The sequence below is a fragment of the Muntiacus reevesi genome, chromosome 1 (genome assembly GCF_963930625.1).
Source record: "Muntiacus reevesi chromosome 1, mMunRee1.1, whole genome shotgun sequence".
NCBI lineage: Eukaryota > Metazoa > Chordata > Mammalia > Artiodactyla > Cervidae > Muntiacus > Muntiacus reevesi.
Genome location: NC_089249.1, coordinates 266119618 through 266180565, shown reverse-complemented (window position 1 = coordinate 266180565; position 60948 = coordinate 266119618). Strand labels below are relative to the sequence as shown.

General features: G+C 37.9%; 1 protein-coding gene and 1 pseudogene across 1 annotated transcript; one reads left to right on the top strand and one right to left on the bottom strand.

Moving 5' to 3' along the window:
• The first annotated feature begins 17115 nt into the window (after window positions 1-17115).
• CETN3 (centrin 3) lies at window positions 17116-34525 on the top strand. Its single transcript, XM_065935078.1, has 5 exons — window positions 17116-17262; window positions 19271-19406; window positions 21202-21316; window positions 28904-29095; window positions 34125-34525. The coding sequence occupies exons 1-5, from the start codon at window positions 17246-17248 to the stop codon at window positions 34166-34168; spliced, it is 504 nt and encodes a 167-aa protein (XP_065791150.1). The 5' UTR covers window positions 17116-17245; the 3' UTR covers window positions 34169-34525.
• On the bottom strand, window positions 25495-26637 carry LOC136168940 (actin-related protein 2/3 complex subunit 1A-like; annotated as a pseudogene).
• Window positions 34526-60948: the final 26423 nt, after the last annotated feature.

Here is a 60948-nt window from a genome sequence, read left to right as displayed (position 1 = left end):
ACTGGAGAAGCAGACAACTTGAAAATGACAATGGGCATGGACAAAGGTCCAACCAACGCCTTATCCCTTGAACCAAATGACCAGAAAAGGGCAGCCTAGCAAGACAGAAAGCTGTTTGAAAGCAACTAATTTACCACAGGAAAAACTATGGCTTCATCCCCACCCATGCCAGCAAAGGCCAAGTGGGAAACTGAGACTGTTCAGTTGTCTCTTTATGCTCCCATCAGCTGTCCTCGCTATAGAGGAAATTCTTTCAGACACCCACTCATATGGTCGACCCTGCTTCCTTGGACCCCCTCAAATTACCCATTCAGAGACAAGTCCTTCCTTACACTCTCTTTCTGAGATATCTCACAATTCTCTCACTGAGCTTGCAGCAAATATAAATAAATAAATTCACTTGTTCAACTATAGTTATTTCTGGTAGTCTTTGGCTGAAGAGCACTGACATTATGAAGTGGCCTTAATCTCTCTTTATTCTTATTGTTAATGTTATTTTAACTCAAATGATAGTGTATTATATACACTAGTTTGTACTTTTATTTTACTTAACGATATATTTGAAACATATTATATATTAGTATGTACAGATCTGCATTATCTTTTTTAACAGGAGCATAATAATTCCATGCTATGGACGTAAATTGATATTTTTAACTACCTTCTGTTCATGGACATCGCATGTTTTCCCAATCTTTTTCTAAATGGCAGTGAATAGTTATGCACATATTTTATGCATTGTTGCTGCTATTTAGTCTCTCAGTTGTGTCCAACTCGTTTGCTTCCCCATGGACTGTAGCCCTCCAGGCTCCTCTGTCCATGGGATTTCCCAGGCAAGAATACTGGAATAGCCATTTCTTTCTCCAGGGAATCTTCCTGATCTAGGAGTGGAACCTGGGTCTCCTGCATTGATAGGTGGATTCTTTACCACTGAGCCACCTGGGAAACCCCACTTTCTGTAATTATATTTACAACATAATTTCTGAGAAGTATAAATCTTAGTTTAAATGGTATGTACATTTATAATTTTGATACATATGATCTCCAAGTCTCTCCAAAGAGTTTGTTTCAAATTACCTAACAATGCTTAAGGAAGGCTTTTCCTGCTAATTCTCCATAGTTAAGTTTGTAATACCAAACTTGGGCTTCCCATGTGGCTCAGGGATAAAGAATCTGCTTGCTGCTGCAGGAGACGTGGGTTCAATCCCTGGGTGAGAAAGGCCCCTTGGAGGAGGAAATGGCCACCCGCTCCAGTGTTCTTGCAAGGGAAATCCTGCGGACAGAGAAGCCTGGCTGGCTACATTCCATGGGGTCAGAAAAGAGTCGGAGATGACTTAGAGGCTAAACAACAACAACAACAATACCAAACTTAGACATTTCTAGTAGGTGAAAATTTTATCTCTGTGTTATTTATTTGAGCATTTAATTTATTTTTAGAGAAACTGAGTAAGTTAAATGTCTAAAAGCTATTTATAGTTCTTTTTAGGCAAGCTGTCTTCCTTATATTTTAGGTTCTAATATAAAAATATATCAAATGTTGGGCTTCCCTAGTAGCTCAGCTGGTAAAGAGTCTGCCTGCAATGCAGGAGACCCTGGTTCAATTCCTGGGTCAGGAAGATTCGCTGGAGAAGGGGTAGGCTACCCACTCCAGTACCCCTGGGCTTCCCTTGTGGCTCAGCTAGTAAAGAATCTGCCTGCAATATGGGAGACCAGGCTTCCATCCTCGGGTTGGGAAGATCCCCTGGAGAAGGGAATAGCTACCCACCCCAGTATTCTGGCCTGGAAAATATAATATAAAAGCATATTAAATGTTATATTTAACAATACATAATATACTATATAACATATAAATTTTGATCTTATTTCATACCGTATTTTATCTTCTGTCAAATCTGACTTGCAGGGTTTATTTGGAAATATAAATATATTGCTATTCCTCACCTAAGCTACTACTGTGGTTCTTTTATCTACAGTGAGAAAATTTGTCTTTACGTTGGTATTCAGCTATTGACTTGTTCAAACCTAAACATAATTATTTCAGTGTTTCATTTCTCTTCTAGTTACTAGTTACCACATTTTACTTTTCAGTCAAAATACTTTTTTTCTTTTAATCATTTTTCTGTTTAATAGCCTAATCCACCCCCCCCACCTCCTCCTTTTTCCCCCTCTCTTTTTCTTTTCTTTCTCTAAATATCTTAACTGTTGCCACAGTAATCACTTTATATAATTAGATGCCCCAATTTTGGGAGGAAAGAGAAGAATTTTGCAGGAACATTATGATTTATTAAACTAAAAGAACCATTATTTCCCTCCTGCTCTTGATGCTGTCTGCCTGTAGTATGTAGGTGGTAGCTAAAAATAACTCTATTAATCTTCTCTATATTGTATTCAGTAGCATGTTTAGTGTCTCATTACTAACGAGAATTCATCCAAAAAAATGCAAAATCCTTTGTTTCTGACTGTTGTGATAAGAACACCATTTGGGTTCAAAGACATCCTATGAATCTACAAGCATGGGTATCTAACTACAACTTATCTGGTTTTAAGAAATGTAAAGCCAGACAAAGAAGCCATGAAATTTCCTTTTCTTTAGCTAAAGCTCCCCAAAGCTGGTTACCAGACCCCTGCTGCCAACTAAATATTCTGATTTGAAGAGTAGCTCTGAGATTAATAGATAATTTTCAGTTTTATACAAGGCTTCATAGGGAAACTTTCAATCCATCAAAATAACTCAAAAGGCTAGATGGCTTACTTTTCAAGTAGAAAGTATATGCTCTATTCCATTCTTATTAAAAATTTCAGCATATTTTAATCTAAAGTTTTTTTGTTCTTTCTAGCTAATGTGATTAGAGATATTATGTATATTCAGTGCTGGACGCAGTGCGGATAATCCTAGACTTCAATATGACTAGCTACACTGCCCTTAGCTCTAGGCACAAGAGGTCCCTGCTCAGGGTCCCATACTGTGGAACCCACTCTGGCCCTTCTTCAGCTGTACTTCATATGAGGTGAGGCATCTCAGGGGCCTAAGACATACCCATCTGAGGAGCAGCAGAATACGTTACCTTAAAACATGCCTCTGACAAAAATTTTTTGAGCCAGAGACAAGAAGCAGCAGATGGAGGAAAAGCTCTCTTGACCCACCCCTTAAAAGGACACAAACCCTCTCTTTGTTAGAGACAGACCCTTATTAACCCAGAAATAGCACCAGAGGAATCTGCAAACCTTATTTTATTAGTTTCCTCTCATATACCCACCTTCCCAGTTTTCTGCCCTTGAAAGCCTAAAATTGTTTTCCTTTATCCTGTAACTTCTCTGCAAATGTACTGTTCTTTGCTGAATATTTTATATAAGCTGGAGTTCTAAGCCACTTTTTAGAACTACTCATTTTCCCCTGGATATCTCCCAGGTGTATAGGGGGTAAACATGTTAACAAACTTCTGTTTGTTTTTCTCTTGTTAATCAACCTTTTATTACAGGGCTGTCAGGCAAGAACTCAAAGCGACAGAGGAGAAATTATTTTTTTCCCCTACACACCCAAAGCCCACACACCCACTTTGTGTACAAGTTCCAGAGACTTGGGACCCCAGAAATCCTTGTCCAAATGGCTCTGAGTCTTCCTCTAGGATTTTTGCCTGGCAAGAACCATGCCATTGGAGTGTATAACCCTAAGCTCATGGGTGGCCAAATGCCTGCTGTTTGCCAAGGGTGAGAATGAAGCTTGGGCTTGCAGGCTGGAGTATCTACACATGTACACTAGAGGCCCTCCACAGTGTGGGGTCAGAGTTGGAAAAAAGAAGAAAAGGCTGAGTCTGTCTGGATCTTCCCCCATTACCAAGATTCAGTATGAAAAACTAAAGAATCAGAATTTCAACTTTGAACCTGGACTTTAGGTCACCATGAAGCCATGTTTGTCAAAGTAGGATGATAGAACATATTTTATTTAACAGCTTGCCAACCTGATTTATGGGTTTCCCTGGTGGCTCAGATGATAAAGAATCCATCTATCTGCAATGCAGGAGACCTGGGTTTGATCCTTGGGTTGGGAAGATCCCCTGGAGGAGGAAATAGCAATATTCTTGCCTGGAGAATTCCATGGACAGAGGAACCTGGCAGGCTACAGACTGTGGGGTCACAAAGAGTTGGACACAACTGAGCGACTAGTATAAATACACAACTTGATTTGTAACTTGGAAATATTTGTACATTTGCACCAGCCTTCCCAATGCTGCTGGGGACTAGGTTCCTTGTTCTCTGTTGCATCTTTTGTCCTGACTCCAGATTATTCAGTTTGTTTGTCAAACAACTGATGAATAATAATTTTCTGCAACTATGGTCCCTTTTTTAAAGGAGAAACTAACATTTACTGATTGTCTTAATGGATAATTTGGATTCATTAATTTACTTACTCTTCAAAGCAAATTTGTGAAGTAAGTGTGATCCCCATCACAGGGATGAGGAAACTTAAAAAGTAAAAAACTAGCCCCTCACAGCTAATAAAAGAGCTAACTGGCATCGTCAAAACTTTCACTCTACTTCCTGTCAACTTTTCATCCCATATCCTGACTTTTAGTGGATATTCCAACTTCCTATTGTACTTACAAGTTTGAGAAAAGTACAGTGAAAGTTCTCAAATTATATTCTACCTCACAGTTTCTGAGTATCTTCACCCTACCTCTCTTTTTTCCACTCTAACTTCCTTCTCTTTATGTAGATAATCCTCCACTTTTGACTCTAAGAGATCTAAATCGTATCAACTTTCTCTTCTCCTGCTTCACTCCCATCTTTAACCTGTACCTCTCAATTGGCTTCTCCTCTGATAAAGTGTTTCCTGTTCTAAAGGAATATTTAAAACTTGTTGGTATCTTTATTAATTCCTCAATCTTCTCCTCTCCATAGCTGAATTTCTTCAAAGTGAAGTTAATCACTATCTCGTCATTCTTTAACCCTCTACAATCTGTATTCCCTAGTTCTACAAAAATTGCATCCAAAGGCCCTGTGAAAAACTAATATTTTTAAATAGATAACATACCTAGTAAAATGCATAAAGCATGGTAATCTTAAGTATGCAGTTAGAAGATTTTTGTACATGCATACACTCTTGTAGCCACCATGTAGATTAAGATACAGAATACTTCCATTACTCCATAAAGTTCCTTTGTGCTTTTTTCAGTACATACCACCAGCTACTGTTCCATCCCCACCTACCCAAAAGTAATGCTGTTGTGATTTTGGTAAACATTGATTAGTTCTGCCTGTTGTTGAACTTTATACAAATGGAATCATGCTACAAATTTACTTGCGCATACTTTTTATGTCTTATTTCACTTAAAATAGTATCCATGGGTATCCATCTTTTTGTTGACTCTATGAATAGTTCTTTATTTTTTTCAGTTGTTTATAATTTTTTTCTTTTATCCTTGGTAATATTCCATTGTATGAATATACCTCAATTTGTTTGTTCTTTAACCTGTTAATGGAAATTTGGTTTGTTTCCAGCTTGGAGTTATTATGAATAAAATTGCAATAAACATTCTTTCAAAAAGAGACATGCTACTTTTCCTGGGTATATACCTAGAAATGAAATTGTTGTGTCATAAGTTGAGTGAGCTTTACATTAGTTGAGACAGACAATTTTACAAGTGGTTGTTTTATTTAATAGTCACAGGAGCAATGTTTAAAAGTTGGCCCATATCCTTCCGGCATTGGATATTGTTAGTCTTTCAAAAAACTTAATGATATTCATTGTGGTTTTAACTTGTATTTTCCTAAGAACTAATACAGTTTAACACCTCTTTATATGTTTATTGCTCATTTAGATATGTACTTTTGCAAAGTGCCTATTCAGATATTTTATGCAATGTTTCTATTTGATTTTCAGTATTTTTATAATTGGTTTCTAGTGCTTTCTCAGATATATGTACTGTAAATGTCTTCTCCCGGTTTGTGGCTTGCCTCTTCACTTTCCTGACGGTATCTTTGATGAGAGAAATGTGAACTTCTGATGCTATCTAATTTGTCAATTTTAAATTTTATGATTGATACTTTTTAAGTCCTGTTTAAGAGATCGTATCTGCCCTAAAGTCATGGAGATATTCTCCTATATTTTCTTTTAGAAGCTTTAAAACATTTTCTTTCACTTGTAAGTCGAAGACTCATTTCAAATCAATTCTTGTCTATGCCAAGAGATAGGAATCAGGTTAATTTCTCTTTTGTGTGACATTTGGTCGCTGCAGTACTATTCATTGCAAGATCTTCTTTTTCTCATTAAATGATATTGGTGCCTTTGTAGTGAATTAATTGACTGTATGAGTAGGCGTCCCAGGTGGCCCTAGTGACAAAAAACTTGCCTGCCAAGGCAGGAGACGTAAGAGATGCGGGTCGACCCCTGGGTCACGAAGATCCCGTGGAGGAGGGCATGGCAACCCACTCCAGTATTCTTGCCTGGAGAATCCCTTGGACAGAGGAGCCTGGCCGGCTACAGTCAATTCATAGTGTCTCAAAGAGTCGGACATGACTGAAGCGACTTAGCATACGTACACACAGGGCTAAAATGGAGCAAAACGTTAACTCATAGATCTTTGCAAATGATTTTTGTCTGGTAGAGAATATAAATCAAAAGGCTATGATTTATTTTGACCTGTAAAAACATTAACCAACAGGACAATATAACTGAGCAACTTTATTTCAGCACACATTTTGTGACTATCTACGTATACTCAAGTTTCTCTAATTTTTTTGTGAACCAGCTTTATCATCTTGCTGGTTTCCTAATTAAAGAATTAAATAGAGCTTGGAAACATATTCACTTTACATTTGTACAATAGTCATGCCTTTAAGTTTTGAATATTATACTTTGACAATAGTGAGGAGTTAAATTTATTCCAATGAGTTACAAGAACTAGGTGACTGGTGAGGCCGTTATGCAAGGTAGAGCGTACATAAGAAGTCTTTTAGGAGAAAATGACTGTTGTTTTGGTATATTATTTTCCATTAAGGTGGACATGCTAACACACAAATGGAAATCTAGGTTTGCAAACTGAGAGTAGAGGGCTAGAGGAACATTTTTGAGAAATTTTAGGTGATTGTTCAGAAGATGAGAGGGCCTAGGATAGCATGGAAAAACTAAAGATATGATTCTGCCAAAAATAAACATTTAGAGAGTGGATGAAGAAAAGTCATCAAAGAAGGAGTAGTAAAAAGCAGCTATAAGAGTAATTTTAAAGAGTGAGTGGTCAGTGTGCAGATGCAACCCAGGGGACAACTAGGATGGGAATTGAAAAAAAGCAATTGAACCCAGCAATTAAGAAGCCTTTGGTGACCTAGTAAAAGCTCTTCCAGTAGCGAGGTGAGGATGTAAGCTAGATTTGCTGTGGGCTGGGAGAAAATGAGATATGAGGAAATGGATGCTGTAAATATAGATTGTTTCAGGAAGTTTGGCTCTAAGACCTAAATCAGATCATAATAATTCACTGCTTAAAACATGCTGATGGGTTTCCATTACACTTGAAATAAAATTCATCTCCTTATCATAGTTTATTAGGTTCCTATGTGATTAGGACTCTATTTATCAATCTGCCTTCCTGTACAACTCTGCCACTCTCATCATGCTTCAAACTTATTGAATTCTTTTTTTTTTCCCCTTGAATATGCCAGCCTTGTTCCTATCTTAGGACCTTTGCTAGTTTCTCTTTTTGATATACTCTCCCTCCAGACCTTTGTAACTCTTGTACGACAGTATTGAAGGCATCCTTTAAAAGAACTTTTAAAAGAAAGTTAAAAAAAAATCCTGCTGTGAGGAGCATAGGAACACCTTCCAGCTGTCATACCTTCAGATCCACTCACACTGAGACCACACTTAGCCTGAGATGCACCTAGCTGGTGAGTACAGCATGGATATCAGAGCTAGCTAGTGTTAGGCTATTTCTGCCTACCATCAGTTCAGTTCAGTCGCTCAGTCGTGTCTGACTCTTTGCGACCCCATGAATCGCAGCACTCCAGGCCTCCCTGTCCATCACCAACTCCCGGAGTTTACTCAAACTCATGCCCATCGAGTCGGTGATGCCATCCAGCCATCTCATCCTCTGTTGTCCCCTTCTCCTCCTGCCCCCAATTCCTCCCAGCATCAGGGTCTTTTCCAATGAGTCAACTCTTCGCATGAGGTGGCCAAAGTATTGGAGTTTCAGCTTCAGCATCAGTCCTTCCAATGAACACCCAGGACTGATCTCCTTTAGGATGGACTGGTTGGCTCTCCTTGCAGTCCAAGGGACTCTCAAGGGTCTTCTCCAACACCACAGTTCATAAGCATCCATTCTTCGGCGCTCCGCTTTCCTCACAGCCCAGCTCTCCCACAGGACTCCTCAAAAGGGCAGGTCTTGCTCTGGGGCTCGTCACTGGCCCTGGGTTTTCTCACAACCACGGTTCACTCTAAAGCTCTTCCAACCTGATTTTCCTTCCTTCCTGCTCTCCCTTCCCCGGTGTCACAACTAGACTGTGGTTTGAAGACTCTCTTGACATCCTCTTGCCACACCTTTACTCTCACAGATGTTTCCTAGTCTCTGTCACACCTAATCCTATCTTCTCTTCTGCACTTAGAGGATCTGTGACACAGCCAGCAATCATTTTATATGTCAGATTGAAAATCACTTTCTCAGAGCCTTCCCAGATCTGTGGTGCTCCACCTCTGAGCAGTAAACTCACCTCTTACCTCATTCTCCTGTCTTAGTTTCTTCATAGAATTTATCATTGTATTAAAAAAAATTTTTAAACAGATTTTAGTGTGCTATTTTAAAGTAAATTATAAACATTTTAAACATTTCACCTCTAAATACTTTAGTTTGTATCTCTAAATAAGAGAACATTTTCATAGATGGACAGAATATTATTAGAATATTATTAGATGGACAAAATATTAATTTGTTTATATCATTTAATTCCATGTCTATATTCAAATTTCCTCGGTTGTCTACATAATGCCTTTTTAAACTGCTTGGTCCAAATCAGTATTTAATTGAGGAGAAGGAATTCTATCTCATTCTGATATCTTTTAAGACCCTTTGAACTAGGTCAGCCCCTTTTTTCATGCACTAACAGTATCATTTTGAAATTTACCGATTAAAAATTTTTTTTATTTATTTATTTTTCATTTATTTTTATTAGTTGGAGGCTAATTACTTTACAATGTTGTAGTGGTTTTTGCCATACATTGACATGAATCAGCCATGGATTTACATGTGTTCCCCATCCTGAACCCCACTCCCACTTCCCTCCTCATCCCATCCCTCTAGGTCATCCCAGTACACCAGCCCTGAGCACTTGTCTCATGCATCTAACCTGGACTGGCGATCTGTTTCATATTTGATAATATACATGTTTCAATGCTATTCTCTCAGATCATCCCACCCTCGCCTTCTCCCACAGAGTCCAAATGTCTGTTTTATACATCTGTGTCTCTTTTTCAGTCTTGAAAATAGGGTTATTGTTACATCTTTCTAAATTCCACATATATGCATTAGTATACTGTATTGGTGTTTATTGTTCTGGCTTACTTCACTCTGTATAATGGGCTCCAATTTCATCCATCTCATTAGAACTGGTTCAAATGTATATAGTCTTTTTAGTGGCTGAGTAATATTCCATTGTGTATATGTACCACGGCTTCCTTATCCATTCATCTGCTGATGGGCATCTAGGTTGCTTCCATGTCCTGGCTATTATAAACAGTGCTGCGATGAACATTGGGGTGCACGTGTCTCTTTCAGTCCTGGTTTCCTAGGTGTGTATGCCCAGCAATCGGATTGCTGGGTCATATGGCAGTTCTATTTACAGTTTTTAAAGGAATCTCCATACTGTTTTCCGTAGTGGCTGTACTAGTTTGCATTCCCACCAACAGTGTAAGAGGGTTCCCTTTTCTCCACACCCTCTCCAGCATTTATTGCTTGTAGACTTTTGGATAGCAGCCATCCTGACTGGCGTGTAATGGTACCTCATTGTGGTTTTGATTTGCATTTCTCTGATAATGAGTGATGTTGAGCATCTTTTCATGTATTTGTTAGCCATCTGTATGTCTTCTTTGGAGAAATGTCTGTTTAGATCTTTGTCCCATTTTTTGATTGGGTCATTTATTTTTCTGGAATTGAGTTGCAGGAGTTGCTTATATATTTTTGAGATTAATCCTTTGTTGCTTTGTTTGCTATTATTTTCTCCCATTCTGAAGGCTGTCTTTTCACCTTGCTTATAGTTTCCTTTGATGCATGCACTAACTTATTGAAGAGAAAGTCTGATTACCCTATAGAATGCTTTTTCTGGACTAGGCCCCCCCCCCCACTTTATTTTTTTTAAAGAGGTTTCTTTATCTCTTATATTTCCTATAGAATGGAAAATTAGATATTACAATGTAATAAAATTCAAGTTAAACATTCTAGGCTAAAAGATGTAAGAGGTTGGGCTGGCTACTTCATATTAATAACATTAGCAGGTATTTGATATCTCGTAATATTGCAATTGGTGTTAGTTTAGACCATTATATCAGACTGGTGATGCATGCGTGTGTGCTAAGTCGCTTCAGTGGTGTTGGACTCTTTGCAACCCTATGGACCGTAGCCCACCTGGTTCCTCTGTCCATAGGATTCTCCAGGCAAGAATACTGGGATGGATTGCCGTGCTCTTCTCCAGGGGATCTTCTGACCCAGGGATCAAGTCTGCATCTCTTATGTCTCCTGCACTGGCAGGCAGGTTTTTTTTATCACCAGCACCATCTGGGAAGACCAGACTCATCGTACCTTGTGGTAAAATGACATTTCCCTCCTTGGGACAAGAAAATCATCTGTGTGGTATTACTTCGGAAATGTATGAAGATGTATTCATAGTTCTCCATCACAAACCAATGAACCAAGGTGGTATGAACCCACCTTTATCTCTTCTGCAAGGCTACTCTTGTTCCAACACAACTTATCTAACTACTAGGGAAAAGTAATGGACTAGACATAGTTTTGCCATGGATTTGACTTTTTAATACCAGAAAGGAAATCATAATCATAGGGACTTAGTCTTATGACTTAATCAACAATGAAAAGCAAGCTATAAGAGATGCCCTAGACAGAGAGCAACAGGAAGGAGAGATTGGGTAAAATATACTTGAAAGCAGTACTTGGAGAACAAGAAAATAATCTTTCGGTTTGGAACAGGTCAAGGTCAGATTATAAACAGTTTTCAGTTATATTATGAAAAATAATACCCCCTTGTCCTTCATGTATTTAAAATATTTTTTCAACTTCATTATTTGCCTTAGTTCCCTGATCAGGATCTTAGTTCCCAGATGAGGGATTGAGCCCAAGCCACCTGCAGTGGATGTGTGAAGTCTTAACCACTGGACTGCCCTGTAAGTCTGCTGTTTAATTTTTTAATCTTTATATTTTTAGATCTTTATTGGTTTTAATATCATGCTTGTCTTTTACACACACACACACACACACACACACACACACACATTCTATCTATTGCTTGCAATCCATTCAATTTTTCTTCTTGAAAACATTCTCGGTGTCTATTTTAGGTTAATTGCTTTCTAAGCCTTTTGTATCTTGCCTTTTCTCTTTTCATTAAATTATGAAATGTATTAGTTTTTTTTTACTGCCATAAAAGATTACTTCAAAGTCAATGACTTAAAACAACCACTCACTATGTCTCAAATTTATGGGTCAAAAGTCTAGCACAGTGTGGTTCAACTGAGTTATCTGCTTAGGGTCTCACAAGGCCTAAATCAAGGTGTTAGAAGTGACATGCTTCTTTCTGGAGGCTCATAGGATGGATCTGGTTAATCAGATCACTGCCGGGATTTAGTTCCATGCTTTTGTTTCCTTGCTGGTTGACGGCTGGAGGTTGTCTCAGCTACTAGAAGCTGCTCACATTCTTTGATTCACGACATCATTTCTTCATTTAAAGCCAGAAATGGTGGGTCGAGTCCTTCTCATTTTGCACATCTCTTGATCTCTTCTCCTTCAACAGGGAGAAAGTTTCCTAATTTTTAGGGCTAATGTAATTAGATTGATATTACTGGATAACTGCCCTATCTTAAAGTTGGTAGTGTTAATTACACCTGCAAAGTTCCTTTTGCCATGTAATATAACATATTCACAAATTTCAGGAATTAGGGCACGGACATTTTTGGCTAGCCATTCTATTTCCCACACTGAGTTATAATTCTTGTGTTTTACATCTATCTTATTTTTTAATTTCACTCATTTTTATGGAGTACACCGCTTAGCATAGATGATGATTGAGTTTACTGATATACTTATTATGTTCTCACATTTGATTTTTGTCTTGACAGGGAATAGAATTCTAAATTCAAAATAATTTCCCCTTAAAATTTTGATGGCATTGTGGTCTTTCTAATGCTTCTGATAAAAAATCTAATGCTAATTCAATTATTATTCTTTTATAGAAGATCAGATTCTTGTCTCTGAAAGCTGTTAGGCCTTTATCTTTTCTTTATGATGTTATGAAATATCTTGTTGATATGGTGAGATGTGGTTTCTTTTACCATTTATTTTGTTCCGCACTAGGAATGTCTATCAATCTGAAGACCTGTGCTACTCTTCATTTCCTGGAAATTTTTCTTCAATTAATTATTACTTTGATAGTTTTCTGCCTCTTCTCCAGTTGTTACTGTCTCTTTCTGGAATTCCTATTTGTCATATGATGGACCTACTGAATTAACCCTCCACGTTTTTTTTTTCTTTCAATTTTTTCATGTTTTTGTCTGAATGCTCTATGTTCTGAAATATTTCAATTAAATCATCTCACTAGTGTATTAAAATGTTAATTTCTGTAATCATTTTTGTCTTTTCTTACTGTCAGGATGCTTTCCTTTTTCAAAGTATCCCATTCTCCAATACAATATTTTCTTGACTCTTAGAAAGCTTAATATTATTAATTTATCATGAGTTTCTTATGGTTCCTAAGTTCAGTCTTCCTAGATAGCTGTTTCCTTAATTTCATCTTTCATACCATTGATTTTCTTCATATCTCTAGTGGTTTTTTATTTTTTCCTTCACTTTTTAAGAGTGGGGTTCTAAATAGAGGTGAAGAGAGAATAACGAGGAGGGGAACTTGGAGAAACTGAAGAGGAGTGGTTCCCTCAAGAGTTTTTAAACTTAGATTTTATATTGAGCCTTCTTCTCATTTCTACCCTCTACCTTGTAACTCTAAACCTAGTGTCTCTCTGGGACTCTACCAGGCAGATCAACTCTCTCTGAATCATTAGTCACCTCTTGCAAATTCTGATATGCCACTTTGATGATCTGTGTCATTTGTTAACAGGTTTCCATGCCTCTTTTGATATTTCAGATATCATTTTGAAATATCTTGTCTGTAGATGGTACTTCTCCAAGTCCCTTCAGTATTAGAAATTAATTTCTCAACGATTGTTTCATTAAGATTTCAGGAGGAAGACTAAACAAATAACTAATGCTACTAATCTTCCTAAACCAGTTTATCTACTTTTGGCTCTGCTCTGGCTCATCATGGGCTTCCCTGGTTGCTCAGAGGGTAAAACGTCTGCCTGCAATGTGTGAGACCTGGGTTTGATTCCCTGGAGAAGGAAATGGCAACCCACTCCAGTACTCTTGCCTGGAAAATTCCATGGTCGGAGGAGCCTGGTAAGCTATAGTCCATGGAATCTCAAAGAGTCGCACATGACTGAGCAATTTCACTTAAGACTCATCATGGAGCATGCATTCACTGACTTTAAATGCTTTTAAGATGCCAAGTGGAGAAGGAAATGGCAACCCACTCCAATATTCTTGCCTGGAGAATTCCATGGACAGAGGAGTTTGGGAGACTACAGTTCATGGGGTTGCAAGAGTTGGACACGTCTGAGTGACTAAACCACCACCACTAAGATGCTAAGGGTTGTGCTCTTTTAAAAAATTAAGCTAAGAAGGTCTCCATCATGCTTTGGATTTAAAGCACAAGAATCAGCTCTTCAAGAATTTTAAAACTCACCCATAAATCTGAGTTGGTTAGATGCCTTTTTGTTTTGAGATACAGAGTTTTGCATAATTTTAAAGTCTTGTCTATAGCTTCAGTTTTCTTTTTTGAGTCCTTATCTTTGTTTTCCCTGAAAAGTGACTATTTCATTTTAGTATTAATATTTATTGGCAGAATGAAGTTGTATAAAGTATTTTAATAGTTTTTAAACCTCCCTTTAAACTATTGACTTTATTAGTGGCAATATTCCCTTTCTTGTTACAATTCCCTATTTCTGTCCATTTTATTGCTATTGCCAAAAACCAGTTTATTATTAGATTATGAGACTATTTATCAACTACTACTTTAACAATTTTCTTCTAAAAACCTATTTTCTTTTGTTGTTTTATCTTTAGTAATTTCTTCTTCCTAATTTCAATTAGTTAATTTTGTTTATTTCTAAAATATTCAAATCAGTGTTGGTTTATTTTTATTCTTGTTTAATAGTAAAGTAACTTTGTTCTATAGCTTGGTCTATATCTTACAGTTTTAACATAGTTTTCCATTGTCATTACGGTCTAGTATGTAATCACGATTTTATTGTCCTTTTAGACTCAAAGGTGATTTATGCTTTAAAATTTAGAGTTTTTTACTTCTGTTATTTTTTGGGGGCTATCCTGTAGCTATTAATTCTTAGCTTTACTCCATTATGCCATCTTGGCATGTATGTTAGTCGCTCAGTCATGTCTGACTTTTTGTGACACCCATGGACTGTGGCCTGCCAGGCTCCTCTGTCCATGGAAATCTCCAGGCAAGAATACTGGAGTGGGTTGCCATTTCCTTCTCCAAGGGATCTTCCCCACCAAGGGATCCAATGCAAGTCTCCTGCATTACAGGCGGATGCTTTCCTGTCTGAGCTACTATACCATCTTTCAGTTCAGTTCAGTTCAGTCAATCAGTCACGTCCAATTCTTTGTGACCCCATGGACTGCAGCACACCAGGCCTCCCTGTCCATCGCCAACTCCAAGAGTTTACTCAAACTCATGTCCATTGATTCGGTGATGCCATTCAACCAGCTCATCCTCTGTCATCCCCTTCTCCTGCCATCAATCTTTCCCAGTATCAGGGTCTTTTCCAATGAGTCAGTTCTTCATATCAAGTGGCTAAAGTATTGGAGTTTCAGCTTCAGCATCAGTCCTTCCAATGAATATTCAGGACTGATTTCCTTTAGGTGGACTGGGTGGATCTCCTTTAAGTCCAAGGGACTCTCAAGAGTCTTCTCCAACACCACAGTTCAAAAGCATCAATTCTTCTGCCCTCAGCTTTCTTTATAGTCCATCTCTCAGATCCATACATGCCTACTGAAAAAACCATAGCTTTGACTAGATAGACTTTTATTGGCAAAGTAATGTCTCTGATTTTTAATATGCTGTCTAGGTTGGTCATAACCTTTCTTCCAAGGAGCAAGCATCTTTTAATTTCATGGCTGCAATCACCATCTGCAGTTATTTTGGAGCCCCCCAAAATAAAGTCTCTCACTGTTTCCATTGTTCCCCCATCTATTTGCCACGAAGTGATGGGACCAGATGCCATGATCTTAGTTTTCTGAATGTTGAGCTTTAAGCCAACTTTTTCACTCTCCTCTTTCACTTTCATCAAGAGGCTCTTAAGTTCTTCACTTTTTGCCATAAGGGTGGTGTCATCTGCATATCTGAGGTTATTGATATTTCTCCCGGCAATCTTGATTCCAACTTGTGTTTCATCCAGCCCAGCATTTCTCATGATGTACTCTGGATATAAGTTAAATAAGTCAGGTGACAGTATACAGCCTTGACGTACTCCTTTCCTGATTTGGAACCAGTCTGTTGTTTCATGTCCAATTCTAACTGTTGCTTCTTGACCTGCATACAGATTTCTCAGGAGGCAGGTCAGGTGGTCTGGTGTTCCCATCTCTTTCAGAATTTTCCAGTTTGCTGTGATCCACACAGTCAAAGGCTTTGGCATAGTCAATAAAGCAGAAGTAGATGTTTTTACCATCTTTACTTAACCAAATTTAGATCATCCTTCTAGGCTTAACATACATGCCATCTCCTTCAAGAAGTCTTTCTTATATCTTCTGTGTTCTCTCCCTTCTCTAAACGTGTACATGTATCTTTTTATATTTATACCACAGTTTTATATATTAATACCTTCCCTCTTCCCTTACTGGACATCTACTCTCCTGCTATTTCATTCCGTTTTGAGATTTGCCGCTTAGCTCAGTACTTTGTGATTTTTTACAAGATTCCATTCAATGCAACAAATATTTACTGAGCAGAGGCATCAGACACTTACAATACATCAGACATTGTTTTAGGCACTAGGAATAGTATTAAATAAAGGATATAAACCTTTTAAGATTAGTAGGAGAGATGAACAGGTAAAGATATTAAATGTCCAAGTGAGCTTTAAGAGACTTCGCTTCGTAGTGAAGATAACATGAGTTTAAGCAGCTTATAGCACTCGAAAATAAAGGACAAAAACGAACAAACCCGTTCAAAGGAGGAATAGGGGAGCAAATGGCCCTTTAGGCACAGCTTCAACCGTAAATAGCCTAATAATCCAACCCAGTGATTATCAAAATATAATCCGCAGTATCTGCTTCAGAATCATTTGAAATTTGTATTAAAAAAATGCAGATTCACACCTACTAGAAATTGGAATGAGTGATATTTAAATCTGCGTTTGAAACAAACTCTCCATGTACTCAAACCATCCAAAAATGTACAATACAGTCGAGTCAAGTTTCGCAGACACCGTTCGAAAGCCACTCCCTCCTTCTAGCCGGAGGAGACCCTGCGGCATATCTCATCTCTTTCCTTTCCGCCGGGTCTCCGGACACTGGGCCACACGCCACAGGCTTTCTGGTCAGAGGCATAGCTCAGCCACCTCCCACCTGAGTCCAGCGAACACTCAGCAAAGGATTCGGGTGGGGGTTGGGGGCGGAAAGCAACTGGCCAATCTAAAGGGCGAGAGGCGTAGCAGGGGAAGCGGGAGATCTATTTGATTGACGTGAAATATGCCCAATGAGAGCAGAGGGCAAGTGACGCTTTCGCCTCAATGGGCAGGACGTTAGCGATTTCAACCAATCCAGCTCAGAAGTGTGTTGCTTTGTGGGAGGTTTTTGAGACCGCCGAGGGTCGTTGGCGTCTGTCGAACGGCTTGTGAAGTCTTGCTGCTTTGGGTAGGGGGTTAAAATCGTTCTCGAGAGGAACGTCTCAGTCCGAAGAGAAAATGAGTTTAGCTCTGAGGTCGGTAATGAGGAGGCGGCAAATGCACTCCACACCTCGCAGCGGGCCCCAGGGCGGTTGTGTGTGGAAGGGAAGCAGCTGGGGGCCGAAGCGAGGAAGGGAATGCAGTTTGGGACGAGGGACGGGACGCTTGGTCAACTTTCCCGGGCCCAGAGCCGCTCCCATTGGGGGCCCTGTTGAGCTCCGCACTTTAGCCGAGGTGGTCATTTCTGTCAGGGCACTGGCTTTAGACCGCCAAAAAGCCAGGCTGTGGTAGTCTTGAGGAGGCAGGGAAATATCGCGAGGTTTCAGTGCGCGGTGTTTGTGCGAGAAACCGGGAAACCAGGCCTTGGAGCATCACTTGGTTCAGTGCCTGGGCCATGGCTCCCACCTCAGCCGACCTTCTGCTAACGTGCGTGCTCAGTCGTTTCAGTCGTGTCAGACTCTTTGCGACCCTATGGGCCGTAGCCCGCCAGGCTCCTCTGGATGTGGGTTTCTCCAGGCAAGAGTACTGGAGAGGGTTGCCCTGCCCTCCTCCAGGAGATTTTTCTCTTGCATTGCAGGCATATTCTTTACCCACTGAGCCACCTGGGAAGCCCGCTGCTAACATATTTACCCATAAATTTTGGAAATAACGCAAAACCTCTCCTCTTTCTCCAGGGGCTCTGCAAAAGGCTATAATCAGAGGCCCCCTTTAGTGATTTTAGTTGGTAATCTCTTAGATTTCCTAAATTTTCTCATTTTACCTTTCACTCATTTCCAACCTCTAACCCACTGTTTTTTCGCTCCCTCTCCCAACCCCGGCTAGAAGTTTTACCTTAAAAGTGTTTATGTAGTTACGCTTCAGTAAAAAGGAAGCGAGTTCTGAAGAGGAATAATCGTGGTATCCCTGAATGAGGTCTACTGTCGGTGGGTTGTGAACTTTTGTCCGGTCAGAATCTTGGGAAGAGAATAACCCCCGGAGTTTCCAAACTTGTGTGAATTCAGGTCTCTTGTGAAAGAAAGAGCTTTATCGTAACCTCATTTGGTCATTTTCTAGCCATCTCTTGCCTTTTTAGAGTAGATTTCAGAGAATAAAAGAAAAGTCAACTGGTTTTTACATTTTTAAAGTTTATAGAATTCTTGTTTCAAAACTTGTACAAGTGTTGTAGCCCCATTTGAAAATTTGGAACGCTTATATTGGCACCTCTTAAGGAAGACATTTCTAGTTTTTAGAGTAAATTAATTTTTTTACTTTAAGTTTTTTCAGAGTTTGTGAGAAAGTGTCTAGATGTATATGCTGAGATTTACAAGGCAGTTGACTCTTCACCGTATGTATAAATAAAATAGCACAAGTATTAAGTACTTTTTTTCGTATTTGATATTTGTGGTATGCTTACGTTCATTATTTTGGCTGATTTGTTGATATCAGTGGGAGAAATTACAAAAAAAGTGCCAAACAGTTTAAAATGTGTAGTCTAAAAATACTAAACAGTCTAAACAGTGCCAAAAGAGTTTGTAAATTAATTGATGAATTAAATTTTTTTGCAATAATTTTGATAATTCTAAGCACTATAAAAGTAAACCTAATATATAGAAATCAACCATTGTGAATTGAATTCTTTTTTTTAAAGAGTCTGTATTGTAGAATGATGAGAGTAAGTGTGGGTGCTTTGTTTTTTGTGGGGGTTTCTGACAGAACTGTTTCTTATTCACAATTCTTGTTTCTTCCACAGTAATATTACTGGGAATAAATAAAAGCTAGGAAAAAGGAAAAGCTAGGTCCTCATTTCTTTTAATAATCTCTAAAACTGTAAAACTTTTCAGTTTTAGGGAGGTACAAATTTAAAGCAGCTTAGACAATGGAATGAGCAGGGCTTTGACTCATGTAAGGAAATTTCTTTATGTTTTTACAAAATACTTTTTAGATATTTAAAACATTATTCATTGGCTAATTTTTTTGTTGAGTTTTTTGGAATTTTATCATTTAGAAGCATATGACAATAGGATTAAAGTGGACTAAGTAGACTTTTTTCTTATTATTTCATAGAAATGAGCTTGTAGTAGACAAAACAAAGAGGAAAAAAAGAAGAGAACTCTCTGAAGAACAGAAACAAGAAATTAAAGATGCTTTTGAACTATTTGACACAGACAAAGATGAAGCAATAGATTATCATGAATTAAAGGTAATACACTTAAAATATATCTTTTCTATGAAAATGTTTTGCATTTTTATCCGCTGATTAAAAATGTATTTCCAAATATTTTAATCGAACTGGTTTTGGAAATGTAAACCATTTTAAACATTCACTGTTAAGGGCTATAATAAAGTTGAGTAGTACTTGTATCTTTTTGGAAACTCCTTTTCACATGGTAAAATGAGTAATATTTTAAATGTAAAAATATATTCCTGTAGAGGGGCTTATTTTTCATTCACATAATTAAAATATTTGAAACTGTAGGATTTAAACAGTTCTAACAATATTCTTCCCATTGTGTGTTTTTTTTACTTTTTTAAAGACTCATTCATTTCTCAGATTGGGGGAATGTTATTTGTTTTTTAATTTAAACATGTTAGTAACAGTCTCAACCTATTTTCTCTTATTCAGATGACATGAGTGGTGTCTGATGTTGATGCAGTGCTAATGGGGAAAAATATCAGTTTTAAGTTTTAGAATTTTTTATAAAGAATCAAGGGGAAATCGGTGTTTAAGATAGTTTGGATCTTAAACTCAACACAGTGAATGAGGTAGTATCCTTGTGGCTCTTTAGCTTATTTTTCCCTCTGTTTTAGTTACCCAGCTTTGATCAGTTCTTCCTTTATAATGGGCTTCCCTTGTAGCTCAGCTGGTAAAGAATCTGCCTGCAATGATAGAGACCTGGGTTCGATCCCTGGGTTGGGAAGATCCCCTGGAGAAGGGAAAGGCTACTCACTCCAGTATTCTGACCTAGAGAATGCCATGGACTGTATAGTCCATGGGGTCGAAAAGAGTCGGATACGACTGAGCGACTTTCACTTCACTTCACTTCCTTTATAATGTCTCTTCTATTTGTGATCATTCTTATTATCTTGGTTTGCAATCTTCTTTTATATCTGGAACTTCTACATGGTTTCTCCATTTCCTGTACACTGTTACTAGATTCATCTTTCTAAAATTCTTTCATCATGTTATTCATTGCTCATGAACCCTTAGTGCCTCCTCATTGTACACTAGATAGAGTTCAGATTTTTTTCATTTGCATTGAAAGCCTTCCACACTTTTACTACCACCTACTTTTTCTCATTTGCTAACTGCTTTTTTTCCTCCTGATCTTTCCCCATTCAGGTAAGGTAAAGTGCTCTGTTCACTGCGTTCAAGCCTATTGTATATTTCTTTGTGTGTTTTAGTACTAGTCATTCTTTTCTAAATGCCCTTCTACTCTACTTCATCCAACTTGGATCTCTTCAAATAAGACTTCTTTAAATAATAACATCCCTTCTTCTTTGTTACTATTAACTAGATCTTTTCTTTCTCTGAGCTCAGGATCTTGACTACTTACTTGATAACTAGTAAGTAGTTGATAACTTGATAACTAATCATCTTGAGTAATTCTTATTTTAATTTTTTAATCTCTTCTGTTGTATAACTTTTGAGTATTTATGCTATGCCTTTTTAAAATTTGATTGTTAATCCTTTGAGAAAAAATAACTTGTTAAAATTATCTGTGCAGTAAAGTCAGTACATTGTACAATATATTCTATAAACACTCATTGATTAGTTTGTCATATTAAAAAAGGGATACGTAAAAATGAAAAAAAAAGCCATTTAATTTTAGTAATGAAGGAAGAACTATCACTGTTATTTTAGAAACATAAAACATGTGAAAGAATATGCTTTATTGATATGTTGTCATCTTTTAAGTTTTAAGAACTTAAGAATTGGAATTCACTTATTTTGTAAAAATTTTTTTATAATTTGCTTTTCCCTTTTAATCCAAAAGGTGGCAATGAGAGCCTTGGGGTTTGACGTAAAAAAAGCTGATGTACTGAAGATTCTTAAAGATTATGACAGAGAAGCCACTGGGAAAATAACCTTTGAGGATTTCAATGAAGTTGGTGTGTATTTTAACAGTTTTGTAAAGACTGTTTTACAGAAGTCTTTGTAATCAGCAGTTTTAGGAAATTATCTGGATACTGTCAGTATTTTTAAAATTCTCTGGGTTGTGGAATTTTGTCATTGGACATTGCTGTATAATGTATATCTTATTTTTGGGTTTTTTTGGGTGCTGTTTCTTTTTTTGCTAATTTTCAAAGAAAAGATTTGTAGCTTCACTGTAAATGAGATTCATCATTTTGTTTTTTGTTTTGTTCTGAAGATTTTAACCAAGCAACTTTTGTGTTGCTTGTTATGAGATGATGTCTTTCTACGTAATGTGTACCTATATTATGTGATAAAACTAAGAGTGGTTGAGAAATTATTTTCGTAGAGGAAAAGATAAGGTTTGGTGTATTTTTGTTTGGAAAATATTTCCCAAGATCATCCAAGTAAGTGATTTTCGTTGGCAAAGTGGGAGAAGAGGAAATTGGTAGCAGTATCTACCAATCTACCCTATCTAAAGATATGGTATCTTTAGTCATATATGAAGTACATGCCTTCAAGTTGACAAAGCATATGAGGGGCTGCCTACTGTAGATGACCTTGATGTCAATGAATAAAGTCATCTCTTTAAAATTACTGGTGGGGAGAAGATTGTAGTAAGGGTGGCAGTTGCCAGACTGAGAGCAGACAACCAGCTGGGTCATAATCTAAGCATATTATTATTATTTTTTTAACGTCTATTCAAATCCTTTGCTCATTTTAAAAAATATTTAATTTGTTTATTTGGATGTGTTGGATCTTAGTTGTGGCATATTGGATTTTTCATTGTAGTACACAGACACTCTTATTGTGTCACTTGGGCTTAGTGGTTGGCAGTGTGTGGGCTTTATGCTCTGCAGCCTATGGGATCTTAGTTCCTGGATCAAACACATGTCCCCGGCATTGCAAGGAAGATTCTTAACCACAAGACCACCAGGGAAACCCCTAAGCATATTATTTAGTTAGTTTTTGATATTCCAAGAATCTAGGAAAATTTAGCTACACACAGACATACACAAAAAAACCTTTAAGTATTCAACAAGAAGTAATATGAGAAAGAAAAGGTGTAGCAATTAGTACATGTGGAAAAAATAGATTTGTATCATTAATAATTTTTGTCAAATCTGAAAATTTGAACCCAAAGCAAGGAAGAGGGAAATTAAAGGAAAAAATCTAGAAGACAAAAAAGCACCACAGAGAAGATCTACAACGTATGAACTAATGTATGATTATTTGGAGAGGAGCTTGTCCCTTTGGAGAGCATATTCTTTTTTTTCTCTAATTTGTAGAATTTACTTGAGGAAGAGTGCCATCCTCATTTCCCCAGTATTGAAGCTTTTGGGTTTATGATTTTAGCAAAAGTTTCAACTAGATTGTTTATAGAAACAAGGCTCAGGATACAGTAGGAATGATGCTACTAGAAAGGAGCTATAATTCAAGTAAATTTGGTCCAGTGTAGTGGTTTAGCATGGACATTTTTGAATCAGATTGCCTGGGTTTAGATCCTGGTTTTGCCACCTACTAGCTGTGTAACTTGATCATTTTACTTCTCTCTGCCTCATTTTCAGCTATAAAATGGGAATGGTTGTACTATCTCATAGGGCTCTTAGGAATAAATAAGTTAAAAATATGTGAAGTGTTTAACAAAAGTTTTACTTACTTAGTATATAGTAAGTTCAATTGAAAGTGAAAGTCGCCAAGTTGTGTCTGACTCTTTGAGATTCCATGGACTATAGAGTCCATGGAATTCTCCAGGCCAGAATACTGAAGGAGGTAGCCTTTTCCTTCTCTAGGGTATCTTTCCAACCCAGGGATTGAGCCCAGGTCTCCCTCATTGCAGGCAGATTCTTTACCAGCTGAGTCAATTAAGTGTTTGTTATTACTTGAAAAATTAGTCTTTGTTTTAATGGCTCAAAAATATCATATATATGTATTGTTGAAGCATAAAAAGTATTCTACTCCATGTATTTATATTTTTCTCATTACCTTTTCCTGTATGTTGACGCTCAGTTGTGTCTTACTCTTTGTGACCCCATGTACTGTAGCCCACTAGACTCCTCTGTCCAAGGGCTTCTCTTGGCAAGAATAGCAGAGTGGGGTGCCATTTCCTCCTTGAGGGGATCTTCCCAGTCCAGGGATTGAACTGGTGGCTCTTGGGTCTCCTGCATTGGCAGGCGAATTCTTTACCACTAGCGCCACCTGGTTGTAGGTTATTTTAAGCACTATATAATTGCCTCTAATAATTTTATAAAACACATTATTTCATCTTAAGTGGATACGGTTTTAAAATTTTGATTTTATTAGCAGTTAAAGCCAGAGCCCTATGCCATCTCTACCTTTCCTGATCCTCCATCTCTTCTATGTTTTTAATAGAGCAGAACTACTGGGTTCCTTCTAGAATAAAGGTTCATGAATAAACTTCACCCTGACTTTCAAAGATCAACCTTTTTACAGGCTCAGCACATACGTTAGCTATCCTCAGGCCACTTATTAAGAGTATCAACTGTCAGATAAAATTTTATTACTGTTTGGGAATAGTTAAGAGCTATGTTTTCTCTCCATTTTTTGGTTATTTTAAAATAATGACTGACCACAGATGAATATATGTTTTATGTGCTGTGCTGTGCTTAGTCGCGTCTGACTCTATGACCCCACGAACTGTAGCCCCCCAGGCTCCTCTGTCTATGGGGATTCTCCAGGCAACCCACATGCCCTCCTCCAGGGGATCTTCCCACCCAGGGAGCAAACCCATTTTGGGACAAATGACTCTGAATCAGAATAGACCCAGGAATTGAACCGGGGTCTCCTGCATTACAGGCAGATTCTTCACCAACTGAGCTATCAGGGAAGCCCAGCCCCCTGCTCTAGAGAATAGGAAAGCTAGGATTGGGCCAGCTAGGTAAAGTCTTATATGCCATAGAGTTTGGCCTTTAGTCAGCAGTTTTTTAAAGAGGAGATATGTTTTTAGAGAGGTAACTCTGTTGAGATTATTAAAGATTATGTTGGAGGGAAGAGAGATTGTCAACAGAAGATACAGTTGGCCTTCTATCCCTGGGTTCCATATCTGTGGATTCAACTAACTGTGGGTTGAAAATGTTAGGAAAAAAATGCCAGAAAGTTCTAAAGAGCTAAACTTAAATTTGCTGAATACTTGGCAATTTTTTGCATATCATTTACATTGTATTTGGGCTTCCCTGATAGCTCAGTTGGTAAAGAATCCTGCAACGATTCCTGGGTTGGGAAGATCCGTTGGAGAAGGGATAAGCTACCCAGCCCAAGTATTCTTGGGCTTCCCTGTGGCTCAGCTGGTAAAGCATCCGCCTGCAGTGTGGGAGACCTGGGTTTGATCTCTGGGTTGGAAAGTTCCCCTGGAGAAGGGAGAGGCTACCCACTCCAGTCTTCTGGCCTGGAGAATTCCATGGACTGTATAGCCCATGGGGTCTCAAAGAGTCAGATGCGACTTTCACTTCACTTCACCACATTGTATTTACAACTATTTACATAGCATTTACATTGTATTAGATATTGTAAGTAGTCCAGAGATGATTTAAAGTATAACAGGGGTATGTGCATAGATTATATGCAAATACCATCCCTTCTGGATGTTGAAATCTGAGGAGAGTCTCCCATGGATACCGTAGAATCTGAGGGACAACTGTAATAGACTTTGTGCTGAGGGTGGTGAGAGTGAAAAGAAAAGGGATGTAGTTAAGAGTAAAAATGTTAGTAACCTCGGTATTCTAGGGTATGACTGCTTGGGTTTAAAGTTTTAATGTGATGTTGTCTAATTGGCTGTATTAAGTGATTTTTAAAAACACATTCAGTGTTTTTATTTAATTTTTTTAGCACACAATTTATATACCTCCCCACCCCTTCCTTTAAATTAGTCTTGATAATTTCCCATAATAAACTACTCAAAGAGAAACTGGTCAAGAATGGAATGAAATCTCAAAACCAAAAAACCCATAAAACAAAACTCAATCTCTGCTGCTTTTAAAAAGCCCACACTTTCACCAATTATACTCAAAACAAAACAAGGTTTGCGCCACGTGTGTCTTCAGTGTTTCCTGACAGTGGCTCTCCTCCGCTTGTGAATGGTGGAGCTGCCTCATGCAGCCTGTCCGTCCTCATGCTGGGTCTAGAGGTCCGCTCATCTTCACATTATCCGAAGGCCCTGGCTGGAAGATTCTAAGGTCTTGAAATCCCAAATGGTCATGGCTCCGTCGACACCGTTAGTGCAAAATTTGCAACAATCTTGGTTGTCCACCTCATAAATAGAGACTTGAGTGATGCTTCTTGACTTGACTTCTGATGCACCTGACTTGACTTCTGGTGCAGCATCTCCAGGGCCATGTTGCGGTCCTTGGTCATGGCCCGCTTGTCCATGTTGCGTTGGATGCTCTGTTTGGGGATGTCCAGCTTGCTGATGAAGGTCAAGCAGCTGCGATTGTTCTAGTTAACTAGCATGGGGCAGCAGTCATGGCCAGCAGCCACGGTGCTGTTCTCTGAGACAAACGACACACTCAGGAGGGGCAGGAACTCCATCTTCAGAGTTGAGACCTGCACGCTTTTTGAGGTATCGGCAGTGGACATGGTGCTGTTGTGGCTGACCCAGGCCAGGCGGCTGCCACCGGCCAAGAAGCTGACCCCGTGCGCCCTGCCTCCATACTCTGACATCAGCTGACTGAAAGGCATTTTGCCGCCCCAGGGCGTACTGGCTGGCTTCTCATCTACTTCTTTACTGTAGGTAGAAAGCACTCATCATTTGAAGTCACAGGATCCCACTGCCAGCAAGACGTTGGGATGCCAATCCAAGCTGAGGGCTGTGGAGTGGACGGGCTTTTTAATGTGCTTGCTCACCCATCAGTCATTTTCAGACTCAAAGTACCAAACAGAGATGAGTAATGCCCTGCTGCCCATGGCAAATCTGTTCTCACTTGATGAAAGTGGGTGCATGGTTAATTCTCAGGATCACCAGGGTTAGCTTCCAGACACCATCTTTCTGACTCCAGACATAGGCATTGCGGTGGGCCCCGCAAGTGATGGTGTGGTCACTCTTGGGAGCCCAGTCGGAACCTGTGATGTGTCCGTTGTGCTCCTTGAGTTCCTGAACTTTCACCCACTGGCCCCCGTTCTTCTTATAGATTTGGACTTTGTGATTATTGGGGCTAAGGACACTTTGGGTATGATCCATGTTCTAGGCATGAAAGGTGATTGGCTATAGTAAAAACTGATGCAGCAACATTATTCTTAGTGCTTCTGAAGGATAGAAAGCTGGGGTTGGGGCCATCTAGACAGGCTCTGAGTGTTGACTTGGCGGGATCTGGTCAGTTCACACTCATAGACTTTGGCAGACACGGGCGAAGGACCCTTAAGTGATTGTTAGAATGTATAAGGTCTAACTGTCTTGAGTGAGTACATTTCTGATAGTATAATTAAGTCATTTGAAAATAGAGTTACATGGACAGAAATTTGTGAAATAGATTGAACCCAGGTTTACTGCCTTTCTGTTGATTTATTTTCATTGAAAAAAAAATGTTACAATTCTACTTTGTAGAACAAGAATAGAACATGAAGGCATGGAGGAGAGTCATCATAAAGTTAAAATGATTTAGCTGTCCAGAATGATGGGTATTTATACTTCCAAAGAAAATTTGCATTCTAAGGCAAAGTATTGATAAAAGATTATATAGACACACAAGTCTGAAGTAACTAACACAATTAAAGCACCATTGGGATAGGAATTTATACATCTTGGAACCCCATCTGTTCCCCAGATCACCCTGTTGCTTCTTTAAGTACATTAATATTTTAAGCAAGCTGCTTTTTTGGTTCACCTGTCATGTAAATTATTTAATTGGTGAAGAAAATTTCTTAACACTTTTTTTTCCTTGTCCTGCTTTTTTGTTGGGACTAAATTCAAAATAAGTTGAGTATGAGCCATAAAGTTAAGTGTGGTATTTTATTTTGGTGTTATGGCTGTATATATGCCAACTCCTTTTTAACTGAATATTTATAAGCTTTGATGATTTGCATACTTATAGTAATATACTTCAATTAGTTACTTGGAAGACTTTTGTATAAAATTAATGGATACAAGAAAATTATTGTAGAGGAAAAACTCAAAAAAAGAAAATTATTTAATATATGTGTAGATGATTTAACATTAGCTTGAATAGGTGCTTATTCTAAAGCTCATTCCAACCAGATATGATGCAGACAGCAGCACAGCAACAGTTTGTGGGGGACTTGAATTGTATTTTTCTTTTGGGTGCATTAAATATTCCAGTGTTTTCCGTCTGTAAGCCTTTGCAAATTTTTAATGATTCTGTAAACCTCACAGGATGGAGTTATTTTTAATGGCACAGTGAAAGTCATAAATACCTCTTGTTGTAGTGGTAGATTAACATGTAGAATTACTTCAAAGATTTTTACTTTGATATTTTCAGAATTTTATCTAATAACAAAAAATTTTATACCACAGATTTAAAAAGTTTTGTTATTGTGGCTATTGATTAAAGACTGTGGTTTTATGAAAATATCAAGCTTACTCTTATTATATTTTATTAAATTTAGTATGTTAAGTAATTGTTACTGTTGAGGCCGGAAATTGCTCACATTTAATTTTAATTTAGCTGTCTGATAGTTATTCTCCTGCGAACAGAATGGATTTGACTTTAGAGAGATCTCCTTTCCAGACTTTTTTATTCTTACTGCAATCAGATTCTATCCTTTTAGTAACTTCTTTTCAGAAACCAGGGGGTTCTTCTAAGTTACGAAAATACCAGCAGAATTTTCATATACTGTCTGAGATTGTGTCTTTATCAATGGTGGCAGTTAATTTTGTAAATTTGTTAGGGAAATTTGTTTGTTTTTAAGTTGTGTTAAATTCAGAGAACAATGAGTATTACCGTTAAGTTTAGCCAGCAAACAAGTTTTAGTTGGTTTTGATTGTTTTGTTGGTATGTCATCTCTGCAACTAGGTTAAGAACTCCTGGACTTGTGTGCTTGATGTCAGTGGAACCTAGTACAGTTCTTAATAGTAGACCTTAAATAAATATGGTATAAATATAGTTTTCAAAAATTGCTTCTGTGTAATATAATTATGCTTACTCTTATAATAGGATATTGTTGTTTAGTCACAAGTTGTGTTTGACTCTTTTTCGACCCCGTGGACTGTAATGCGCCAGGCTCCTTTGTCTAAGGGATCTCCCAGGCAAGAATACTGGAGTGGGTTGCCATTTCCCTCACTGGGGATCTTCCTGGCCCAGGTTTCAAACCTATATTTTCTGCTTGTCAGGCAGATCCTTTACCATTGAGCCACTTGGGAAGCCATGTAATAGGATAAATTATTGATAATGTGAAGGTTAAATTCTAGATTATGAATTTGGCTTTTCTGATTTTAGGTTTATTTCAGGGATTTTGTACTTTGGTTTGGCATTTTTATTGCCAAACTAATTGTTGACAATTTCACAGCTTTAATTCTCTTCTAATAATTAGTTGATTTTACAAATGAATGCCTTTGTGACTGTGAAGGTTTACTTTTCATCTCTTTTTAACTATAGTGACAGACTGGATATTGGAAAGAGATCCACATGAAGAAATACTGAAGGCATTTAAACTATTTGATGATGATGATTCTGGTAAAATAAGCTTGAGGAATTTGCGACGTGTTGCCAGAGAATTGGGTGAAAACATGAGTGATGAAGAACTTCGGGCTATGATAGAAGAATTTGATAAAGATGGTGATGGAGAAAGTAAGTTTTGAGTATAACATATATTCCAAATATTCCTACTTGTACACATAAGTAATTTTTTTTAAATCAAATGATTTTCAACACCCTTTGCAAACTGTCCCTTTATTTAGTGTAAATGTTCATCCTGTAATGGGCTTTTTTGCATAAGTATTACATATACTTGGCTTGGAATGAAGCAGACCTTTAAAACCAACTGTACAGGTTATAATATGAGGTTCCACACTTCAAGAAAGTGTTTTTCTTTGAAGGTGAAGTATCTCCAAAATTTCAGCCACTCAGTAAATCTCAGCCTTTAATGCTTTCTTCCTCAACCTTTATGCATGTCTAAGTTTGAGTCTACCCTTCAGATATTTTGAAGTTTTATTGCTTTATTTACTGCTGCTGTCCTAATTCAGGCCCTGATTTCTTTGTTGGAATTTTATAATATCATAGCTTCGTTTATTATTTCCTTGAATGCCTGCTGGTGCACAGTTCTGTGTGCTGACTGGTGCTGCCCAGTGAGAGACTGACGTTGTCCCTTCTCTCGTGACTTAGAGTCTCTTGTAGCCTCCTAATTGCCTCCTCTATGCCTCTAAGCCTCTGTTTTCATCCTAATTTATTCTAATATCATTCTTTTCCTAAAATGCAAGTTTGGTGATGTCATTTTCATATTCAGTTCATATTCATTTCAATTCACTTACGATTCTTTAGTGCCTATGGAATAAAGTCCAAAGCCTTTTATGAGATCTGTAATAGCTATCTCGTTTTATTTCCCACCGTATTCTTCTCTTTTTACTCTAACCCTCACCTCTTATATGGTATACATACTTTGACAGAATTTACTCCATCCTTTTATGCTGTGCCTTTCATCATGCATTTCTTTAATCTAATTGCCAGTTTCTGTCTGCTAAAATGTTAGTCGTTATCTCAGGTTCATCTTAAAACTCCTCAGAGCCTCCCTCATTGATCTCTATTTGTAAATGATGAAATTTCCATTGAGGGCCCATTTAGAGAAAGTCTTTTTTGACCTTTTATACATTGCCTTCTGTTAGTTATATATATATATATGTGTGTGTCTTTCCAATTATATTGTAAGCCACTAAAGAGCAGTATGGAATCATACAGTGTGAAAAGCCTGAGGCTTTGGAATCATACAGACTTGGATTTGAATTCAATCTCTACCACTTACTTAGTAGCTCTGTAATTTTGTGCAGGTTTTTAACATTTTCTGAGTCTCAGTTTTCCTATTTATAAAAATGCAACTTTAATACCTTTCAAGGTGTTTATGATTATGAAATGAAGATAACTGAACGTGCCTAGCGTTAAATGTAAACTTGTTTTCCTTTTTTTTTCTTTTTCATGTTTATATTCTCATGCGTTTTCTTGAGCGTGATGAGTACTGTGATGTTTGTTGACTTAAGTAGTAAGCAGGAGTGTGTGTTACAGTAGATATATGTTGCTATAGTACCAACTCTTCATTTTTACATGAATATATATATTTATATGTATATACATATATTTATATAATCTTGGAAATACTGGCATGCTTCAAGAAGGAGGTAAGACAGTAGCAAGTGGTTATCAACTCAGGTTTGTAGATTGTCTGTTAGAATTGTGCATTATTATGCTTTCCCATTATATTTATGTGACTATTATTGAGCATTATATAACTTTTCTGGGGCTTTCTAGGTAGCTAAGCGATAAAGAATCTGCCTGCAATGCAGGAGGCTTGGGTTTGATCCTTGGGTCGGGAAGATTCTCTGGAGGAGGGGATGGCAACCCACTTCAGTATTCTTGCCTGGAGAATCCCATGGTCAGAGAAGCCTGGGCTATAGTCTATAGGGTCGCAAAGAGTTGGACACTACTGGAGTGACTTAGCATGCATGTATACAACTTTTCTATTTTTAGTACTAGCTCTTTGAAGAGAATCAATTAATTATATTTTAAAACAGAGATGATTGAAACTTGAGAAAATTAAAATGACTTCTTAAGCTCTAACTCTAATATTTGGATTTATAATCCATTGCCTTCATAGTTAAAAAATGTTTGTGTCTTCCCAAGCTGTTGATTTTTACTCTAAGTCAGCTTTAAATGAGTTCCTTTATGTAAAGTACTCTCTTCAGTGGTAGAGAGAATCTTGATGTCTATTTCATACCCCTCCTACTTAATGTGTCAAAAGACCAGAGTTATAAACAGTTTCTTTTACCTATACTAGGTATAGGATTGCTTTTCTAAATAAAGCTGTGGTAGTGATATAGAACGGAGAAGGCAATGGCACCCCACTCCAGTACTCTTGCCTGGAAAGTCCCATGGACGGAGGAGCCTGGTAGGCTGCGGTCCTTGGGGTCACTAAGAGTCAGACATGACTGAGCGGCTTTACTTTTCCATTTCACGTTCATGCATTGGAGAAGGAAATGGCAACCCACTCCAGTGCTCTTGCCTGGAGAATCCCAGGGACGGGGGAGCCTGGTGGGCTGCCGTCTATGGGGTCGCACAGAGTCGGACACGACTGAAGCGACGCAGCAGCAGCAGCAGCAGTGATAGAGAAAGACTCCCTCCCAAGACATATAAACTAAAACACAATAAACCTTTTTGACAAATGGTAGCAACATTAAAAAACCCCAAGTGGACCATCTTCTAAATAATTATGAATGTTAACATTTGAAGTGAAGTGAAGTTGGTCAGTCATGTCCGACTCTTTGCGACCTTATGGACTGTAGCCTGCCAGGCTCCTCCGTCAATGGGATGTTTCCAGGCAAGAATACTGGAGTGGGTTGCCATTTTCTTCTCCAGGGGATCTTCCTATCCCAGAGATCAAACCTGGGTCTCCCACATTGTAGGCAGACTCTTTACCATCTGAGCCACCAAGGAATCCCTGTAACATTTATTTAGTATTTAATATATTTTATATTTTGTTCTTATAATGTTACCTTGTAGATTATGTCACTTAAGTTTCATAATAGCTTTTGTGAAGTAAATACATTGTTTCACCTATTTAGGCTTAGGATAGATGAATATATAGATGGGGAAACTAAAGCTCTGAGAGTTTAATAACGGATTCAAGGTTATCACAACACAGCAAAGTCAGATTTAAACTCTGATCTCCATAGTGACAAAGAATATACTTTTAACCATAATACTGTGTTACCTCTTATGCTATAAAGTAAAATATTAATTAGTTTTATATGTTTATAGAGTTTTTAAAATTACATATTATTATAGAAAACGATGTGTTAGTAAAATGTTCAACTGGTACTTCAGATATTAAAATTTGTTATTTCCCCTCTGAAGCCAGATAGTCTCTAAGGTAATTAATCTACTTAATTTTTAAATTTTAATGACATGTAATAAGATTTACCCTTTAAAATGACTGATGAAAATTTTCTTTGAAAAGGTAGGGTACAAAAAAGTGAAGTGGCATATTTGTTTGATTCAGTATATACTTTATCAAATGCTTATTTTAAGGTAGGCATTGTGTTAGAATTATTAAAGGAACTTGATATAAGGTAGGATTGATAGAGAAGCTTATGAAACCAAAAGTATGAAGGCAACACCGATCTTCCTAATTGACTGAAAGTCTCACTGATAACAAAGTGAAGTGAAATGAAGTTGCTCAGTGTGTGAAGTGAAGTGAAGTTGCTCAATTGTGTCCGATTCTTTGTGACCCCATGGACTGTAGCCTGCCAGGTTCCTCTGTCCATGGAATTCAACAGGCAAGAATACTAGAGTGGGTTGCCATGTCCTTTTCCAGGGGATCTTCCCAACTCGGGGATGGAACCTAGGTCTCCTGCATTGCAGACGGATTCTTTACTGTCTGAGCCAGCTTTTAAGTTCACTTTTTTGGACTTAAACATTTTGTTTTTAGATATGAAATTATGGAATAGTTTAAAATACTTTTGAAATGCTCCAGTGTTTTCTTTTAGAACTATATGATGCTTGATTTGAAATTTGAGTATTGAGATTTTTACAAATTGAGAGAAAAAGTTTGAGATTTTTAAATAAGAAAGCATGAGTGCTTTTCAGATTTTGAATATTTTAATTATGGCTCTGTTATGCTGTTAAAATGATGGTAGTCAAATCATACTAAGGCCAGTTTTCTTATGTTGTTTTCCTTAAAAATATATTCTTGTTTGCTGTTTTGGTCTAGATGCCTGATTCTAGATTTTTCTAAATCAGGAGTTCTTAAATGAAGGTGCATATCAAGGAAATTATTCAAAATTGTAATATATATGTTTCATATTATGTTTCATAACTAGAGAGGGAAAGGGATCACAGCTGTCATAAGATGCTGAAGCGTATTCCTTTAACTGGAAAGGTTAAAGATCAGTGCTGCAGTTTATAAAATCATTGAAAGTATTTGAGTTTTGTATTATAGATTTTGTATTCTGTTCTACTGTCTGTCATACTGTGTTGTAGATGTTTAATATTGAATGCATGAATTGGTTGTTCTTTCTCAGGTTCTGAGCAACTCATTTTTAATTCCTTCTAGCTTTTTTTTGCACTCTTTTTTCTTTAACTATGTTTCAGTTTTGTTTTTTTTTAAACAGAGGCTTTTATATCTATAAAAATTCAAAAAACAAGTTGACATTTTTTCTAATTCTATTTTCATCCTTCATAATTCTAATTTACATGTATGATATATTTAAGCTTATTTATTCAGAAAGTGTTTGTTAAATGAACTAGTGGAATAAAGATTATCAAGAGAGCTTAACCATCTAAGAAATTTAAAACATCAAGCTTTTAAAGCTGTTTTACTGTGTGTATAAATATTGTGATTATAATGGATTTTTTGTAACTCGCATACTATTATGTCCTTTTCCTAGTTAATATTATAGAATATTTATGTTTATTATATTTTATATATTTTCGTATTCATGAAGTTCAATTTGATGTAGTCAATTTGCTACAAAGAAGTAAAAGCAAAATACTATGTCTTGGTTTATTAAGAAGTTTGTATAATATAAAATTTAAAAATACTTAGTGTAAAATAGTAAAAGTGTTCTCTGAAAAAAATTTGTATTTCTGACTTACATTTTCTTTCTTATCACAGTAAATCAAGAGGAATTCATTGCTATTATGACTGGTGACATTTAAAGAATTACAAGGATAAACACTAAGAATGTTGCAGTTGTCATCTTATATTCTATTTTTGTGCCTGGAGCCGTGTTAAAAAAAAAAAATCTTAGTTTGTTTTTCTGAAAGGACCAAAAATAAGCATCTTATGTATTCATACTTTTCTACTGTTAAGTTTCTTTATATGAATAGTATTGTTAGTACTCTAATAGTTTACCTTTGTAGTTTATAGTATAGCTTTTATATATAAAGTTTAAAACATTGAATCATGTGGTACACATTTTTTAAAGGTTTTATATTTAGCGTTCGTAGTCACTTTGGGTGCACATGTTTTTCAGACTTTCTTTAATAAAATGTTTATTTTTTCGTGTATTAAAATTTGGTACATTTTGTTTTATTTTGATTCCAAATGTCTGTTAACTCTCAAGCATATCTTTCTAAATCTTTTCTCTTTACACTGTTGGTTTCAGAAACAAAAATTGACATACAGATTTTAATATAATAGTACATTTTTTCATTACAAGTTTGATATTTGATGTTTCAGTACAAAATGATGACTCAATATAGGCATAATTCCTTTTTCATGAGTCTTTCAGTTTGGAGGGAAAAAAGTATTGTGCATATAGAATTCATTTATCCTCATGTATTATGTTCCATAATACTCTTGGTGTCAACGTAAGTTATGACAGTTAAATCTGGATATTTCCATCTTAAACTAATTGAATACAGTTTGAATCATCTAACTTCTTGACAAAGTGAAAGATTTAAATTTTGGAATTTTGATCTCTTAAGATAATTATCACTCAATTAAACGTCACAGTGATGAAAATAGGAATCTGTAAGTCACAGAAATCATTTAAGGCTCTGTTTTACTTGTATAAAGGAACATTCAGTGATTCACCAGCAAACAATGGGGGCAGATTTTCCAGGTATTGGTGGATTCTTCTTCCTTGTAGAAGTGTATGTTGGGGGAGAACACCTGGTAATGGGAGATAGGTCATAGAGAAATAGAATTTATACCCATCCTTCACTAATAATCCTATTCCTGGTGGTAGTAAGAAAGTTTGGTTCAGTGGTGTTTAGGTTCTTGTTTTAAATCTAAAGTACAGTAATAATTTGAGGCACTCTAAGTGTGAGCCTCTTAGAATACTAAAGAAAGAATTATCCACTAGGAACTTAGCAAAAAAAATCAGTAAAGAATAATGTAATAGTGGTGATATTTCAGATAAATATCTAGAAAGTAAGTTAATTGTTCACCATATTAAAATTTAATTTTGAATTTGAAATCAATTGTTCCTAGTAGTATAGTGTAGGGATCACAAAGAGCTGGACACGACTGAGTGACCAGTATGTAGGGCAACAAATAGACTGTGAAATTAAAAAAATTGTATCATAGTGATGAATATGTCTTCCTGGTCTCAATCACAAAATATGTTGATTTCCAGGAAGTTGAAGAATAAAGAAAATGCAGAGTAGAGCACAAACATATAACCAGGCTTGCTAGTGTTCTACCACTGTATTGGAATAAATAACCCAAGGTACTTTTTGTCATGGACAGAAATTCTTTATTCTTAATTATAAATACTTTCTCCTTGGGATGCCAGCATTTTCTTTTGAAACTGTGGCTTGAGGGGAAGAGGGCTCACCTCAGTTCTTTGTTTGTGAAAGCTTTCTCTTACAGAAGGGTATGAATTATTTTCAAGTTTTTTCCAGTGACAATAACTGAAAAGTCCAAAGGCTTATAAAATTAACTAGTAGAGGGGGCAATAAGAAGACAGGAGTGAATTTGCTTTACAAAAGGAAGTAGAGGTAAGTATTAGTCATTTATTATTATAGTTATATTGATTATGCAACGACATTTCATGATGTAAGAAAATAACTTTCTTGTTAAGCTGGTGAGTTTGCTGCTCTGGTGTCCTGGTAAGCTTTGATAGTTTGTGATTTTTCAGCTAAGATCTTTTTTTTATATGTAAGCTAACAAAGCCTACTTTCTTAAAGAAGTTATGTGCCTCTCAACAGTTCCTAGATTAGGGTCTGGTGGTAGGTAGTTGCGATGAGGAGGAAATCAGAAATATATTTATTATGCACTTAATATGTGATGCATAATGCTGATTTAATAGTTTATTGCAGGAAATTCATATAGCACTTCTAATGGAACACTATCAAATTTAGTTGATGTGCCAGTGTTAATGGCCTTGCATTAGCAAACACTATGATGAGTGAACTATCCAGTTGGGTTGCTCATTTCCTCAACTCCCTAAGCCATCTATCTGATGCTAATCTCTGAATGTAAATCCTCTTGGGAATTGCTAGTGATGTGTTCTACCCTGAAAATGATTTTTAATGTTCTGAAGACCAACGTGAAGATGGCAAAATAGTTTTTAAAAGTCACTTAAAATATATAATTAAATTTAACTTATGTAGGTATTATATAAAGATAATATAGAGAGTAACAGCAAAAATTCTTTAAGATTGCCAGTTCCATTCCCATTCCTCTCAATAGTATCAGTATCAGTTAGACTTCAGACATCAAGAGCACAACTGGATGTTTTAACAGAGTGTAATATTGAGAGTGGACTTCCCTGGTGGCTCAGTGGTAAAGAATCTGCCTACAATGCAGGAGACGCAGGTTTGATCCCTGGGTCGGGAAAGATCCCCTGCAGAATGAAATGGCAACCCACTGCAGTATTCTTGCCTAGCAAATCCCATGGACAGAGGAGCGTGGCGGGCTGCAGTCTAGGGTCACGAAAGAGTCCGCCACGACTTAGCGACTGCTGCTGCTCCTGCTGCTGCTGCGTCGCTTCAGTCGTGTCCGACTCTGTGCGGCCCCGTAGACGGCAGCCCACCAGGCTCTGCCGTCCCTGGGATTCTCCAGGCAAGATCACTGGAGTGGGTTGCCATTTCCTTCTCCAATGCATGAAAGTGAAAAGTGAAAGTGAAGTCGCTCATTCGTGTCCGACTCTTCGCAACCCCATGCACTGCAGTCTATCAGGCTCCTCTGTCCATGGGATTTTCCAGGCAAGAGTACTGGAGTGGGTTGCCATTGCCTTCTCTGGACTTAGCGACTAAACAGCAAATATTGGAAGTAAATTAAATTGATGTTAGAGAACCAAAAAAAGAAAAGGAGCACTGAGATAGCTGAGGGTAAAGGTGGTGGTTCCTGAAAACTAGAAGTTTGGAGGAGAGGTCCTGCAGAGCAGGGACTCAGAGATGCCTGAGGAGGTGCACACTGGTAGGGGATTGATGAGGCTGGTTTGGGAAATCTCGAGAAAAAACTGGTGAGTGGAACCAGGTGATGCTTCTGAAATGAAGACCTGTTGCCTTGGAGATGTTGACAGGAACTCCAGGCAAACAGGAAATGTTAAGAGCCTTTCCTCCTCCTGTCTTCCTTTATTCTTCTAGTTCTCTTTCTGCATGCATGTGTGCCAAGTCACTTAGTTGTATCTGACTCTTTGCGACTCCCTGGACTGTAGCCCTCCAGGGCCCTCTGTCCATGGGGATTCTCCAGGCAAGAATCCTGGAGTGGATGGCCATGCCCTCCTGCAGGGAATTTTCCTGACCCAGGGATCGAACCCCCATCTCTTACATATCCTGCATTGGCAGTAGGGTTCTTTACCACTAATGCCATCTGGGAAGCCCCAGTTCAGTTTTTAGTGGAGCTTAAAAAAGTTCAGCCGGCAAAGGGAAAATGTCGTTTACACAGACCTAACCCCCAGTATTATGCATTTGAGTATAGAATATGACCTGGAGCTGTGTGGGGAAAAAGTTTAGTAACAAACACAATTGACCATATATTTTATGATCTGAACCAGGTTACTTGAGAGTGAAGGGGCTTAGGGGAGATTATTATTTGTATTGGGGCAACAGGTTTAACTCAGAACTAGTCTAGGCAGACTAAGACATACTGTCACCTTTTATCTGAGACTAGTATCCATTGTTATTTTGGAGAAGAATCTTTCATCCTGTTTCCTTTGCACTTACATGAGATTATAGAAATAGTTTTTTTTTCTTTCACATGAATATTCTATCCATTCTGCAGCTAAGTTTTATAAAGGAAATGTCTTTAAAAATTTAGTAACTTGGACTTCCCTGTGGTCCAGTGGTTAAGACTGTGCTGCCAATACTGGGCATGGGTTTGATGTCTACTCAGGGAGCTAAAATCCCACATGCCTTGAGGTGTAGCCAAAAGATTAAAAAAAAAAAAAAAACAGTAAAAATTAGTAACTTAATTAAGTGCTATTGTGTTCCAGGCACACAGAGGTATTTATATACATTATGAATTTTAATCTTAATAATTTGGGATAGATACTGTTGAGTGGCTTTTGTTTTACATACACAAAACTCAAAGCTTAGAGGGCTTAAGTAATTTGTTCAAGGTAATGCTTTAGTTTTAGTTGCTAAGTCGTGTCCAACTCTTGGCAACCCCAAAGAGGCTCCTGCCAGATTCCTCTGTCTGTGGGATTTTCCAGGCAAGAATACTGGAGTAGCTTGACATGTCCTTCTCCAGAGGATCTCCCTGACCCAGGGATCGAACTCCAGTCTCCTGCTTTGCAGGCAGATTCTTTACCACCTGAGCTACCAGGGAAGCCCTTCAAGGTAATAGGAATTGGAATTTGCTCCTAAGCCTTCTGACTCCAGAGTCTGCTCATAGCCACTAGATTATCTGCCTACAATGATGTTTATAAACTATCTCAAGGTACAAAGGATGAAACTTTAAAAACCTCCAGGGGATCTATCATGGATGACCTCCTTAATTGTAACAGCTGGTTAATGATTTGTGTTTCATTAGAGAAACTATCTTTCCTTAGAGAACATGTATCTTGCTTGTGTTAAAAATTGAGGCATTTAAAGTCCTTGCCAACCTGGTAAACTTAACCATACTTTAAGCAAAATTGACATTTTTCTTTTTCATTTCCTATTAAGGTAAACCTGTTCAATTAAATCTGAAATAGCTGGCCAAAACTAAACTTTCCAGGAGACTTTCTCTATATCAGTCCTGCTGAGAGATAATTATTGCTAATCTAACTCCTAAGAGATGATGTGATGTTTTCAGCATTAGCAATAAAAACAAAATAACTCCCTCAAAGGGGGGAAAAAGCAAAACAGGAAGATTTAGATTCTAAGGCTGTTTTCTATGAGAGAAAACTTTGTTCAAATCTAATTGACTAGTTTCACTGCTTAGCAAAAGAAAAAATTAAAAGAAAAAATTAGGAAAGATTTTTAAAAACTAGAAAACATATGTTGTCAATAACTTTTTTGGTTTGGGGAAAAATTAGATTATACTTGTGAAGATGTGAATTGCATATTTTATTAAAATATAAATTGCTATAGAACTAGACAGGTACTACAGTTGAAATTCCTGATCTGTGGGCCCAAGTAACTTGTAGTTCTCTAGTCTAGTCCTGGAACATCTGGGATCTCCAAGTCCCTAAGGGACTCTCAGGTGTACCCAGACCCATGTAGCTAGAAGATTGGTAGGGGAAAATTTTAAACCTGCATTTGTTTCTTTGACATGTTTATAAGCAGATGAGTAAGCCCAGTGTTTAGTCCATTTGAAGGAAGTATGTTCTTAGGGAACTTGGTATATAAAAGTAGAGAATTGTATAAATCATATACTGTTTATGTTTGGTCAAAACAGTAATAATGTGTACTATTTCCATTTGGTTGAAATAAGCTTAAAATTGTAACAATTTTTATTTCTACTCATAAAAAATTGTTGTAAAAAGCTAATCTTAATTTCCTGGCAGCTATTAGGGTCTTCATTTCTAAAGGATTAATTCATGAGAAAAAAAGATAGGCAAATTTTTTCCTTAGAGAGTTCTCTGTTTCTATTTTATTGATAATTTATATCTCATCTTTTTCCAAAGAGAGATTTATAGCAAATGTCTCCAGCACAAATACAATAAGATTATTAAATTAGAAATAATAGATTTCAAACCAGATGGAATGAAGAAGAACAAATCAAAGTCAACTTTAGTTATTCAGTGTTAATTTGAAGGAGTTTTCAAATTAATTGGCTAGCAGAGACCGTGGATAGGGCTTATCTCCCCATCACAAATAGCTGCTTTTTACCGCTGTAATCTCCTTCCTCTTGCCTCCTTGGGATTGGAGAAGTGCTGAGTTAACTGAGGGCCGTCTCAGTTAAAGTGGGAGTGAGATCTATCGCAGCCCCTCATTCTTCAGGGTGTGCATGCTCAGTCGCTTCAGTCGTGTTCGACTCTGCGACCCCATGGACTGCAGGCCGCCAGGCTCCTCTGTCCATGAGGATTCTCCAGGCAAGGATACTGGTGTGGATTGCTATGCCCTCCTCCAGGGGAGCTTCCTGATCCAGAGCTTGAACCGCATCTCTTATGTCTCCTGCGTTGGCAGGCAAGTTCTTTACCACTGGCGCCACCTGGGAAGCCCATTCTCTGGTACATGCCCCCTACTCCTGGCACTGTAGGGAAGGGAAATACTGGACTCCTGCTATGCCTTAGTGTGGTGAATCTACAGCCTGGTTAAGCTGGGCCTACATAACCAAGATACTTGTCCTAGGAATCCAGACTAAGGTAAAAGGTGAGGGCCAATAATCTTTTTTTTTTTTTAAAGCTGGATTTGGAATGTGAGTTACTGTGTCAAAATAGAAGTTTCAGACGTGCAAGTTAATGCACAGACTCATTGCTGAATGACATATCCCATATACTACTTTCTAAAAAAGTATAGAAACATGAAATTAAATTAAATGATTGGCCCAATATCTTAAAACATGGCCCGGGATTCTGATTAATTGGGCACTGAGGAAAACAGTAGCCATTTCAATTGATGCTCAGAGATTGAGGAAGCCAGAGATTTAGGAGTGGTATGGGAGAAGTTGGCAGGAGTTGTAGGGAAAGGATGGGTGGCCGAGAGACACCGATGGCAAAAGACTGCTCAGTTGTTGCTGGCTTGCGCATTTACTGTCAGATCTTGAATGTGCCAGGACCTCTAGGGTGTGGGAAACAATCTCATCTACGTTTCTGTTTTTGTCCTGGGACTGACTCTGCTTAACCTCAGTTTTCAAAAGAGCATTAGAATGGAATCTAAATTCCATACTGTTCTAAGGTGACTGTGGCTGGGCATTCAGTGATGGAATTGAATGGGAACACCTGGTTCTGGTTCGTTTCATTTCATTCATTCATAGAAGTCAACATACTTCTTCCACTTTGTATCACTTAGGGTATCATCCCATTCACCTAAAAATTAAAAGTATAAAAAATTAAAAGCACTTCAATTTGGTAATATTTTTGTGAGTTTTCAATGAACAGTGATTGTGCTTTTGTGTCTAAGGGGCAGTTTTGCTTTGTATACATTAATAGATATAGACCAATAAAATGAGTCATTATCTCGGTTCTTGTCATCTATGGGTCTAACTTTTTAAAACTTCATCTTGTTACATATTCAACTTTGTTAATCTCTATTAATGAAATTTTATGTTTTGAGAATGTTCTTTTTAGGGAGAGGGGGTTTTGCTTCTTGTAATTTTGAATGTGTGGGTTTTTTTTTCCCATTTATTTTTATTAGTTGGAGGCTAATTACTTTATGATATTGTAGTGGTTTTTGCCATACATTGACATGAATCAGCCATGGATTTACATGTGTTCCCCATCCCAATCACCCCTCCTGTTTCTCTCCCCACCGCATCCCTCTGGGTTTTCCCAGTGCACCAGCCCCGAGCACTTGTCTCATGCATCCAACCTGGGCTGGGGATCTGTTTCACCCTTGATAATATACATGTTTTGATGCTGTTCTCTCGAAACATCCCACCCTCGCCTTCTCCCACAGAGTCCAAAAGTCTGTTCTGTACGTCTGTGTTTCTTTTTCTGTTTTGCATATAGGGTTATCATTACCATCTTTCTAAATTCCATATATATGTGTTAGTATACTGTAATGGTCTTTTAACTTTCTGGCTTACTTCACTCTGTATAACGGGCTCCAGTTTCATCCATCTCATTAGAACTGATTCAAATGAATTCTTTTTAACGGCTGAGTAATATTCCATGGTGTATATGTACCACAGCTTCCTTATCCATTCGTCTGCTGATGGGCATCTAGGTTGCTTCCATGTCCTGGCTATTATAAACAGTGCTGCGATGAACATTGGGGTGCACATGTCTCTTTCAGATCTGGTTTCCTCAGTGTGTATGCCCAGAAGTGGGATTGCTGGGTCATATGGCAGTTCTATTTCCAGTTTTTTAAGAAATCTCCACACTGTTCTCCATAGCGGCTGTACTAGTTTGCGTTCCCACCAACAGTGTTTAGAACAAATTTACATGTAATGCAGCTGACAGTAAATTCACAGGCCTTCTAACTTCTCAATCAGCCAATTCTTCTTTTAAACTAACTGTCCCTAGGCATTTCTTCAAGGAAGAATATCAGTGTACTTAATCTAACTGTTCAAATTAGAATAGCATTTGGAAAGAAAAATAGGACAAAATATACTTCCAACCTCCGCTAGGGGGAGGTATTGCTGCAACTAAAAAATCATCTGAGAAAACCTGCATTTCACATGACAGTTACATGATAATAGTTTTTATGTTTTGAAGCATACACACATGTGAAACAATGATTTTATAGTCCTCATAAATATTTCTTGTGTTATAATTTTATTTTTACATTATATCTAAAAATTAAAATATAAAAATGAAGAAATAAGATGAGGTGTGTTTGATTAAAACTTTTTTAGAAAATAATTATAAAATGAAGATATAAGTTCAGTCTTGTGAATAATTTGTATTTAAAATGTGTATATTATGAGCTACATAAAACAGAAAAGTCTTTTTCACAAAACATGTTTCTAAATTTTGCCAATTCAGTATATATTTTTCACTACTCTACTGGCTTTTATCTGTGATATAAAGGCTTATAATTTTTTTTTTTTTTAAGGCTTATAATTTCTATGAAACATTTTAGCTTATAATATTAGGTTGGTACAAAAGTAATAGTAGTTTCAGACCCATGAATTTTAAATCATTATAACTAGGCTCATTTTTACATTTTTATTAATCAAAACAGGAACCATTACAATCAACACATTTTGCCAATGAGAAATAAGTTTGTTTACTTCTGTAGTGTAAAAATCGGTGCTTTGGGATTCAGTGAACTCTCGGAAAGTATTTTCTGCCTCCTGCTGGTTGTGGAAGCCTTATCACTGCAAAATGTTGTTGAGACTCTTGAAGAAGTGGTAGTTGGTTGGTGAGAGGTCAAGTGAATATGGTGGAGGAGGCAAAACTCTGTAGCCAAATTTGTTCAACTTTTGAAGTGCTGGTTGTGCTACGTGCGGTCAGGTGTTGTGGAGAAGAATTGGGCTTATTCTGTTGGCTGATGCCGGGTGCAGGCATTGCAGTTTTTGGTGCATCTCATTGGTTTGCTGAGCATACTTCTCAGATGTAATGGTTTCACCTGGATTCAGAAAGCTGTAGTGGACTAATGAGTAGTAGACCACCAAACAGTGACATTCTCTTTTGTGAGAACATTCTCTTTTGTGCCTTCCAATTATACATACTTTCTTAGCATCAGGTACTATTTGTTTATGCTCATATTTCTTAATATTCCTTAATTTTTTCATGGTTCAAATAATTGTTTTCATATTCAAGGTGTTTTTACCTGATTTGCATTACTCCTCCTTCCTGAATTTATTGATTAGAAGTAATTTATATTAATGGTTTTCAGTGGTGAACAGTTTACAGATTCTGTGGAGCAGACATTACTGTTTCCATTTTTCAGATTAGGAAGTTTAGGCTGAGAATGATTACCTTACCTGACTAATGTAATGTACTCTGTCTTCTGATTCTAAGCCCAGTATTTTCTGTGCAATACCACAGTTGATTTTAAGGTATCCCAGATATGGACCAACCATCTTCCTAAGCATATTTCTTGACCAAGACTAGTGAACTCATAATTTGAGTTAGTATGTCTTCTGACTAGACATGTTCTTCTGTATGAGAAATGCCTCGCTCTAGATGAAATATTTGGATAATTTCGCTTGTCCTTAGAAAATGTGAATACATGGTGTTTTAAATGTGGCAAGAGATATTTTTTGTTGATACTGTAATAATCCATTTGGCTCAACAGTGTTTTAATGATGCCTTTGTATTTCTATTTACACATAATGCACCCAATTTTTTTCCCCAAAGAAAAGTTTTGACTCTATGAAGGACTGAATGTAACTCAAGCAAAATGAGATGAAAATGGGACTCAGATATAGGAAAAGTTCTACCCATACTGAAAGAAATGCCAAGTTAAAGTACTCTGAGATACCATTTTCACCTAGTTATTTTTGTAATATAATCTGTTAGACACTAAAAAGTGTATGTGTTGGGAGGATAAATGAATAAACCAGACATTTTTCCACTGCTGGGATTAAAAATTGGTACAACCACCTGTGGATAATGTCTATCAGCACTGTAAATGATAGACACTACTTGACTCAGCAACAAAATTTCTTAGAATTTAGCCTGTGCATATACTTGTGCACATGCAACATTGTTTATGTTTGAGGTTATTCATAGGTTTATTATAGCAAAAAATGGAAATAAATGCCCTTTGATAGGTGGTTGGTTGGTTAAATAGATTATTACATAGCTGTTGAAAAGAATGAGCAAGCTCTACACTGATAGGCAAAGAACTTTAAGCAATATTAAATGAAAACTGCAAGGTGCAGAGCAGTCTTAAGCTATCTTTTGTCTAAAAAGGAAAGAGAATATGCATATTTCCTTTTATACTGATAGAGGTTACACAGAGGACTAATACAACTGATTTCCTGCTTGGAATTGGAGGCAAAAGAGGTAACTGGGTAGCTCAGAGATGGGTAAAAAAAGACATTTTCTTTACAACCAGGAGAATATACGACTTATTTTTAAAATGCGTATCTGAGAAAGAGAGAAAATATGTAAGAGATTAAGTAGACACATATACTTTTGCTTCCTAAAATGACAGTAAAGGGATATTTTTAAAAAGGCATATACCCACAAGGACAGACTGGGAGAGGAAGAAATAGCAAATTTCTGGAAGCTGGAAAGCAGATGAATGAATGTTACTGACTCAGCAGACCCAGAGAGCCAGATTCTTTGCTGACAGTGGGAAAAACAGAAGCTTTCATGTTGCAGAATATCCTGAAGGTCCAGGAATTGGCTTCTCCAGTTACCTCTGGAAATGAGACGGAAGGTGGGGCTAAAAATAGGAAGAATGGTTGAAAGCTTCTTAAAGCAGTTAAGTTCCCAGTTGCACAGCCAGGCAAATTCCCTTCCCCAATCTTAAGGTTTAGTTTCTGAACTGCGTTAAAAAAAAAAAAAATCCCACAAAACTCTTTGGATTAAGATGTACCCCCCCCCCCCCAAAAAAAAAAAAAAAAAGATGTACCAGGAGGAGGTGGGGGTGCGGGGAGTGTTGTAAGTAACTTGCTGAAAACAAAGTGATTATTCAGCATTTGCAAACTGAATACCAAGACCCTCTGATTTCACTGCCTAGAGTTATATCCTTTCCTCCCAGCAGCCCACATCCAGTCTGTTTGAGATGGAGAGTGTTACAGAGACATGGTTCCCTTGCCCCAGTTGGGGACAAAAAATAGGAAACAACTCTAAAGAGCCATTCCAGCTTCAGAACTCCCTGTGGGATTGGCTGTGGCAACTGCATCACTGGTCAGCTTCCTTGTCAGCCCAGTCCTGCCTTCCTCAGTCCCTTGCAGGTATTGTTCCTGAAGGTGGTCCCCAATTAAACACCTGCCCCCTAAATCTCAGCCTCGGGAAACCCTATATATAACGGAATCTAAAATAAATGGGAAAAATGGAAAGAAAAAGATGGATAACCTTAGATAAATAAGCAAAGATACTATATACATGATGCAAAAGCAAGACACCACAGGAAGAAAAATCAAAAGAATGTAAAAGAGCTTCTGAAAGTTAAAAATATAGTGGTAGAAATGAAAATAAAAACTGAATTAAAAAAAAGTGAATAAATATGTTGAAAGATAAAGTTTAGGAAATCTCAGAAAGCAGAGCAAAAGGACAAAGAGGAAAGAAAAGGTGTTCTTAAGATCAGTCTAAATATGTGGCATCTGAATAATAAAAGCTTCAGAAAGACACCACAGAGGAAATGATTGTCATGAGGGAAAATAAGAGGGAAGCAATCACCAACAAAATAATAACATTTCCAAGAATTTAAGGATATGAGTTTCCAGGTTGAGTTCCAAGCAGCCCACTTGTGAATTAGGGCACCTCACAGCAAAATTTCAGGATACTGGGATGCAAAAAGAAGATTCTGTAACTTTCCAGAGAAAATAGATAGTCATAAAACATTAAGAATCAGAATGGTTTCTTAGTACACTGGAAGGTTGAAGACTGTGTGTCAGTAGACTCAAAATGGAGAAGAAAAATGACTTCGATGCAGATATGCCATGAAAGTGTTAGTTGCTCAGCCATATCCAACTCCTTGCAACTGTAGCCTCTGTCCATGGATTCTCTAGGCAAGGATACTAGAGTGGGTAAGCCATTTGCTTCTCCAGGGGATCTTCCTGATTGGGGGATCAAACTTGGGTCTCCTGCATTGCAGGTCAGTTCTTTACTATCTGAGCCACCAGGGAAGCCCAGATATTCCGTATTGCAGGTCAGTTCTTTACTATCTGAGCCACCAGGGAAGCCCAGATATTCCGTAGCGAGTCAAACTCCTGTGAGATAGGATTGACATTTGGAGACCTCCGAGTTCTCAAAAATTTACCTCCCCGCTTGTCTTCTTTGGAAGCTCCTGGAAGATAAAATCTTCTGAAATGAGGACATATAATAGGAAACTTTAAAATGCAGCATCCATGAAAGAAGAAGCAAAGCAAAATCTCTGTGACGGGGGTTAAGCAAATACCAAGACGTTAATTGTGCCCTAGGCTTTAGAGAGTGACCAATCCAGATTCAAGCAAGTCTGAAAGCTCTGGCAGAAATTATTCAAGATGAACTCACTGGAATACCTACTGTGAATAAAAAAATGAGAGATTTAATAGTTTTCAGAGAGTTTGGGGTTAAATTAGTGATAACTACACATGTGTGTGTGTGCTAAGTCACTTCAGTTGTGTCCTACTCTTTGTGACCCTATAGACCATAGCCCACTAGGCTCCTATGTCCAAGGGGTTCTACAGGCAAGAATACTGGAGTGGGTTGCCATGCCCTCCTCCAAGGGATCTTGCCCACCCAGTGATTAAACCTGTGTCTTTCTATGTCTCTTGCATTGGCAGGCAGGTTCTTTACTACTAGCACCACCTGGGAAGTCCCTGATAAGTACACATCAGTTCAGCTGCTCAGCCGTGTCTGACTCTGTGACCCCATGGACTGTAGCACGTCAGGCCTCCCTGTCCATCACCAACTCCCGGAGTTTACTCAAACTCATGTCAGTTGAGTTGGTGGTGTCATCCAACCATCTCATCCTCTGTCGTCCCCTTCTTTTCCCTCCAGTCTTCCCCAGCATCAGGGTCTTTTCAAATGAGTCAGTTCTTTGCATCAGGTGGCCCAAGTATTGGAGTTTCAGCTTCAGCATCAGTCCTTCCAATGAGTATTCAGGACTGATTTCCTTTAGGATGGACAGGTTGGATCTCCTTGCAGCCCAAGGGACTCTCAAGAGTCTCCTCCAACACTACAGTTCAAAAGCATCAATTCTTTGGCACTCAGTTTTCTTTATAGTACAACTCTCACATCCATACATGACTACTGGAAAAACCATAGCTTTGAGTAGACGGAGCTTTGTCAGCAAAGTAATGTCTCTACTTTTTAATATGCTGTCTAGGTTGCTCATAACTTTTCTTCCAAGGAGCAAGTGTCTTTTAATTTCATGGCTGCAGTCACCATCTGCAGTTATTTTGGAGCCCAAAAAATAAAGTCTGTCACTGTTTCTACTGTTTCCCCATCTATTTGCCATGAAGTGATGGGACCAGATGCCATGATCTTAGTTTTCTGAATGTTGAGTCATCACATTTTCTGTGGGGAACTTCGCTCATGCTGGGTCTGGAGGCCAGCACCCGTCCCTGTCCCTGCCGCCATTGTCCCTCTGTGCGCCCAATAACTGCACATAAAATTAAGCAAATATAAAACAGGACTGCTATTAATATTATCTCCAGGGAAATGAAATTTTATGCAAGAAAGAAAAAGAAATAATGTCTCTATTGCCTAACTATAAAATCACATACATACTCACAAGAGGTAAATGCTATTGATCTAACAAAAATTAATGAAATAATAATATGGAGAGGGTGAGGGAAGAATGTGTTCATGCGTCTGTATTTGATAGGATTAGAGAACTAAATGCTCATTTTCTATAAATAGAAGTAGCAATATAAGAATGGAGCATACTTAAGTATTAAGAACATGAACTTTGGATTGAGACTATCTAGATTTAAATGATAGCTACTTTCCAGAAGTAGGACCTTAAACAAGTTACTTGATTTCTCTGTACATTAGTAGTCATCTTTAAAAAGGAGATAATGATAATACACATCACACATGATTATTGTGAGGATAATGAATAGGTGAGATTAGACCACCACTGTACTGCTCTACAGTAACTGTGATGTAAATATTTTCAATTTATGTTATCTGTTGTGACTGAATTGTGCTGTCCTCCACCACCAAATTCATATGTGGAAGCCTTAATTTCTAGTACTTTAGAATGAATATTTGGAGCTGGGGCCTTTAAAGAGGTAATTAAATTAAAACAAGGCCTTTAGGGTAGGCCTCAGTCTAATCTGATTGGTGTCTTTATAAGAAAACACTAGGGCATGCACGATGAGACCAGGGATGCATGGACACAGAGAAAACGATATGTGAGGACAAGTGTGTCTTCCTCACAGAAAGGGCAAGTCAAGAGGAGTGATGCCTTAGGAGAAACCAAACCTGCTGAAACTTTGATCTCTTAAGACTTGTAGCCTCTAGAACTGTGAGAAAGTAAATTTCTTTTATTTAAGGCACAACCTATGGTATTTTGTTATGGCAGCCCTAGCAAATTAATTATCATATTCCAAAAGGTTCACCTCAAAGAGCTAAGCATGGTTGCCTCTGGAAAGCAGGATATGATAGTAGGGTATGATAGTAGGGAAGAGAGATTGCTTTTTATTTCCTCTAATGAAATAGGTGGGGAAACCATGGAAACAGTGGCTGACTTTATTTTTTGGGGCTCCAGAATCACTGCAGATGGTGATTGAGGCCATGAAATTAAAAGGCACTTACTCCTTGGAAAGAAAGTTATGACCAAACTAGACAGCATATTAAAAAGCAGAGACATTACTTTGCCAACAAAGGTCCATCTAGTCAAGGCTATGGTTTTTCCAGTGGTCATGTATGGATGTGAGAGTTGTACTATAAAGAAAGCTAAGAGCCGAAGAATTGATGCTTTTGAACTGTAGTGTTGGAGGAGACTCTTGAGAGTCCCTTGGACTGCAAGGAGATCCAACCAGTCCATCCTAAGGGAGATGAGTACTGAATATTCATTGGAAGGTCTGATGCTAAAGCTGAAGCTCCAATACTTCGGCCACCTGATGCAAACAGCTGACTCATTTGAAAAGATCCTGATGCTGGGAAAGATTGAGGGCAGGAGGAGAAGGGGAAAACAGAGGATGAGATGGTTGGATGGCATCACGGACTCAATGGACATGAGTTTGGGTGAATTCTGGGAGTTGGTGATGGACAGGGAGGTCCACGGGGTCCCAAAGAGTTGGGCATGACTGAGCGACTGAACTGAACTGAACTAAATGAAAACTTTGTGGAACTTGTTGATTCCATAAACTATATGTACTTATAGCTGAAAAAAGCACAAACAACAAAAAAAAAATGGAAGGCAGTACCTGATAAATCAGAGTTATCTCTTGTCTTTTTTTTTTTTTTTAAATCTGTGTCATTAAGAACTGTTTTGAGGGGGGAAAAAAAAAAAAGAACTGTTTTGAGTTCCCTTTCAAGCACTGTAGACATCTGGGTCTCTATCAAAGATGCCACCAAACAGGGGATGTTAACACTTTGGGCACTCTTTTTTCATTCAGACTAGATTAAATCTAGCCTCAGTAATGTCCAGGTAGCTGATTGGAACTCATCACTCTTGGGAAGAAACCTGAATTCACCAATAACTCTTTGGTAGCTGAGCCCACTCAGAATTGTGAAGTGATACTACATATCTCTCACCTCATTTGACAAAAGTGTATTTTTTATGGGTGTAATATTTTTTGATACTATATTTCCTTACAGTTTTCCTTGTCTCGTCTCTAATTTGTCACCCTGTGGCCCTTCTGACATTTTTACCCCAGGGAAGATATGATCCAACAGTATGCTTTTGGCTAAGTAATAGCCAACAAAAAGTGTTTAACCATAAGGAAATATTCTCTCACGTAAAAAGAGATCTTGAGATTATAGGTAGAGTGTTTAGCCTAATGGTTCAATGATATTACTAGGGGCCAGATTTTCTTTGTGCTTATTCTATGTGCCATTCTTAGCATGGTGGCTACTCTTCTTGTCTTAGGTGCAAGATAACCAACTGCAGCAGTTCAAGGCCTTATGTCCTCATAAGCAATATCCAAGAGCTACATGGGAGAAGAGGACGTTCACATTTGAACATTTTGCCGGAAGCACCAGCCTTTGTCTACTTACATCTCTTGATCATAGTTGTATCACATGTCGTTCCTCAGGGTGCCAATGTAATGAATTACCATGGTTGCTTAATCCAAATAATGCTCTCTGAAGTTGAGAAGCGGCTCAGGCTCCCCTGAAACACATCTCATACCTGAGTAAAGTCAGGATTATGTTAGCAAGGAACAAAGGAAGAGAAGGGCAAATGCCATGGAATTGGAAAGAAGAAACCTACATTTTAGCCACAGTTCTGTTGTGATAGGAAGGGAAAGTAGAAAATTCTCTCACTGAGAGAATGAGAGAGAGAAAGGCAGTGAAAGATCAGTGATGGAGGTCCTGGCTCCCCACCTTGGGGTTTAACCTTGGGGAGGGGTCTTGCAGGCAGAGGTTAAGGATGATGGAAACACATGGTTCCTAGTAAAGGGACCCTTAGTCTTGGTTTCTTAAGACTTGGTTTAGGACATTGCAAGTCTCTTAGATGACCCACAACCTTCAGAACAATTATATTACAGAAATTCTCTCACTGTTAAGAAAGTTCTAGGGCCCACAACAGATTTCCCAACCTGGAGATCTGGTAAAGGGACTGAGAACCGGCCAGTGGGACTTGATTACAGAACTTCCACAGATTGGGGGAGTGAAGTCTTGGAGGGCACAAACAAAACACTGTGTGTCCCAGGACCCTGGAGAGAAGAGCAGTGACCTCACAAGAGACTGAACCAGACTTGCCTGTGGGTGTCCAGGAGTCTCTGGCAGAAGGGTGGGCCGACAGTGGCCTGCCATGGGATCAGGGGCACTGAATACAACAGCCTTGGCATAAATCCTTTTGAAGGAGGTTACCAATGCCCCTACCATAGTTTGGCCTCAGGGAGGGAACACAGCCCCGCCCATCAACAGAAAATTGGGTTAAAGATTTACTGAACATGGCCCTGCCCATCAGAACAAGACCCAGATTCCCCCACAGCCAGTTCCTTCTGTCAAGAAGCTTCCCCAAGCCTCTTATCCTTATCCATCAGAGCACGGACAGAATGGAAACAACAATTACAGAAAACTAACCAAACAGACCACTTGAATCACAGCCTTGTCTAACTCAATGAGACTATGAGCCATGCCATGTAGGGCCACCCAAGATGGATGGGTTGTGGTGGAGAGTTCTGACAAAAAGTGGTCCACTGGAGAAGGGAATGGCAAACCACTTCAGTATTCTTGCCTTGAGAACCCCATGAACAGTATTTAAAGGCAAAAAGATATGACACAGAAAGATGAACTCCCCAGGTTGGTAGGTGCCCAAAATACTACAGGAGAAGAGTGGAGAAATAGCTCCAGAAACCATGAAAAGCCTGAGTCAAAGTGAAAACAATGCCCGGTTGTGGATGTGACTGGTGATGGAAGCAAAGTCCAGTACTGTAAAGAACAATATTGCATAGGAACCTGGACTGTTGGGTCCATGAATCAAGGTAAATTGGAAGTGGTTAAACAGGAGATGGCAATAGTGAACATCGACATTTTAGGAATCAGTGAACTAAAATGGACCAGACTGGGTGAATTTAATTCAGATGACCATTATATCTATTACTCTAGGCTAGAATCCCTTAGAAGGAATGGAGAAGCCCTCATAGTCAACAAAAGAGTCTGAAATGCAATAGTTAGGTGCAGTCTCAAAAAGGACAGAATGATCAGTGTTTGTTTCCAAGGCAAACCATTCAATATCACAGTAATCCAAGTCTATGCCCCAACCACTAATGCCGAAGAAGCTGATCAGTTCTATGATGACCTACAAGACCTTCAAGAACTAACACCCCCAAAAGATGTCCTTTTCATCATAGGGGACTGGAATGCAAAAGTAGAAAGTCAAGAGATACCTGGAGTAACAAGCAGTTTGGCCTTGGAGTACAGAATGAAGCAGGGCAAAGGTTAACAGAATTTTGCCAAGAGAACACACTGATTATAACAAACACCCTCTTCCAACAACACAAGAGAAGACTCTACACATGGACCAGATGGTCAATACTGAAATCAGATTGATTATATTCTTTGCAGCTGAAGCTGAAGAAGCTCTATACAGTCAGCAAAAGCAAGTCTGGGAGCTGACTGGCTCAGATCACAAACTCCTTATTGCAAAATTCAGATTGAAATTGAAGAAAGTAGGGAAAACCACTAGAGCATTCAGGTATGACCTAAATCAAATCCCTTATGATTATACAGTGGAAGTGACAAATAGATTCAAGGGATTAGATCTGATAGACAGAGTGCCTGAAGAATTATGGATGGAGGTTTGTGAAATTGTACAGAAGACAGGGATCAAGACCATCCCCAAGAAAAAGAAATGCAAAAAGGCAAAATGGTTGTCTGGGGAGGCTGTGAAATAGCTGTGAAAATAAGAGAAGCTAAAAGCGAAGGAGAAAGGGAAAGATATACCCATTTGAATGCAGAGTTCCAAAGAATAGCAAGGAGAGATAAGAAAACCTTCCTCAGTGATCAGTGCAAAGAAATAGAGGGAAACAATAGAATGGTAAAGACTAGAGATCTCTTCAAGAAAATTAGAGATACCAAGGGAAACTTTCATGCAAAGATGGGCACAATAAAGGACAGAAATGGTATGGACCTAACAGAAGAAGATATTAAGAAGAGGTGGCAAGAATACCCAGAACTATACATAAAAGATCTTCATGACCCAGATAATCATGATGATGTGATTACTCACCTAGAGCCAGACATCCTGGAATGGGAAATCAAGTGGGCCTTAGGAAGCATCACTACGAACAAAGCTAGTGAAGGTGATGGAATTCCAGCTGAGTTCTTTCAAATCCTAAAAGATGATGCTGTGAAAGTGCTGCCCTCAATATGCCAGCAAATTTGGAAAACTCAAGTTATCCACAGGACTGGAAAAGGTCAGTTTTCATTCCAATCCCAAAGAAAGGCAATGCCAAAGAATGCTCAAACTACTGCACAATTGCACTCATCTCACACACTGGCAAAATAATGCTCAAAATCCTCCAAGGCCAAACTGCTTCAACAGTACATGAACTGAGAACTTCCAGACATTCAAGCTGGATTTTGAAAAGGCAGAGGAACCAGAAATCAAATTGTCAACATACATTGGATCATAGAAAAAGCAAGGGAATTCCAGAAAAATTCTTCTGTCTTATTGACTGTGCTAAATCCTTTGATTGTGTGGATCACAACAAACTGTGGAAAATTCTTCAAGCAATGGGAATACCTCATCATCTTACCTGCAGGTCAAGAAACAACAGTTAGAACTGAACATGGAACAATGGACGGGTTCCAAACTGAGAAAAGAGTATGTCAAGGCTGTATATTGTCACCCTGCTAATTTAACTTCTGTGTAGAGTACATCATGGAAAATGCTGGACTGGATGAAGCACAAGCTGGAATCAAGGTTGCCAGAAGAAATATCAATAACCTCATATATGTAGATGACAGCACCCTATGGCAGAAAGCAAAGAGGAATTAAAGAGCTTCTTGATGACAGTGAAAAAGGAGAGTAAAAAAGCTGGCTTAAAACTCAGCATTCAAAAAACTAAGATCATAGCATTCGGTCTCATCACTTCATGTCAAATAGATGGGGAAACAATGGAAACAGTGACAGACTTTATTTTGCTGGGCTCCAAAATCACTGCAGATGGTGACTGCAGCCATGAAATGAAAAGACGATCGCTCCTTGGAAGAAAATCTATGACAGCATATTAAAACCTAGACAGCATATTAAAAAGCACATTACTTTGCTGACAAAGCTCTGTCTAGTCAAAGCTATAGTTTTTCCAGTAGTTAGGTATGGATGTGAGAGTTGGACCATAAAGCTGAGCACTGAAGAATTGATGCTTTTGAAATATGGTGTTGGAGAAGACTCTTGAGAGTCCCTTGGACTGCAAGGCGATCCAACCAGTCCATCCTGAGGGAAGTCAGTCCTGAATATTCATTGGAAGAACTGATGCTGAAGCTTAAACTCCAATACTTTGGCCACCTAATTTGAAGAACTGACTCATTTGAAAAGACCCTGATGCTGGGAAAGATTGAAGGAGGGAGTAGAAGGGGACAACAGAGGATGAGATGGTTTGATGGCATTACTGACTCTATGGAGATGAGTTTGAGCAAGCTCCAGGAGTTGGTGATGGACAGGGAAGCCTGGCCTGCTGCAGTCAATGGAGTTGCAAAGGGTTGGACATGACTGAGTGACTGAACTGAACTTAAGGTTTTTAGAGAAATGTTGAAATTGGAGTTTAGCCACATGCTAAACTCAACATGCCTCTGTTTAAGAGAATAAATGCCTGAAGGATGGGGCTAAATGTCTGAGGTGGCATGTGAGTACCATATAATTTGAAATTCCTCCAGAAGGTAGATTTTATGTCTGAACACTGGTTGAAGTCAATGACTGTTTAGGCAACAACCAAAAGAATTGACAAAACTGCATGGATCGCAGGAGAGCTTTCCTACATCATCTACGCATGTGAAGCTTTCATACTCCCTCTACTGTTTCTGGAAGGGAAAGGGAAAGTAGGAGGAAAAACAGATCTGACAGAGATTTTGAACTTTGCACTGACTGAATATTCACATTTGAAAATGCAAATATACTGGATTACGTTTAAATTGGGAATGTTTTTCCTACTAGTATAGGACTTCAGAATAAGAAAAGATCAATTGTAGAGAAATTTTACCATTTTTCTTCCCTTCAAATTATATAAATTTTGACTATGCTATGTTTTACATATTTCAGGATCATCTTCTTTTTTTAACCTTTTGGGGCAACATTGTAAAAAGTGGAAAAGTAAAGAAAAAAAAATGTAAATATGGAGATACATAGGGCTCTGTTGAGAAATATCTATGTGGTTTTACAGAACATCAATTAAGATTGCATTACAGGCTTACCTCAAGAAACAAGAAAAAAGCCAAATAAATAACCTAACTCTACACCTAAAGCAAGTAGAGAAGGAAGAAATGAAGAATGCCAGGTTTAGTAGAAGGAAAGAAATCTTAAAAATTATGGCAGAAATAAATGCAAAAGAAACTAAAGAGACCATAGCAAAAATCAACAAAGCTAAAAGCTGGTTTTTTGAAAAAATAAACAGAATTGACAAACCGTTAGCAAGACTCACTAAGAAACAAAAGGAGAAGAACCAAATTAACAAAATTAGAAATGAAAATGGAGAGATCACAACAGACAACACTGAAACACAAAGGATCATAAGTGATTACTACCAGCAGCTCTATGCCAACAAAATGGACAACTTGGAAGAAATGGACAAATTCTTGAAAAAGTATAACTTTCCAAAACTGAACCAGGAAGAAATAAAAGATCTTAACAGACCCATCACAAGCAAGGAAATCGAAACTGTAATCAGAAATCTTCCAGGAAACAAAAGCCCAGGACCAGATGGCTTCACAGCTGAATTCTACCAAAAATTTAGAGAAGAGCTAACACCTATCTTACTCAAACTCTTCCAGAAAATTGCATAAGAAGGTAAGTTTCCAAACTCATTCTATGAGGCCACCATCACCCTAATTCCAAAGCCAGACAAAGATGCCACTAAAAAAGAAAACTACAGGCCAATATCATTGATGAACATAGAAGCAAAAATCCTTAACAATATTCTAGCAAACAGAATCCACCAACATATTAAAAAGTCATACATCATGACCAAGTGGGCTCTATCCCAGGAATGCAAGGATTCTTTAATATCTGCAAATCAATCAATGTAATATACCACATTAACAAATTGAAAGATAAAAACCATATGATTATCTCAATAGATGCAGAAAAAGCCTTTGACAAAATTCAACATCCATTTATGATTAAAACTCTCCAGAAAGCAGGAATAGAAGGAGCATACCTCAACATAATAAAAGTTATATATTACAAACCCACAGCAAGCATTACCCTCAATGGTGAAAAATTGAAAGCATTTCCCCTGAAATCAGGAACAAGACAAGGGTGCCCCTCTCACCACTACTATTCAATATAGTTTTGGAAGTTTTCACCACAGCAATCAGAGTAGAAAAAGAAATAAAAGGAATCCAGATAGGAAAAGAGGTGAAACTCTCACTGTTTGCAGATGACATGATCCTCTACATAGAAAACCCTAAAGACTCTACCAGAAAATTACTAGAGCTAATCAATGAATATAGTAAAGCTGCAGGATATAAAATTAACACACAGAAATCCCTTGCATTCATATACACTAACAATAAAAAAATAGAAAGAGAAATTAAGGAAACAATACCATTCACCATTGCAACAAAAAGAATAAAATATTTAGGAATGTATCTACCTAAAGAAACAGAAGACCTATACATAGAAAGCTATAAAACACTGATGAAAGAAATCAAAGAGGACACAAACAGATCGAGAAATATACGGTGTTCATGGATTGGAAGAATCAATATTGTGACAATGAGTATATGACCCAAAGCAATCTATAGATTCAATGCAATCCCTATCAAGCTACCAATGGTATTCTTCACAGAACTAGAACAAATAATTTCACAATTTGTATGGAAATACAAAAAACCTCGAATAGCCAAAGTAATCTTGAGAAAGAAGAATGGAACTGGAGGAATCAACCTGCCTGACTTCAGGCTACACTAAAAAAGCCACAGTCATTAAGACAGTATGGTACTGGGACAAAGACAGAAATATAGATCAATGGAACAGAATAGAAAGCCCAGAGATAAATCCACGAACCTATGGACACCTTATCTTTGACAAAGGAGGCAAGGATATACAATGGAAAAAATACAACTTCTTTAACAAGTGGTGTTGGGAAAACTGGTCAGCCACTTGTAAAAGAATGAAACTCGAACACTTTCTAACACCATGCACAAAAATAAACTCAAAATGGATTAAAGATCTAAATGTAAGATCAGAAACTATAAAACTCCTAGAGAAGAACATAGGCAAAACACTCTCCAACATAAATCACAGCAAGATCCTCTATGACCCACCTCCCAGAATATTGGAAATAAAAGCAAAAATAAACAAATGGGACCTAATGAAATTTAAAAGCTTTTGCACAACAAGGAAACTCTAAGTAAGGTGAAAAGACAGCCCTCAGAATGGGAGAAAATAACAGCAAATTAAGCAACAGACAAAGGATTAATCTCAAATATATACAAGCAACTCCTGAAGCTCAATTCCAGAAAAATAAATGACCCAATCAAAAAGTGGGCCAAAGAACTAAACAGACATTTCTCCAAAGAAGACATACAGATGGCTAACAAACACATGAAAAGATGCTCAACATCACTCATTATCAGAGAAATGCAAATCAAAACCACAATGAGGTACCATTACATGCCAGTCAGGATGGCTGCTATCCAAAAGTCTACAAGCAATAAATTCTGGAGAGGATGTGGAGAAAAGGAAACCCTCTTACACTGTTGGTGGGAATGCGAACTAGTACAGTCACTATGGAGAACAGTGTGGAGATTTCTTAAAAAACTGGAAATAGAACTGCCATATGACCCAGCAATCCCACTTCTGGGCATACACACTGAGGAAACCAGATCTGAAAGAGACACGTGCACCCCAATGTTCATCGCAGCACTGTTTATAATAGCCAGGACATGGAAGCAACCTAGATGCCCATCAGCAGACGAATGGATAAGGAAGCTGTGGTACATATACACCATGGAATATTACTCAGCCATTAAAAAGAATTCATTTGAATCAGTTCTAATGAGATGGATGGAACTGGAACCCATTATACAGAGTGAAATAAACCAGAAAGATAAAGACCAATACAGTATACTAACGCATATATACGGAATTTATAAAGGTGGTGACGATAACTCTATATGCAAAACAGTAAAAGAGACATAAATGTACAAACAGACTTTTGGACTCTGTGGGAGAAGGCGAGGGTGGAATGTTTTGAGAGAACAGCATCGAAACATGTATATTATCAAGGGTGAAACAGATCCCCAGCCCAGGTTGGGTGCATGAGACAAGTGCTCAGGGCTGGTGCACTAGGAAGACCCAGAGGGATGGGGTGGGGAGGGAGGTGGGAGGGGAGATCGGGATGGGAAATACATGTAAATCCATGGCTGATTGTATGGCAAAAACCACTACAATATTGTAAAGTAATTAGCCTCCAACTAATAAAAGTAAATGGGGAAAAAAAAGAAAGAAAATTGAGACAGTTGTTCTGTAGAATAAAAAAAAAAAAAGATAATGCAAAATTATTTAGCTAGCCACTTTCTTCAAAAAGTATGGTTAATATAACAATTTTGGTATTTTTAGTAAACTTAATATAATATCTCTTAACAAGGTTTTAAATGCATGCTTTAAATTTTTTAAAAATTATGTAAGGATAACCATGATTCAGTACAGAAACAAGTAACCAGTTTACTTATATTCATTTGTTTGCATTTTGTTTTCTCTTTACTACATATGTTTAACCAGGTGGAAAACAACAGACAATTTCCATTTTTTAAAACAAATATAACCTGGTCAGGAATTGAATTTACATTCTAATTATATTATAATAAATCAGGAATGTTTACTGTTGCATCTAGCACCCAGTTAAAACTCGGCACATGTATAAAATAAGAAAATTTGTTGGCTAAAATGTTGTAATAGCTACTAAAAATACATGAATAAATTTTAATATCCAGACAGGAAACAACAGACATACAGTGTGTATTTGAGGCACATGTATCATTTGAACAGGCGCCAGAATTGTAGCTAAAGATTAAAGTGTGATTTAGAGATATATTCCACTCCGTATGCACGTGTGTTGCCTCCATTAGCATTAATAGAATTTACATGCACACAGAGGAGAGAACTGAAATTTGTTGAAAGGCAAGGAAAGAATGATTTTTAACTTTGTAATTCCAGGAGCGTAGAACTGTATTATTAAAAGCTCCGTGAAAGGTCTTAATTTAGAAATTGAAACATAGAAGCTCTATATCGATCTACTCCATGTATACTTTTTTGTATTATTAGAGAAAGGTGAGTCAGGCAAGCTAAAGAATTTGCCAAAGGCTGATCTGGGATCATAGTACTGTGTAGAAATAGAAAGCAATATATGCATTTTGGATGTAGATTAATTTGAAAAATATGAATAATTTTTTAAAACAATTTTTAATCTGGGTCAAAATGTAATTTGTATTATTGTATCCATTAGTGCATACACATGCACACATGCACACATACACACGCACACACACACACACACACTGCAGTAATTTTTTTTTTATTAGTTGGAGGCTAATTATTTCACAACATTTCAGTGGGTTTTGTCATACATTGATATGAATCAGCCATAGAGTTACACGTATTCCCCATCCCGATCCCCCCTCCCACCTCCCTCTCCACCCGATTCCTCTGGGCCTTCCCAGTGCACCAGCCCCGAGCACTTGTCTCATGCATCCCACCTGGTCTGGTGATCTGTTTCACCATAGATAATATACATGCTGTTCTTTCGAAACATCCCACCCTCGCCTTCTCCCACAGAGTTCAAAAGTCTGTTCTGTACTTCTGTGTCTCTTTTTCTGTTTTGCATATAGGGTTATTGTTACCATCTTTCTAAATTCCATATATATGTGTTAGTATGCTGTAATGTTCTTTATCTTTCTGGCTTACTTCACTCTGTATAATGGGTTCCAGTTTCATCCATCTCATTAGAACTGATTCAAATGAATTCTTTTTAATGGCTGAGTAATATTCCATGGGGGTATATGTACCACAGCTTCCTTATCCATTCATCTGCTGATGGGCATCTAGGTTGCTTCCATGTCCTGGCTATTATAAACAGTGCTGCGATGAACATTGGGGTGCACGTGTCTCTTTCAGATCTGGTTTCCTCAGTGTGTATGCCCAGAAGTGGGATTGCTGGGTCATATGGCAGTTCTATTTCCAGTTTTTTAAGAAATCTCCACACTGTTCTCCATAGCGGCTGTACTAGTTCGCATTCCCACCAACAGTGAAAGAGGGTTCCCTTTTCTCCACACCCTCTCCAGAATTTATTGCTTGTAGACTTTTGGATAGCAGCCATCCTGACTGGCGTGTAATGGTACCTCATTGTGGTTTTGATTTGCATTTCTCTAATAATGAGTGATGTTGAGCATCTTTTCATGTGTTTGTTAGCCATCTGTATGTCTTCTTTGGAGAAATGTCTGTTTAGTTCTTTGGCCCATTTTTTGATTGGGTCATTTATTTTTCTGGAATTGAGCTTCAGGAGTTGC

Excerpts from the sequence above, each read along its gene's own strand:
- CETN3 (XM_065935078.1), top strand. Across the intron at positions 21,317-28,903 it reads TGAGGATTTCAATGAAGTTG|TGACAGACTGGATATTGGAA; the intron begins GTGTGTATTTTA and ends TTTTAACTATAG. Across the intron at positions 29,096-34,124 it reads TAAAGATGGTGATGGAGAAA|TAAATCAAGAGGAATTCATT; the intron begins GTAAGTTTTGAG and ends TTCTTATCACAG.